Source organism: Canis lupus, chromosome 9, assembly GCF_048164855.1.
Source record: "Canis lupus baileyi chromosome 9, mCanLup2.hap1, whole genome shotgun sequence".
NCBI classification, from domain to species: Eukaryota; Metazoa; Chordata; class Mammalia; order Carnivora; family Canidae; genus Canis; species Canis lupus.
The window spans coordinates 68,988,707-69,060,795 of NC_132846.1; the positions used below are offsets into that span (position 1 = coordinate 68,988,707).

At 46.0% G+C, this 72,089-nt stretch overlaps 1 long non-coding RNA gene across 1 annotated transcript; it reads right to left on the reverse strand.

The window, feature by feature from the left end:
* Positions 1–31,752: 31,752 nt before the first annotated feature.
* On the reverse strand, positions 31,753–48,493 carry LOC140639571 (uncharacterized). The gene is made up of 5 exons (XR_012036231.1): positions 48,342–48,493; positions 39,650–39,723; positions 32,843–32,944; positions 32,009–32,158; positions 31,753–31,901 (listed from the first exon to the last, which is right to left on the reverse strand). It is a non-coding gene; the product is annotated as an uncharacterized lncRNA (long non-coding RNA).
* Positions 48,494–72,089: the final 23,596 nt, after the last annotated feature.

Here is a 72,089-nt window from a genome sequence, read left to right on the forward strand (position 1 = left end):
CAAGGAAAGAACCAACCCATAAATAGCTGTCAAGTGAGTGAATGAGTGACTGAAGATACGAGTTTTTTAAATGGTGAATTTTTAAAGCCCAAATGTGATCTTGCTCCTGCCTGTGGAAAGCCCTAGGCCACCATGGCCTTCAGGCTGAGCCCAAGCTCCTCGCCCAGCATTTGAGCTCCCGTGGCTGCCCCACCCACCTGCAGCATTTTCTCCCACTGCCCCCGCAGCGCTGGAGGCCCCAAGGGTGACACCAGCACCCTCCCAGGCTGCCATGCTTCATGAGCTCCCACAAGGTCGCCTGGAGAACACCCTCCACTGCATCTGTCTTGGCAAGCTGCAAAACCCTGGTTGGCCATTCACTCCTGCCTATGTGCAGCCTCCTATGAAGGCTTCCAGACTCCCCCCTCCCCCCACAGTCAGCAACAGTGTCTCCACTTCCAAGATACCTTGGTCCAGCTCCTGAGTAGTTGTCCACGGCCTGCCCACCCTCCCACTGGTCCTCAGAGTCCTTATGTCTGGGGTGGAATTGTGTCCACCCAAAAGTCCTATGTTGGAGCCCAACACCCAGTACCTCAGGACAGGATCATAGCTGGAGAGAGAGCCTTTACGGAGCTAAAGTGAAGTCATAAGGATGGGCCTCAATATGTTGGGTGTCCTTCTGAGAAGGGGACCTTTGGACACAGAGAGACACACAGGAAGATCACTATGTGGACATGAAGACGGCATTGACAGACCAAGGAGCGAGGCCAGAACAGATTCTTCGTCAGCCCACAGAAGGAACAACCCTCGGGGCACCTGGATCCTGGACTTCCGGCTTCCAGAACCATGAGACAATCCATCCCTGTGGATTTACTCACCCAGGTCATAGTACTTTGTCATGGCAGCTCCCAGAAACTAACCCACCTGGAGCCAGAACTGGACTCTCGTGTGTGTACACCACACTCACCTCAGTACCCGAGTCTGAGGAGCAGACACTCAGGCAAGTAAAGGGACAGGTGAGTAGAGTGTTTTGGGGTCAAAATAATAGATTTTTGCACCAAATTTACTGATAACTGAGGCTTTTTGTTTTTCCTCTGCCGGTCAGCAATTTTCAAATAATACATCCTGGCAAAGAGAAATGGAGAAATGAAAATGGGGGTGGGGGCTTTATTCATCCAAGAGCATTTAATGAGCACCTGCTATTACTGAGGCTAGGCTAGGCTAGGCTAGGCTTCCGCGTGTGCCTAATGCGCTGGAGCAAAGCCAAAGAGCTCCACTACAATAGAAGACTTTTTCCAGGGACACCTGGGTGGCTGCCTTTGGCTCAGGGCGTGATCCTGGAGTCCCAGGATCGAGTCCCACATTAGGCTTCCTGCACGAAGCCTGCTTCTCCCTCTGCCTGTGTCTCTGCCTCTCTTTCTCTCTCTCTCTCATGAATAAATAAAGTCTTTAAAAAAAAAAAAAACTTCTTCCAACACACATGCTGACACGCACAAACACACACATAGTAATGGGTAGAATTTTCTCAGTTTCAAGTTCTTCCTGTCCTAAATTTCTCTTAAACTTTTGAGGTTGTGTTCTAGTGGAAGATATCACCTATCATACTCCAAACTATACTTAGTGTATTTCATCATTTTAGGCTTAAAATGCCAACAATGTTTCATGACATTCCACAAAGTACATCACGACCCTTTCTACTTTTAACTTGACGACTTCAGGAGTTTCCAAGCTGCCATCGAAAGAAAGAAAGAAAGAAAGAAAGAAAGAAAGAAAGAAAGAAAGAACATTTTGTTTGTTTTGAGGGAATAAAGAGGAGGTTATATATCCATCACCAATTCAGTCCTTCAGTCCTAATGCGTCCCAGGCACCCATGAGCGCTGGGACCAGAGCAGATGAGGTTACTGGGGGTAGAAGTTGTGTCTCTGTGAAGACTTCCCAAGACCCTGCACGCGGGGCCTGTGCAGACACTAGAGGGAGGGCGGCTGCCTGAGACGTCCTTGTCCTGGATCTGTCGGCGCCCTGCCCATGGAGCCAGCACAGCCCCTGGTTGCTGGGCAGCTGGGTGGCAGGTGCTCAAGCCAAGCCAGAGGATGAGCTTCAGCCACCCCATGCTGCCAAAATCGCACATTCAAACCTCGTATAAGCATATGGGTCAAGACGTGGCCCAGAAAGGTCCAAAGCTGGTAAAGCCAGGGCCTGCTGGGTAGGAAGGCAGGAGGTCAGAGAGGCCACGCCCACGTATCTTCAAATCCTCACAAAGCTGCAATTCATTATGCGCATGTCTGTCTGCCCTGGTGCACTGTGAGCTACTGGAGAGCTCCGCCTGCATCCCTGACCTACCCTGGCTCCAGGTGAGCTCTCGGCAAATGCTCCTGGGACTGAGCATTTCCAGCCAGGGTCACAGCAGGACAACAAGGTGGGGTATGGCTCATCCTGAGCTCTTGGGGTTTTGCCTCTCCCAGCCCAGGGCCCTGACCTACCCCAGCATGACACCTGGGCCCTTCCCCTGGGGCCCCGGGCTGGAGGAGATGAAAGCTATAAGTCCTGAGTGCATGGTGTGCACACACGCTCACTGGGACCCTACCATCCGCTGCGAGATGGTGAGGTCTCACACACCTGTGTGTGCTGCTGGGACGCACTCACCGTGCTCACACTGCAAGTCCATCTAGCTCCAGTCTGACTCTTCCTGCTGTGCCAGGCTTCATCACTCCCAAGCCCAACAGTGGCAGTGATTACCATGATGACAGCAAGCCTGAGATGGCACATCCTCCATGAGCCAGACACAGTCCTCACCAACCACCCAAGGGAAATGTTGTTGTGCCCATTTGACAGATGAGCAGACTGATGCACAGAGGATGCAGAACTTGCTGGAAGTCATGCAGCTGGCAGATGGCCAGGCCAGGCCTCCTCCCAGGACTCTGACCCCATCTGCAAACCTTTCAACAACACTTGTTCCTTGTGCGCTGTTGGAAGCCAGGCAGCTTTTCCCCATGAGGAGAGTCCTGTTGGAGCCACCCTCACACAGGCCCATTGCTCTAGAAGCACCTTGGCGGGGAGCTGGGCCTCACGGAACAGGGGTTCCCACATTAGACAGAGCAGATAAAGGTGGTTGGAGGTCAATGGGCCTTGTCAGGAAGTCAGATCCACTTTGCAGAAAAGTCATTCAGATGCAGAGACCAGAACTTGCTGGAAGGGGGCAAAGGACAAAGACAGCTTTCATCGACCTCCCTGCCAGCTAAATGCCACAACTGTTTGAGTTTGAGGATGAGAAACACACACCTCCCACACACACCTGTCAAAAGGCAATGGGAGGCTCCCACACCGCGGCCTCGCTGTGGGAGAACAAGTTGTAGAGACTGGTCCAAACCCAGTTCCTGCCATCTGTGAGCTGTGTGGCCCAGAGAACATCATGGAACCTCTCTGAGCCCCACATCCTGCAAAGAACAGAGGTGGAAATATTTTCAAGGCTTATGTGTAATTGAAAAACATTTTCTCCCACAGTGCTGGGCATTTTGTAGCAAAGGCAAATTCTCTTTTGTCTGGGAAGAAGGTAGAGCCTCCAACTAGTTCTTTTCTTCCCACCCTCACCCCTCCCATCCTCAGTGAGCCAGACCCCCCCACCCTCAGCTAATCCTGCTGTGCTGAGTCCATGGGGAGGATGCTGAAATGGGTGACCTGTGTCAGTGCTTCCTGGGCCCCCCAGGAGCCCCACCTGCTGGGCCCTGACCTGCCCCTTGGCCTCTGGGAGGGAAGGGGAAGAGGCACAGGCCTCCACCACGATGTGGCATGGGTCCCTTTACCTGCCTTGAGGACCCACCACGCAAGTCTCCAGAGACACTGTTCTTCCATTTTACAGGTGAGGAAACCAATGCTTAGATTGTTGAAATCAACCATGGACACAGCGGGATCTAAATCTAATGCAGCAGAACCCCAACACCCAGCCACATGCCCTGGAACCTGCGTGCGGCCCTACCTCACAGCAGCTTTACCATGCACACCCCAGGGCCAGAAGTGAGCCACGCTCCTCGGCTGGGAACAGGCAAGAGCTGGCCCGAGCCCTGCCAATCACCCAGCAGAACATATGCATCTCGAGGAGGGAACAGTTGTATGCTCTTTTTTACCCAAACTTAATATTTTGCATGTTCCTCTCTCAAACACCACAAACCTTCCTGTCGCCATGTTGCGTAAGCCCCAGAGATATTTTCTTTCTCATGTTTTACCCCACACAGCGGCTGTCTTCTGAGAAAAGAAATCGACCAAGGGACAAAATCTTGTAAATATTCCAGCCATTCACTTATCCAGCATAATTACCGTGCAAAGAGCAACATTTGGGCCTCAACTCACTAGCAGATAACAAACTGCATTATGCAATTAGCCAACGCGCAGTTAGCAGGGTCTGCAAGGCATGCAAGCTGATGGGGGCACCAGAGCACAGGGTTCCAGGAGCTCCTGTGTCCCGGGACAGACACAACAAGGTGGCACCTGCCCCAGGGAAGATGCGTGGAAAAGGGTCATTTGGAAAAGTGAAGGTGAGCCCCTAAAATTTTGGAATCCACCTCCTCCCCTGCATCCAATCTGCCTCCACACAGGCCCTGTGACTTAGCTCGGGCTGCTCTAACAGTAGAGACAGGGTGTTCTAACTGACAGACACTTACTCTATTTATTCAGGAGGCTGGGAAGTCTAAGGTCAAGGTCCCAGCTGATTCAGTCCCAGCCAAAGTCAATCTTCCTATAGACAGCCGCCTTCCCACAAGTCCTCCTGTGGCAGGAGAGAGCGCACTGTGGTGTCTTCCTCCTCTTATAAGGGCACCAGCCCTATTGAATTCGGGCTTCACCTTTATGACCGTCTTTTACCTTCATCACCTCCCCACAGGCCCTAACCCCACATACAGTCGCATCGGGGATTAGGACTTTAATCTTTGCATTTGGCATGGACACAAATATCAGTCCACTTGTCTCTACCAAGGGCTGAGTCTACCTACTCCTCACCACTTAAAAATGCAGAACTAAAGCAGAGGTATATGCATGAACCCATAATTCTTCGAATCATCCTCTAAGGTGGACATTCTTCTGGCTCATTTTATGGCAGGGCAAAGTGAAGCTTGGAGAGGATGGATGTCTTGTGTTGGGTCATACCAGCTTCAAACCCACAACTGCAAAGCACCAGAGCACATGCTCATGCTCCTGTGGCCATGCTTCTCAAACCTCCAGCCCCAAACCACTCAGAATGACTGTTAAAAATAAAGATTCCAGGACCCACCTCAGATGGATGGAATCAGAATCTCTGGAGGTATGACCAAGTAATCTGGATTTAAAAAAAAAACCTTCTGGATGATTTGTAGAGACAGTGAAGTTTGGGAATCACCGAATGGCGTGTCACCTGATGAGTTATCCTAGTGCACCCGCCTGGTTCTCAGCACCCATTTCCCTAGCATTCCATGTCTGTTGTCACACTGTGGTTTGCTTGCTGTTTAGGGACAATATGCATTCAAGACACTTCTAAGAACCAGCCCACACCCTTAGTCCACTCCTCCCAAAAAATTATTTCCCTCCAGTTCTGACCAAGCATGTTGTTCTGTTCAGAGCTGGTGTGTGACCTTTTTCCTGTTGACACCAGCAGCAATGAGCCATCTTCTCTACAATTAATTATGTCTGTCATCACTAAAAGAAATCCACTTAGCCATGTCAAGCCTGGCGGGCAATGAGGAAGCCCAGGTCATATGCCCACATTGGCCACAGAAACTGAATGTGCGGAAGGGGCAGAGGAGGAGAGGCTGGCACTATTGGACACCAGATGCTCCAGGACTTGATGTCATCAATCAGAGTTGAAAAGCAGCCTGGACTCAGCTAAACCCTGGTTCAAGTTCTGTCTGTCTTTTTGCAAATGCTGTGGCCTTGACTGTCCACTTCACTTCTCTGGACCTGTTTCCTCACCTGCTCGATGAGCACAATAACACTGTCTCATGGGGTCACTGGAGCTGATGTATGAAGTGGGGAACTAGGCGTATACACTGCTTCCAAACATGCCAGGTAGATGCAAGCATTTGGATTTATTTTGCACTCCAGAGTTTCTTTGTTTTTAGAGGAAGAGGGAAAACTGCAAATAAGGTGGGGGGAAAAATCATTGCTTAAAAGCAATGTACAGTCTTTCAAGACGTGTTAAAAAGGGCGGGGGGTAAAATACTAAGAGAAAGGAGAGAAGGTCAGGGCATTACCTGAATCCCCACAGGCTCCTCATCTCACTGATGAGGCTGACTGGTTCAATGTGACCAGCAGAGTCTTGTGCATCTGGCCCTTCCCCTCCTTCACTCACCCATGCTGGTCCCACTCCAGACCCCCAAACTCCTAGTTCCTCTCCCAGGACTTACACACACACCCCTAGGTGAGGTCTTTGCCATGCTGTCCCTCTGCTGATGCTTTTCCCACAAAGAGCTACCTCCTCACCCCCTCCTCCCTCCAGGATCTGCTCCAATCCCAACCCATCAGGCAGGAGCTCTTGGACCAATGCCCCACCTGTCCCCTTATAGGGACCACTGACTAACAGCTAGCTTGCAGACTTGTTTCCTTGCCAGTGTCCACTTCTGCCCCCTGAGCACCCGGACTTCATCTATTCACATCCCCAGCAGCCTGAATACTTCCTGGACACTCAATAAATACTTGATCGATGTTGCTTAATTAATTAATCAGTCACGGGCTTTATCTCATTTAATCCCCGTGTCCAGCCTGACAGGTGGGTGTCGTTGCACCAGTTTTGTAAATAACAAACACGAGGCTCAGAGAAATTGAGCAACTGGCTGAGACCCCACAGCCAGCACGTGGTGGCACAAATGCTAGGAAACCAAATCCAGGTTTGTCTGGATGCCATGCACAGACCTCACCATTTCACCCACAGCCTAGAGGGGATGGCACATAATAAATGAGCTGTGTGTCTGAAAACATCCTGGACTAATCAGAAGACCAATGAAACCCCTTTCTGAGCTTTCGATCTGGACACATAAACCCCAGGGAATAAACCTCTGGCTTCGCACTTCACTACCTACAAACAGCAAGAACTCCCTTCACAGGGTGGGAGGATGTGAGGAACCTCTGGGGCTTGGTCACAGAAGGCAAGGCAGCCGCCTCAGATCTCACAAGACACTTACCCCCAAGAACACAGTCATCATGCCATGAGGGAACTCAAGGTACACGGAGAAGCCACACATAAATGTCCTGGCTGACACCCCTCTGAGATCTCAGCCAGCAACCCTCAGCACCCACCAGACCCATAAGTGAGGGTGACTTCAAGGGGCCCAGCCAGCACCTGATCACAACCCCGGACACATTATGAGCAAGAACCGCCCAGCTGAGCCCAGCCACCCCCACAATCAGGAGAGGCAATGAGTGTTGTTGGTTTACCTCACCAAGCATGGGGTGGTTTGCTACAGCAACAGGCAACCAAAACACTCTCCTTATAAAGGAGGAACAGTCTCAGAGTCATGCTGTGATACATCCAAAGGGAGAGGTCAAACCACACATCCAACCCTTGACTCCTTCCCAGGAGCAGGTGAAAGCAGGTAGAGACCAGTGCTTTGCCCCCTTCTTCACTCCATTGCTTGTGTTCTTTTAGTTTATTAAACCACAGGGACTTTTTATACTCGGCGAAGTAAAGGAGGGATGTTTGCTTGCATCATTTCCACACGGTCAGATGAATACAATATGATCATGTTCTGTAATGACTATTCAGATAAAAATTATGTTCTCCTCACAAAGAGTCTCTCTCCCTTTTTCTCCCAAATCAACCCAAATGGCAAAAACTATGAAAAGCACAGCCTCTGAGATGTTAGTCAATCTGTCAGATTTGCAGCCCTTCCTTATAAGCATAATCATAATAAATAAAAGATAAGCCTTAGTGTAGCCAAGCTCATCACTGAAAGGTGCAAACCCGCCAGCCCATCTGCCTATGATACCTGCTGGACCAGGTAGGGGGTATGGAGACTGGGGAACATAAAACCTGCAGGAGGTGGTTAAATGCCTCCCATCAGCTGGGGGACTCTGGGTGCCCACCAGAACTAGTGCAACAGCCCTGGCTGAGGCTGAGCAAGTTCCTTCCCACACACTGGTTTCTTCTCAAACTTCTCCAAGGCAACAGATTTTCACTCCCTTCTAAGATTTCTTTTTCCTCAGAGAAAGAAAGAGAACAGCACATACTGAGTTCTTACAATGCCAGGCACTGTACAAGCCATGCTCATAGTATCTCCAAGCTTCATAACCACCCGGGGAGGTGGGTTTTAAGACTCGTGGCAGAGTGTGGGCTACAAAATCCAGACATAAAATGGATTTGAATCCCCCTCTCTGACTCTCAGTAGCTGTGCAAACTCAATGTTCAATAAATGAATACTTATTGGATAAAAAAAGTAAAATAGAAGTCCTGCCCTCATTCTCCTCCTCCTCCTATTCCCTCTCCCCAGCACACATTCCCATGTGTAAGTGCACATAAAAGGTTGAATTTTGATTAACGACTGAGTTCACAGTCATCAAGGTGGGGCCAAGGCAAGTGCTCCTACACTGTGGACTCACCAACACACAGGCTCACCAGCACCCATAAACAGAACAAAACCAAGCCCAATGACCTGTTTTCTCCAGACCGGGGAAGCTGAAGAACAGGGACCTACTTCTAGGGGAGAGCAAGAGACACAGGCTTCACCATCCCAACAGACTATGGAACCCAGAAGAGTGGAATCAGTAGGGCTGGCATTACAGCACCCTGGAGGTCCCTGGAAGAGCTAGATGTAGTGAGGAGTCATAGGAGATTCCAGAAGGTGCAACAGTAGCCAGAATGCAATGCACTTCCTGTCATATTTATGACATGTGCCCCTCATGCCCATCATTCTGTTTTAATGACATTACTAATTACTAAATATTGACACATCGCAACCCACACATCACATCTCATATCTTACACTACTGCCCTGAAACAAAGCTATAGTGCTTGCTTATAACTCATTCCAACTAATTTATAGGAGAAAGATTATTATTACCAGGATCCAAGCCTTACCACAAAGGAGATATCATCCAGGCCCCTCCTACTGTAAACATCTAGTATATCAGCACAGAGTCTGGCACAAAGTTAGTTGGCTTGTATCTATTCAAAGAATGAGTGAATTAGGCACCATCATATATTTTACATCATTTAATAAAGGATGCTGCTCATTATACTCTCTGAGCCTCAGTTTCCTAGTCTATAAAATAAGAATAATATTACTGGGTGAAGAGTGTTACAAGATTAAGTGAGATAATATATGTACAGGGTCTATGCATCTACAACAATCAATATATGTTCAATGAAGTCCAGCAAATATTTAATCACCATCATCATTGTTATTAGCTCTCAAATATTAGCATCTGCTAAATGCTAGAGGCTTTCTAGGCTTCCTGATCCTCATAATAATCCTTCTAGGTGCATAGTACAATTGTCTTAATTATGTAATGTTTATGAGAGTTTAAGTAGTAAAAAGGTTAGTACAGAATAATATGATAACTTCCACTTGGGAGTATGTCAGATCAAGTCCTCCAAGTCACCCTGTCATGTCAAAACACGACTATCCTGAATAACATGCACTTCTGACACATTGCTGGGCTGGCAAAGCATACGGAGTCTCCAAATCCCCCATCCTATTCTTTTCCCAAATGTGAGCTAGACCAGAAGCTGGGATGAGCTAGCAGTGTATGGAAAGTAGGAGTTTGCTTGCCTTGAAGGTGAGTACTAGTAAGAATATTGCAATTTGCATTCTGACCGTAGGGCCAAAGTCAAGGCAGAGGTGCTGAGCCTAGTGATTCCTTGCAGATCTCGGATGCTCAGAGGTGAAAGAAATGTCTACAGGTTTTTGGTGGCCCTGACACAACAGAACCAGTTAGAAAACTCTGGAGGAAAGCATCCCCAATTTAGGCCTACAAGCATCCCACAGGTTAAAGATAAACAATGACCCCACAATGAAAAGTCACAGAAACAGAAGGAGGCAAGTGTCCATGAGTGGCAGTGACAACAAAGAACAGATGTAAACATTCAAAAATGGCAGAGATTGAATGGTCTGATACATAATACACATCAAGGATGAAATGTATAAGGAGAAGGAGAGAAAGGAAAAAAATCACAAGATGAACAATCAACAAAAGATTATCAAGAATGACCAAACAGGTTTGAAAAATAATCAAATATAAGTTCTAAAAGTGAATATTTTCACTGATTTTTTAAAACCTTGAAGGGTGATTGATTACAACTAAATATAAAATTTATGAGCCCAAGAGTAAGATTCTGATTAAATTACCAAAATGCACTATCAAGGGACAGGGAAATAGAAAACACAAAGGGGAATGTAAGAGATATGAAAATAGTGCTAACATATATCTAATCAGAGTCCCAGAAGGAGCATGCAGAGACAGGTCATATTTGAAGAGATAATAGCTAAGAACTTTCTAAAACAGATGGGAAATATAAATCCAAGATTCAGGAATCACAATATATTCCAAGTAAGATTAAATATTTTAAATCCCCTCAAAAGTCACATGGTGAATCTTTAAAATCCCAAAGACAAAAATATTTTTAAGGTAGCCAGACCAAAAAAAAAGAGATAACCTTCAAAAGAAAGATAATAAGATTGAGGGAAAACTTTTCAGTTCCAACAAGATGTGACCACCTTCAACATATGGAGATACATTTAATGTCAATCTAGAATTGTGTAATTCACAAAACTGTACCCAGCAAGAGCAAAAATGAAATGAAGATATATTCAGACATGTGGTTGGTGGTAAACCAGCAAATCTTCCCTAAGGAAGGAAAGCAAATGATCACAAAAAAAAAGCAGTGTGACATCAAGAGGGAATGGTGAGCAAAGAAGATGACAGATATGTATGTAGAATTAATGAAAATGTATGTCTAAAATAAAAAAGTCTATTAAGTTAAAGAAAATAACAGAATTAAAATAGTGGATAACAATTAGATATGAGTCAAGAAGGTGGTGATTTAACTTTGGATATTCCTTTTAATATTCAAAAGATGCTACAATAATGCTTAATTTCATGGGCTGTTAAGTTAAATATGCATGGTCTAATGTCCAAGATAATCAGAAAAATAATAACAAAAAATAATAAATTTTAAAGCAGGAGAAGGAAAAGTGGAATAAGAAAAAAAGCAAATGGATAACTTTTTAAAAACTCAAAAGGCAAGAAAGAAGAAAAAGGAATCATAGAAAAAAAGTAGAAAAAGAGAAGTCACAAAGTAAGATAGTAGAAACAATAAAAAAATAAATCAGTAATCTAGGTAAACATAAATGGACTAAACAATTCAAGATTGTTCAAAAGGCTTTTTTAAACTCAAAAAACACCAGGTGTATCCACCACCTCATTTAAGAAGTAAAACATTATCAACCAAATTGACACATCAATGTACCTCTCCTTAATCACAAACCTATTTCTCCACCAGAAATAAAATGAGTATTCAATTCAGTGCCTATTATAAACATCAATTCCCATATATTTTACTACACATATAAGTATTACTACACACAAACACACACACACACATTTTTTTTCCGGCACATCACATTTTTACCCAATATTGTGTTGTTGAGGTTTGTCCATTTTGAAACATGTAACTTTAGTTCATTAATTTTCACTGCTCTATTATTTTTATAAGCCCATGCCACAGCTGATTTATCCCTTCCCCTGTCGGTTGGCATTGCTATTATAAAAACTGTTAACATTTGCAAAAGCTTCTCTCTAAGGTAAATATTCTTAAGTGTAGAATTTCTGGCCATGGAATGTAAATGCCTTCAATTCTCCTAGATATTGACAAATTGAAAGTAATTATACCAGATTGCCACATTTCTGGCAATGGCAGACTAGATAATCAGGGCCTACTTCACCATTATAAAACCTAGAAAATATGGATAAACTTTTAAATTAAAAATTAAATGCCTGAAGGCATTGGAGAGTTATCAAGATAGTGAAGAAATACGGCCAAGATCCAGGAGAAGAAGGAAACTCAATGAGACAAGCTCAGCATTTAGACAGTTTTTTTTCCTAAAGGTGCCCATTGATTCTGGAAGGAGTGGCTGAGAGGCTGAAATTTTGACAAATTCATAGAACTAGAGGGACAAAAATTAAAATTCAGGGACCATTAATAAGGAGGACTTAGTAAACCAATGACACCAAAATAGTGTTCATTTTTCCTGATTTTTTTTTTGTCTTTTATTTTCCTTGCCTTTTATGGAAGAATTGATTGGGTTTTGTTTTTTAACTGACTTAGAGCTATCCACCCTATAATATCCTGGCCTTCAAAAGGAATGAGCCCAGTCTAAAACATCTCTACCCCTAATTGTATTAAATACATCTGGCTTTGCTAGTAGCCTATGCCAGAATCAAGCATTAAACCCAATGATCAGCTTATCTCTACATTTTTCCCAATGCTCAATATAAACCAGGCATATAAGGAAACAAAATGACATGGCTGAAAACAAAGAGACACTACATAATATAGAAATTTACCACAGGATCTCTGAGAAATGGAAGTATCAGACCCAGAGTTTTAAAATAACTGGCTTATTATGTTCAAGGAAATAAAAGACTGAGGATTACATCAGAACCAGAGATCATAAAAATCGATCAAATATAAATTCCAGGACTGAAAAATTGAATAACTGAAATTCAAAAATCAACGGATAGGTTTAATAACAAGATACAGCTGAAGGAATAATCAGTAAACTGAAAGATCTGTCAGAAGAAAATATCTAAAATTATGCATGGAGAGACATGAAGGGGGAAAGCATAAGAGACATATGAGAAACTACCAAAAAGTCTAACATATGAAACTGGAATCCCAGAAGAACAAGAGAAAAAGTGAGGCAGAAGCAATATCTGAGGAGATAATGGCTGAGAATTTTTTTTAAAAAAGTGGTAAATTATATTTACAAAGGTTCAAAAGGCATTATGAACCCCCAACCAAAATAAATACACTAACATATCATACTAAAGCAACTGAAAATCAAAGACAAAGAGAAAATCTTAAAAATCAGAGGGGAGAAAAAAAGAAGCACTTCCTTCAAAGGAGTAATAATAGTACTAACACCTGACTTCTCCTCAGAACAATAAAGCCAGAAGACAATAGAAGACTATCTACAAAGTATTGGAAACAAAATTTGTCGACATGAAATTCTCCAGGAAAAAAAATATCCTTTAATAATAAAAGTAAGGACATTTTCAGATTGGGAGAAGTGTATTTTCAGGCTGAGAAAATACACACCAGCAGCCCACAAGAAAGGAAATGTTGAAAGGCATTCTTTAGCAAAAAGCTTGCACACATAGGTAGCAATGACAAAATGATGGAAAGGTGAACGTGTGGGTAGATGTAAACAAGAACCAACTGTATGAAAGATAGTAATAATGACTTGTGGGGTATGGAATAGATAGCCAACTAAAATGCAAGTAAACTATCATTTATAAGTAGAGAAGAGGGGAGTACATAAGTTAAAAACCTCTAAAACCCTTGCCAAAAAAAGTGGGGAAAGTCCTGTTTCATATTAGATGGAAAGAAAAATCAAAGATTTCCATTATAATCTCCGAGGCAGCAATTCTCAAAATGTGGTTAATAGAGCCCTAGGAGTTCCAGAGGAGTCTTCAAGGTCAAAACTATTTTCATAATAATCCTAAGGCACTATTTGCACTTTGTTATCTTGTTGACATAGGCACTGATATTATAAAAGCTACAGTGCATAAAAATGCTGGTGTCTTAGCACCAATCATGAGAGTGGCAGGAAATCACAATGCCAGTCATTGTAGTCTACACTATAATACACTTGGAGGTAAAAAGTGGGATGGGGGAGCCAATTTCATTCAACTATCTTTGATAGACTAGGTTTAAAAAAAAAACATTCATTTTTATTAAAGCATGATCCTTGACTATGTATTTTTAACATTCCATGTGATGAAATGGGACATGAGCATAAAGCACAGCTACCGCATCCTGAAATGAAATGGTTGTCTCAAGGAAGAGCACTTGTGTGATTAAGTTGCAAGATGAACTAACCTCTTTTTAATCCAACACCATGTCAATTGGAAAGAACAGTTGAGGGGCACCTGGGGGGCTCAGTGGGTTAAGGGTCTGCCTTCTGCTCAGGTCATGATCTCTGGATCCTGGGATTGAGCCCCCCATTGGACTCCCTGCTCAGTGGGGAGTCTGCTTATCCCTCTCCCTCTGCCCTTCCCCAACCCCCTCTCCTTGCTTGTGCTCTCTCTCTCTGAAATAAATTTTTTTAAAGGGAAGAACAGCTGACAGACTATATAGTTAATCCAATGTGGATATTTAGCAGTCATCCTCTCAAAAATTAATAAAATTAACATGTCACTTTCAGGAAAACAATTTACAGTGGGTATTACCCATGATATAATTTGAGTTTTCAAATTAGAAATTAGAAGTTAATATTTTGGAAAACTTGTATTAGCCCTCATGAGCTTAGTGGTTCCCCAAATATTTAAAGACTTTTCTGGTAAGATTAATGCTGATATAAATAAGTGTAATTATTATGTCGTACAATCAAATGTGTCAACATTTGGAAGACCTGCATAACTCAAAGAAATATTTTCCAAATAATCAATGTAGTTTTATAAAATTATGCATGAATAATGATCTTTTTCAACTGCAAGAGAAACCAATGGATTTTAATGAAACAAAATATAAAAAAATTCATTGATACAGTTCAAATTCCAAATTACAACTAACCTTTAAGAAACTACCATTTGTGAAGTTTTGGCATCAGATAAAAGAAGAAAATAGATAATATTCTGAAAAAGCTATTAAACTACTCCTCTTTTAAAGAAATAATAAAAGTTAGAGTAGAAATAAATAGAGATCTAAAAAATAGAGAAGATCAACAAAACCAAGAACTGGTTCTTTTTTTTTTTTTTTTTTTTAAGAACTGGTTCTTTGAAAAGATAAAATTGATAAACCTTCACCCAGACTCATCAAGAAAAAAAGAGAGAAATCAAATAAATAAGATCAGATATAAAGGTGGAGAAATAACAACAACACCACAGAAATACGGAGAATTAAAGAAAAATTAAAATGCCAACAAATTGGACAATCTAAAGAAATGGATAAATGCTTAGACACAATCTTCCAAAACTGAATCAGGAAAAAATATGAAACTTGTAATTATTAGTAACAAAATTGAATCAGTTATCAAAAAAAAAAATCCCCACAAAAAAGTCCAGGACCAGACAGCTTCACAGGTGAATTTTACCAAACATTTAAAGAGTTAATACCTATTTTTCTTAAACTATTTCAAAAAATAGAAGAGGAAGGAAAACTTCCAAATTCATTCTATAAGGCCAGCATTACCCTGATACTATACAAAGATATTACAAAAACCACAGGCCCATGTCCCTCATGAACACAGATGCAAAAATCCTCAACAAAATATTAGCAAACTGAGCTCAACAATGCATTAAAAAGATCATTCATGGGCGCCTGGGTGGTTCAGTTAGTTAAAATGTCTGCCTTCAGCTCAGGTCATGATTGTGGGATCCTGAAATTGAGCCCCATGTCATGCTCCTTACATGGGAGCCTGCCTCTCCCTCCCCCTTTTCGGCTCCCCCTGCTTAAGCTTGCTCACTCTTTCTCTCAAATAAATACATAAAATCTTCAAAACAAATTTTTAATAAATAAAATAAAAGGATCATTCACTGGGTGCCTGGAGGCTCAGTCAGTTAAGCATCTGCCTTCAACTCAGGTCATGATCTCAGAGTCCTGGGATCGAGTCCCACATGAGGCTTCCTGCTCAGCTGGGGATCTGCTTCTCCCTGTTTCTTTGCCCTTCCCCCTGCTTGTGCCCTCTCTCTCTCTCTCTCTCTCTCTCAAACAAATAAATAAAATCTTTAAAAATAAAAAGGATCGTTCACCATGATCAAGTAGGATTTATTCCAGGAGTGCAAAGGTAGATCATATTCATAAATCAATCAATGTGATGCATCACATTAACAAGAGAAAAGACAAAAACTATACGATCATCTCAATAAAGGCAGAAAAAAAGCATTTGACAAAATGCAACATCCTCTCATGATAAAAGATCTCAACAAAGTGGGTTTAGAGGGAACATACCTCAACATAATAAAAGCCATATATGAAAAACCTACAGCTAACTTCATACTTAATGGTGAGAAACTTTTTTTAAGATTAGGAAGAAGACAAAGATGTCCACTTCCACCACTTTGATTCAACATAGTACTGCAAGTCTTAGCTGTAGCTATTAGACAAGAGAAAAAATAAATAAAAGGCATCCAAATTGATAAGAATTAAAACTGTCACTGGGATCCCTGGGTGGCGCAGCGGTTTAGTGCCTGCCTTTGGCCCATGGCGGGATCCTGGAGACCTGGGATCGATTCCCACGTCGGGTTCCCGGTGCATGGAGCCTGCTTCTCCCTCTGCCTGTGTCTCTGCCTGTGTGTGTGTGTGTGTGTGTGTGTGTGTGTGTGTGTGTGACTATCATAAATAGATTTTTTTTTTAAATTTAAAACTGTCGCTATTCACAGATAGCATGAAACTATATATGGAAACCCTAAAAACTCCCACTCCATTTTAATACTAATAAATGAATTCAGTAAAGTTTCAGGATACAAAAATCAATATATGGAAATCTGTTGTATTTCTATACACTTATAATGAACTATCAGAAAAAGATATTAACAAAATACTCCCATTTACAATTGCATCAAAAGGAATCAAATACCTAGGAATAAATTCAACCAAGTAGGTGAAAGATCTATATTCTGAAAACTATAAGACATTGATAAAGAAATTGAAGATGACACAAATAGAAAGATATACTATGTCCATAGATTGAAAAAAATTTATGTTGAAAAAATGCCCACACAACCCAAAGAAATCTACAGATTGAATGCAATTTCTATCAGGATACCAATAGCATTTTTCATAGGTCTAGAACAAGTCATCCAAAAATTTGTATGGAACCACAAAAAACCTTGAAGTAATCTGGAGAAAGAAGAACAAAGTCAGAGGCACCACAATCTCAGACTTTAAGATATACTATAAAGCTATAGTATCAAAACAATCTGATACGGGCACAAAAATAGACACATAGATCAATAGAACAAGATAGCCCAGAAATAAACCCACACTTATTTGGCCACTTAATTTATGACAAAGGAAGCAAGAATATACAATGAGGGAAATATAGTCTTTTCAATAAATGATTTTGGAAAAACTGGACAATTAAATGCAAAAGAATGAAATTGGATCACTTTCTTACACCATACACAAAAATAAACTCAAAATGGATTAAAGACCTAAATGTGAGACGTAAAACCATAAAACTCCTAAAATAAAATATAGGCAATGATCTCTTAGACATTAGTCTTAGCAACATATTCTCCTTAGGCAAAGGAAATAAAAACAAAAATAAATGACTGAGACTACAACAAAGAAAGCTTTTGCACAGCAAAGGAACCCATCAACAAAACAAAAAGCCAATCTACTAAATGGGATAAGATATTTGCAAACACTATTTATGATAAGGGGTTAATATCCATGAAGAACTCATACAACTTAACATTGAAACAAATAATTTAATTTAAAAATGAAGGGCAGCCCAGGTGACTCAGCGGTTTAGCGCTGCCTTTGGCCTAGGGCCTGATCCTGGAGACCCACAGGATCAAGTCCCGTGTAGGGCTCCTCGCATGGAGCCTGCTTCTCCCTCTGCCTGTGTCTCTGCCTTTCTCTCTCTCTCTCTCTCTCTCTGTTTCTCCTGAATGCATAAATAAAATATTTTTTTTATTTATTTTTTTTAATATTTTTTTTTAAATGAGCAGAAAACCTAAACCCACTTTTCTAGAGACATCCAGATGGCCAACAGACACATGAAAAGATACTCAACATCACTAATCATCAGGTAAATGCAAATAAAAACCATAATGAAATATCACCTCACACCAGTCAGAATGGCTATTATCAAACAGACAAGAAATAACAAGTGTTGGCAAGGATGTGTAGAAAAGGGAACGCTCATACATTGTTGATGGGATGTAAACTGACACAATCACTGTGGAAAATAGTATGGAGTTTCTGCAAAGAATTAAAAATAGAACTACATATAATCCAATAATTTCATTACTGAGTATTTACCAAAGAAAATAAAAGCACTAATTTGAAAAGATATATATACCTCTATGATTATTGCAACATTATATACACTGCCAAGAAATGGAAGTAACCAAAGTGTCCATTGATAAATAAATAGATAAGGAAGAGATGGTACATATCTATATTGGAATATTATTCAGCCATAAAAACAATGAAATCTGAGGTACCTGACTAGCTCAGTGTTTGAGCATCTGCCTTTGGCTCAGGTCGTGATCCCAAGGTCCTGGGATCCAGTCTCACATCAGGCTCCTGCAAGTAGCCTGCTTCTCCCTCTGCCGTTGTCTCTGCCCCTCTCGTCTCTCATGAATGAGTGAATGAATGAATGAATAAATAAATAAATAAATAAATAAATAAACTTTTAAAATAATAATAATGAAATCTTGCCATGTGCAACAACATGGATGAACCTAAATAGTAATAAGCTAAGTGAAATAAGTCAGAGGACAAATACCATGTGATTTTGCTTATATTTGGAACCTAAAAAACAAGGCAAACTAATGAACAAATAAACCGACTCATATACACAGAATACTAACTGATGATTGCCAGAGGGGAAGTGAATGGGGAGACGAGTAAAATAGGTTAAGGAGAATAAGAGGTACAAACTCCTAGTTATAAAATAAATAAGTCACAAAGATGAAAAGTACAGAACAGAGAATGTAGTCAATGATATTGTAATTATGTTGTAATTATGACTACACTTACCATGATAAGCACTAATATATAGAGTCGTGGCATCACCTACTGTACACCTGAAAGTAATATAAAATTGTATGTCAACTATACTTCAATTTTTAAAAGTAAGATAAAATAAAATACACCTCTTTTTTTTCCAACCACATATCTTAATAAGGCCAGATTTTCCTTATGTATTTTACCATCACAACAAACTGAATACAGAAGTAGATATGAAGATACAGCTGTCTTCTATTAGGCTATATATTGAAGAAATATATCAAAACAGAAAACAATGCCATCTTCTCAGTTTTTTATTTCAGAAAAGTTATTTTTCATAAAAATAAGTTATTTCTATTTACTACTATGTATTATTGTTGCTTTTAAATGAATAAGTATTTTAATTTTTTCAATTTCCAATCATAACACAATAAAATATTGATAGATGTAGTTGAGATCAATTACATAATTTGGGGGTTTTAAACAATTCTTAAGAGTCTAAAGGAGTCCTAAGATCCAATAGTTTGAAGAAAAAAAAGAAAAACAATAGTTTGAGATTCATTGTTCTAGAGTAACCATTAAAAGAATGCATAAATGCTGTGAAGGAGGGGGGAGAAAAGAATTTTAAAAAAGACTCAATGAATCCAAAAAGCAAGAAGGCAAGAAAGGAAGAAGGAACACCACGTATCAGATAGAATAAATAACCTATATCAATCATTACATTAAATATAAATGGACAAAGTCTGTAAGACATGATTCAAGAAAAAAAAAAACAACAACCATGGTCTAACGTATACTGTTTACAAGATAGACACTTAAAATATAAGGGATACAGAAAGGTTAAAAGTAAAACGGTGGCACGATATCTCAATACAAATACTACCCAAGAAAAAGCCAGTCAAGCTACATTCATATCAGACAATGTAGACACCAAGAAAGAAAATGTCCCTATCAAGAGGGACATTTTACAGCATACAAACCCCAATTTGCCAGGAAGATTTAATATTCTAAATATACATGCACCTAGTAATATAACCCCAAAATATATAAAGCAAAAACTGATAGAGCTAAAAGGAGAAATAAACAAAATCACTCTCACGGTGAGAGATTTTAGCACATCCTTCCGTAACTGATCAAACAAGTGAACCAAACACATTAGCAAAACTACATTTTTTTAAAGATTTTATTTGTTTATTCATGAGAGACACAGATAGAGGCAGAGACACAGGCAGAGGGAGAAGCAGGCTCCATGCAGGGAGCCCGACGTGGGACTCGATCCCGGGACCCCAGGATCACGCTCTGGGCTGAAGGCAGGCACTAAACCGCTGAACCACCCAGGAATCCCGCAAAAAATATAGTTTTAAATAACATAATGAGCCAATTTGACTTGACATTTATAGAACACTGCTTCTAACAGCTATAGAGTATACCTTGTGAACATTTATCAAAATTGACCCTATGCTGAGCCACAAATCAAGTTTCAACACATTGGAAAGGATTAAAATCCCACAGAGCATGTTCTCTGATCCGAGTGGAATTCAGGTAGACATCAACAGCAAAATAGAATGTTTTGGGAAATTAATAACTTGGGGAAATTAAGAAATACACTTCCAAGAAACACTCTAGACCAAACAAAAAATAATATCACAGTGGAAATTACAAAATATCTTAATTGAATGGCAATGAAATATCTTTACGATCCATGTGACAACATACTATGATAATTTGCGGTCTGCACAAAAGCCATGCTTAGAGAGAAATTGGGGGGATCCCTGGGTGGCGCAGCGGTTTAGCGCCTGCCTTTGGCCCCGGGCGCGATCCTGGAGACCCGGGATCGAATCCCACGTCGGGCTCCCGGTGCATGGAGCCTGCTTCTCCCTCTGCCTGTGTCTCTGCCTCTCTCTCTCTCTCTGTGACTATCATAAGTAAATAAAAATTAAAAAAAAAAAAGAAGAGAGAAATTGGTAGCACCTTAAATGTATGTATTAGGTATAAAAGCTGAAAGGCAACAATCCAAACTTCCTTCTTAAGGACTGGGAGAGGAAAGTAGGAAATTAAAGCCAAAGAAAGTGACAGAAGGGGTGCTCAAGTTTCTGGGGTCAGTCCTCTCCTAGAGTCTGCAGAGGGGCACTATTTGGGGGAGGCTGTGAGGGACTGTGGGGGGCAGGTAGCCTGCCCAGCAAGCCCGCGGCCCCAAATGTCAGCTCCAGCTACCTCTGTCTTCTACCCATTATCCTTTTCTGTCAGATACTCTCACTAACCTAATACATATGGTTTTAATTTACATTTCCCTGATTTCTAAGAAGGTTGAGACTCTTCCTAAGTTTGGAGCCTCGTGCAGTTTCTCTTTCATGAATTCAAGTTCAGATCTTTTTCCCATTTTTCTATTTGTGGTCTTTCTTTTTGTTTTCTTTTATTTATTTATTTATTTATTTATTTATTTATTTATTTATTTATTTATTTATTTTTTGAAAGAGAGAGAACACACATGCACAGAGGAGGGGAGGAGGGAGAGGGTGAGAGAGAATCTTAAGCAGACTCTACAGAGGCAGGGCTCTGTCTCACAACCCTGAGATTAAGACCTGAGCCAAGATCAAGAGCCCGATGCTCAATGACTGAGCCACCCAGATGCCCCATTTATGGTCTTTTCTTGCTCTGATTTGTAGACCTTCTTCCTCTTTTTTTTTTTTTAATTTTAATTCAATTAGCCAACATATAGTACCTACGGAGTTTCAGATGTAGTGTTCAATAATTTATCAGTTCCATGTAACACCCAGTGCTCATTCCATCACATACCCTACTTAATGCCCATCACCCAGTTACCCCATCCCCACCACCCCCTCCCTTCCAGCAACCCTCAGAAGTTCTTCTAGCCTATGGAGACAGATCCTGTTTACTGCATGTATTGCAAATACCTTCTGCCACTTTGTAGCCTATATTTTCACTTCTTTTAGGGTATCTTTCATTGGACAGAAGACTAATTTGCAGGTGATCAAAGGTATGAGCATTTTAAGAATTTATTTATTTATTTATTTATTTATTTATTTAAACAGCAGTGAGAGAGAGAGCATGAGCAGGGGCAGGAGGTGCAGAGGGAGAAAGAGATTCCCCGTTGACCAGGGAGCTCCAAGTGGGGCTCAATCCCAGGACCCCAAGGTCATGATCTGAGCTGAAGGCAGATGCTTAACTGACTGAGCCACCCAGGTGTCCCTTCCTGTGGTTTTTCTTGTGGGTTTGTTTTGAAAGTTTTTCTGGAATCCCCAAAGTCATGAAGATACTCTATTATAGTTTCTTCTAAACGTGTTAAGGTTTCTCTTTCCCCATGTAGCTCATAATCCTCCTGGAAATTATTTTGGGGGTCACGGGGGGCTGATTCTGTATTTACAGTAGGTGAATTCAAGGCTCAGACTGGTGAATGGACTTCTCAGGCTGTCAATGGCAGAGCCAGTTATCATTATTTGATTGACACATGGCCTTTCTGCTCCGCCCCACTGCACCCTTCCAGAAGCCTCCAGCCTGAGCTGTGCTCAGCTCCTGATCCTGAAGCGGGTGCGGGGAACACAGACTTTAGCTGGACCCAAGTCTGCCTTGGAAGAGCTCAGCCTGATGGGCCGGGCTATGCAGTATCACAGGGACTACCTGGACTATGCCTTCTCCAGGGCCTAGAACTGCAGATGCAAGCAGAGGGCCAGTTCAAAGCCCAGAGGCAGGGCTGGGGAAACCCTGCCCCAAAAGCCAAGATAGCACAAACCAAGTGCTTATTTCCTAGTTACAAGCAAACAAAACAACCTTAGAAAGTCAAAGGAACCAGCCCAGGGTGATACACGGGGAAGAAAGGAGCAAAAGTGAAATTGGAAGCCAGGTGGGTGGAAATGAAGTCGGATCTGTCTTGCTCTTCTGGCACTGCTATGCCCAGGGAAAGGAGGAGGCTGCAGGGACACCAGGCAGCAGCTGGGGCTGGCCCACCCAGCCCAGCTGCCGGACCCCCAGCCCCAGCCTGGGGCCTCTGTGGCCGGAGCTTCCGGATCCCGTGGGGCCCTGCAGCCACACAGGGCTTCCCGCCTTTCCCAGCAATGCCCAGCCACGCCAGCTGCAGCCAGGTGTTTCCAGCAACCCACCCCCAACACACACACATGCACACACACACACACACCCTCCCGTGTGTGCACACTCATGCCCTGCCCTGACGCCTGGTGCTGGAGCCCCACCCTCCAGTAGGACCTCAGCTCTAGGGCGCTGCACATGGAGCTCAAATTGCTAAGCCTTGGTCCCTCTGCTGGTCCTTCTGCCCCACTGTCGGGGCTGCGCTGTGGCCAGTGCTGGGTGACCCCACAGGCAGACCAGGCATGTGCCCAGGGCTCTGTGGACGCACACAAAGCTCGACTTCAGAAGGCTTATGAGAATCTGGCAATCAGTAAACCCAACGACGAGTCATTTTAAATCTCAGCGTCCATCTGAGCTCCATGGCCCTATGCAAACTCCTGAATGTGAATTTGGATCACACAGGGCAACGGCGCTCACGCTCCTTCTCTGAGCTCAGCTTAGATCCCTGGAATTGCTGAGCTTTGTGCTCACGGTGGCTCAGCCCAGGAGGAAGTGTTCCCAGCTCCTTTCTGGCATGTTCTCCTTCTCTTTTTCTCTGACCCTTCCTTTCTGATTCTTCCTTCCTGCCTCTCTCCTTCTCTCACCCCTTCTCACTCTAAACTACACATAATCATCTCCAACCCTACAGCACTTCACATTTGGTAAAAAGCACTTCAGTTTCAAAGTGATTAGAGGTTGAAGATCCGTCGTTTAAAATTTAAATTAAACCAATTAAAATTACAGGGGCACTTCACATGTTTTAAGCAAATAATTATTTTTTTAGCAACAGATCCGAGAGGTTGGGCCAAGCCAGGTAGTAAAGAGGAGCGAGGCAGCGCCAGCAAGTGACCTCCAGAGCCCAACTGCCAGGCCCCACTCAGGTGTCCCACAGCAGCTCCCCCAAACTCTGGAAGAAGACAGGCTCTCCCCTCTCTCACTCCCCAGCAGGACTCCTTCTGACTCCTATAACCAGTCAGGACCCTAGGCCCTCCCTCCAAGGTCCCCCAAATAGTGGGGCTCTAAGCACTTCTTCAGGACTTCCAGCAGATGGAGGTGGGTCCCAGCAGAGAGGAAACGGACCTCAGGATCACCAGAATGCAAAGAAGACCTCGTGTTTATCCAACACATTTTGTGTGTGGACGCCAGAATGACTCAGCAACATCCTTGCCCTTGAGGAGCTCAGCCCAACAGAGGAGTAAAAATATAAATTATAGGACGGGGCTATAAATTATACAGAAAAGCATATGAGGTACTGAAATAGAACAAAGATGGGAGCGATTAACTTCTAGGGTCCTCTGCGTAGACCTCACAGAGAAAGGGCTATGTATGCTGGGTTTTGCGGGATGAGTAGAAGTTTTCAGGACAAAATGTGCAAAGACATTCAAAAGACTAACACCGCCAAGGCCCATGACATGGTGTTCCTGCTACAGAATGATGAAATGTAAGACGTAATGCTCAAGTTACCTTCTCTTACCAAGTGGGGAACTCAGTCTGAAGGATTTGAAGCTCCTGTCTGGGGTGACACGGATGGAAGTTAGAAGTTCCAGGTCCAAGGCTGATGCTAATGTGCCCATTACTTTCCTTTCCCCCTTTGTTGATGCTGGAGGCCAGAAATCAGTGTCTTGTGTCTTTTGTTTCCTCTTTTTCTTCATTTCTGGCCAAACTGCAGCTTGGGATCAAAACAGAAAAACCCACCCTCGGACCTGCCCCAGCCCCACAGTGCTGCCTCCTGCCACCCAAGGCCCACACTGGGCATGGGGAAAGGGAGCTGCTGGCCTAAGCGGGGGCTGGGGCCGGGGCTGGGGAGGCAGCTGGAATAGAGCACGAGAGAAAATAGTTCACGGTCTGTGTGGCAAGGGGAGACAGGCCGCCCAGCTGCGGCCAGCAGAGCCAGGAGGCCGGGCCCAGCCCAGACATTTCAAAAACAAATCTGGATCCAGCTTTCCATGTCCCCGGGCAGGCCCCACCCTCCAGAAGGAAGGTAACTCAAGCCGCCCTGGTACCTGTCTTTGGGAATCCTTGGTTCGTAGTTCCCTTTCTCCTCATTAGGTTTCCAAAACCAGAACCTCAACAGTTCCCTGTGCTTGGCCGGGATGGACATGTGCTGTGCTATTTGTTTTAAAAATATTCCCAAAAAGAGATAGTGCTTGGGGGCAGGTGGGGGAGGAAGCATTTGGTATATAAGAACTTTCCCTGGGGCTGGGGGCCAGGGTGGGGGTGATGGGGGTGCAATTATATTCACAAGTGCCAGGTTTCTATCTGGGATGGTGAAGAAGCTTCAGGGACAGATAGTGGTGATGGTCACATGACGGTGTGACACGGTTGAATGTGACCCAATTGTATACTCAGGAATGGTTACAATGATAAATATTATGTTATGGATATTTTACCATAATAATTATCTCCTGCGATGTCTTGTGAATGGATGAGAAATCAAGACAGATAACAACAACGAAAAAAAAAAGTTATCTTCAGTGATGATTACTTTACCAGTGGGGCAGAGGAGGAAACACTTCTGTGCCTTTGGAAGGTCATTGATTTATTGGCTCGTCGGGGAACGGAAGCAAGTAGCTATTCGGACAGTCCAGAGGGTGGGGGGCTGTGAAGCCGCGTCCTCTCCGGAGCTCCTGCACACTCTGCAGGACGTGCATTTAACCAGTAGGTCAGCGAGGCTGTTGCTTTTCTTTCAAGGAACAGAGTGATATCTGCGTCCAGTGGGCAGGCCCTTCCCTATAGCTGTGTCACTGGCCACGACAGAGCAGAGGTTGTAGAAGGTCGCACTTGGTCACAGTGGCACAGGGTAGTGTAGTGGCCACAGCCTCCACCGACGGCAAGCCCTCATTCTGATCCCGACCCCACTGTGGTCTGACCTTGCAGGGGGCCCTCGGTGTCCCTGGACCTCAATACCCTCATCTTCTGAATGTGACCCAAGTCCTTGCATGGTAGGAGTCAACACTTGTGTGTGTGCGTGTCCCTGGCACATACTAGGTGTTTATCAGAGCTGCTTCTCTCACACTGTTGCTCCTAAGAGGAGCCCTTTGCCCGACTGAGCCACGGTGTATTCTTGGGGACCAAGAGGGACTCTCACCAAAGCCCCAGCTGGCAGGAGTCACAGGCAGAATGGAAGCCTCGTGTCCTCCATCCAATGAGCTGTGTGAAGTTGCATCTAGGGTGGGGTGCAGACAGGAGAAGAGGGGGATGTAAAATCAAGAGCAAACCACCACTAGGAAAAAAAAATGTTTCTTAATTAAAAATAAAGGAAAATAATCTTTTTTTAATTAAAAAAAAAAAAAAAAGCAAAAGCAAGCCACCACCATGGAGCCTCATATCCCTGAGCAAGTAAAAGGCTGGTGCAGCTTCTCAGAAGTTCTATGAGGAGTTTGAGGGAGAGGGAGAGGAGGTCGACCAGCAGGCCGTTGATGGTTCTTCTCCTGTAGTCACTTCTCCTGTGCACACAGGAACCGTGGGCTCAGGAGGATGATGGTCTATCCTGCCCAGTGCAAAGTATGTCAGAATCAAGGGTTGCATCACCAGAAAGACCCCCTTCCTACCCACATCCCCAAACAAGCAAGCTCTTTCTCAGCCAAGACCACTTCCTTTGCTTAGAGAGGACAGGGACCACTTTGGAAATTCACAGAGGAGCCGTCTGAGACATTGTCATCCACCTCCCTCTGCACAGCACCGTCCATAGGGGAGCCTCTGAGTGAGAGGGTCCCAGGAGAGGCTACCCTCTGCAGTGTTTCTCAATCTCATGTAGGTTAGGAGACTTTTTAACCCACAGTGTCTTGTGGGCCTCAAGTTCTAGGGACATTATTCTGGGAAGCGTGGCCTTCCTGTTCCCTAACTATGTCCAACTCTGGCATAAAGTCTTCTAACTTCTTCCTGTAGATTTGAGCAGCCTTTCTTACAGCCTTGGTTTTAACTTCTATAAAATGGGTATCATACATAGCATCCGCACAGGTCACTGCTGCTGCAACAAAGGAAAAATATTTCTTGGAACACACAAGATCTGGTGACCTATAGCTCCCTGGGGAATAACAAAGCTCCACCTTTTCTACCCGTTATGCATTGCTCTTACGTATTTATTCACACATTCGATAAATAGTTACTACCTGACCAATCGAGAAAGGTGTAATTACCCTTTTTTTGTTGTCACTGCTATTTGGTTTGGGATGTTATTTTGTGAGGATGGAGCTGAGCTGGTCTGGTAGCCCACAGGCATCCAGCGCCAGGATCAGAACCCTGGTCATCTGAACCCAAATGCAGTTGTTCTCCACGACACCAGCTGGCATGGGTTCCCACTGCTGGCCATGCAGGGCCGCGAGGAACACAGCAAGGAAGGAACTGAAGTTCCTTCTCCAAGGAGGTCACAGCTCCATGGAGACATAGGAATCTCTGTGGGAGCCTGGGAAGGACCACACCAGGTGGACAGGCGGGTGTGGGAAGCCCAGAAGCAAAGTAGCTCCTTCAGAGACAAAAATGTGAGTAAGGAGGGGGCACCTGGGTGGCTTATTCTATTAAGCGTCTGCCTTCAGCTCAGGTCATGATCTCGGGGCCCTGGGATCGGGTCTGACATCGGGCTCCCTATTCATTGGGGAGTCTGCCTCTCGCTCCTTCTCTGCTCCTCCTTCCACCCCTGCTCATTCTCCTTCGAACAAATAAATAAAATCTGTTTTTAAAGAAGGTGAGTAAGGGGGATCCCTGGGTGGCGCAGCGGTTTAGCGCCTGCCTTTGGCCCAGGGCGCAATCCTGGAGACCCGGGATCGAATCCCATGTCAGGATCCCGGTGCATGGAGCCTGCTTCTCCCTCTGCCTGTGTCTCTGCCTCTCTCTCTCTCTCTCTCTCTGTGACTATCATAAATAAATAAAAAAAATTTAAAAAAAATAAATAAAGAAGGTGAGTAAGGAAAGAAGGGAGGTGGGGCAGGTGCTGCCGGAGGCTCCAGCTTGTCCCACACCATGAGGGGCAAGGATGGGGCTGGACACTGAAGGCCCCAGGCTTTGCAGATCTCCCAGAATGGGATGTCCTGGGGGTGTTGGATGTCCTGGGGGTGCAGAGCCACTCATCCGAGTACTGTGTGGAGAACCATCAGATCCTGCTGGTAAGAATATAAAATGGTGCAGCCGCTTTGGGAAATAGCTCCTCAAACAATTAAAGACTTACCATACGATCTAACAATTCTACTTCTAGGTATACGCCCAAGAGAAATGAACACATAGGTCCACAAAAACTTGCACACGAATGTTAACAGAAGCATTATGCATCATAGCCAGAAAGGGGAAACAACAACAGATGAATACAATACGCTCTAGCCACAGGCTGGAGTACTACTCAGCTGTACAGAGGAACGGAAGGCGGACACAGGCTATAGCATGGACGAACTTTGAAAACATGACACTGAGTGAAAGAAGCCAGCCACGAAAGACCACATCCATGATTCCATTTATACAAAAAAGTCCAGAATAGGGAAATCTATAAAGAGAAAGTAGAGGAGTGGTTGCCAGAGGAAGAAGCTGGGAGAAGAGGAATCAGGTGGGAGCAGGTGATCAGGGGATGAAATGTTCTATACTGGATGGTGTTCATGGTCATGCTTACCTGTGACTGTACTAAAAGCCGTTAAATTATAAATCTTAAATGGCTACATTGTACAGCATGCGAATTATACCTCGATAAAGCCATTTACAAAGAACTTACAGAGCCTCCAATACTTTGTGTGTTAGCTTTGTTAAACCTGACCTCGGAAAAAAAAAAAAAAAAAAAACCTGACCTCGACGAGGGGAGATTTACTTTATTTCCCATTTTACAAAGGAGAAGAAGAAGGTTCAGGAAGGCTAAGTGACTTGACCAGAGCCGGAGCTGGTGAGCAGCCACTCTGGTCCAGCCCACTCCAAGGTCCCAGCTTCTCCCAGGACTGTCACCGCAGCGCCGTGGGGCTGTTAGGTCCGGCCGGCTTCCCTACCCACCAGAGGCCAAGGTGGCCAGTGCTTCACCGCATGTCCCCAAATCCGTCCAGTCGCCCTGTCTGCCCGGAGCCTCTACCCTCCTGCTGCTCGCTGCCCCACCACCACCCCCGCCAGCATTTCCCACCATGGGCAACTCGGTGGGGGCGGGCCCTGCTTCTAGCCCAATCTTTATCTTCAAAGGTGATTTCCGCTCCAAATATTTATGGCAAAATAACAGAGAGCACCTTCCTTCACGGGGGCCTGTGTTTGAAGCCGTTTTCCCAGCGCGCCTGTTTTTGATAGTCAAATCTCTCGGAGGGCACGTTAAGATCTCGGGGCTGCTGGCGTCCTACCTTGGCACCCACCCACCCACACAGGTTGCCAAGAGCCCCAGCCACGTGCACATGGTGGCACTCCCATGCACCTCTCGGATGCCACGCCAGGGTGTTCAGGCTCTGACTCTGCCCGCTGGGCCCCGGGGCACCACAGTAGTTAGGGTCCTCAGCAGGGTGACCACTCCTTGATGGACACTCTTCTTTGGGGGAGACAGATGCAGGGGCAGCCATTGGACATCCAGCACCGCTGCGGCCTAGCTGTGCAACCTAGAGCAAACCACTTCCCCTCGCTAAAGCCATTCCTTGAACTGGAAAGTGGAGACAGTAACGTAACTTCAGGATTTTACAAGGTCATTTTGTAAGAAGCTTAGGCTAGCACACAGTGAGAACTCAAGACGTGTTAACGAGCATTACCTCCTTCTCCTGCTCCACCTCCTCCTTCCTTCTTTTTTCTCCCTTCATAATTAAACATAGAATTCTGCAAATAAAAATAGCTGCACCGTTCTACTACATACCCAGTCACCCACATAGGGACCTCTGCTCCTTAGAGGGCCCTGCAGCTTAGGTGTTCTTAGCACCCTCACTAGAGAGAAAAAAGGGCTCAGAGAGGGACAGTCGATTGCCCAAGGTCACAGAGCTCGACAGGGGTCAGCTGATTCCAAAGCCCAAAAGATGGTCCTGCTGGTCTCCATCTCCCCAGAGACAACCACAGTAAGTCTGATTTAAAAGTCACTGTGGTGCACAAAGGATTGATCATCTTCCGAGCCTGGGAACATATTCGGATCGTGAATTGCCAGCGAGGGTTTGGGGGACTCTAAAATCAAGCCCGTCAGCGCATTCCTGTGGTGGGGGAAGTCGGCCCCCGCGGATGACACAGCTAAGCAGGGCCCCACCCCGCTCCCCACCTGCCCCACCCCTCCAACGTGGCCAGGTCGGGTCAGGCAGAGCCAGGCCAGAGCCTCGGGGGCCCCAGGCAGGAGCATCCCACCCCAAAGGATTCTTCAGGCAAGGCGGCCCAGGTCCAAGGAATTGACCAAGTGCCCCTCCCCAGCCTCTGCTCATTCAAGATTGCATTTTTGAGGACTGGTCAGGACAAGGTTGGAGAAGCAGTGCCAGTTCCCCTTGGGCTTTCAGCACGCAATGGAAAGAAAGCTCTCAGGCCCTGGAGGGCAGGGGCGGGACCTCTCATGTAGGGAGAAGATTCCCAGCACCCAGCCGGGCGGTGAGCTCTACAGGTGTGCTGTTCAGGCAGGGAGCCAGCCAGTCCTTCTACCAGGGCCAAGCCCTGAGGACAAAGTCTCCAAAGGGGACAGCAGAACATCCCAGAAGAGAGGAGCAAGCACGCGATTTGGAGTCAGACCCTGCTTTAAGTTTGGCTCTGCCACACAGGAACTTAGAGACCCGGCCCCTTCCCCAGCAGGAAGGAATCAGTGACGACCACTCCCCTCCCACCCAGCCCTGGGCTCCTTCCCAGGGAAAGGAGACCGTCCACTCACACACCATTCTGTCCCCGTGGCTTTACCTCAAGCTGGGGACACTCCACCAAATGCTGGGGAAGTAGCATTGACTCAGGCGTTTCAGACTCGAGTTAAGAACCACCCACTCTGCTGGGCTCACTTTCCCTGCAGCCTAAAATTCACCTGCTCGCCCGTTCACTCACTCGGAAAGTTACTCATTCTCTCGGGTGTTCGACGTTTATGGAAATGCCCAGGCCCAGCATGACGTTCACTCCCCCTAGACTCCACTCAGTTATTCGCTCATGCATTTATTCATGTATCTGTTCATTCAACAGACATAGCAAATGCCCAAGTGTTTTAGGAAAAAGCATCTCTCATCCTGGAATCTCCTTATGAATGAATGAATTCCAAGCTAAGGGAAAATTGGAGCTATAGTTTTCCCTACATATAGCTCAGGCAATGAAACAGTAGTGGGCTGAGGTGAGTGAATTTTGAGCTCATACATTCTGGCTTTAGGAGGTCCTGTTATATTGAAACTCCCGCTACGGTTCTTCTGCTTCTTGACCCGGTGGCCCCAGATTGCTGCCTTCTCTTCCCAAAAAGGGGCCCACATAAGAAACTCTATTTGAACTGAAACGGACATCAGAATCCCCCATTTACAGGAATGACTGTAACGAGGACACATAGAGGGCCATGGCTCTCCAGAAGCAGTGTTTCCCCAAAGTGGCTTCATGGTTGCAATCCGTGGGAGCAAACAAGATCCTCGTGTCTCGAAAAAGTTTCTAAATCATAATAATAATCCCATTCACCACCTGTATCTAAGTCAGCACACCCAATTTTAAAGTCAGATGCTGTGGCCCGAAGGCCCAAGGATCCAATTCTATAAATACAGACAGAAGCTGCAAAGTCAAAAGGCCAGACCATCCCAATCTGTCACCCTTTCCACGCTGATAAATTATGTACACCCCTTGGACAGATACGCCCAGAGGCCTGAGGTCCTGTCTGAGAGTCGGATCCTCACCAGTCAACCTGGGGCCCCGGCTCTCCCAGCCATCCGATCCCCCCACCGTGGCTCAGTCAGCCCCTCCCTACCTGCTGTCTCCTGTGGGCAGACCAGGTGTGCTCCGTGATGGATTGCCCAACGGGCCCCTCTGTCCTGGAGGCAGATGAATCCGGGTGGCGGGAAGCATCCACCAGGTCTTTGACAGACGGCAGGCACGTCAATACTGGAAATGAGCCTGTCTTGGGGGGACGTGCGTTTTATTTGAGTGCAGGGGCTCCTTCCCAGCCTCCCTCCTGACCACACCCAGCTCCCCCACCCTCTCATTCCTCCTCACCCCTGTTCCTACCTCCTTGGGGCCCTGGCGCATCGGGCACGTGAATGAGAGCCACGTTTTAGCCAAAGGGAAATAGAAAAGAACCAAGTTTCCTCCCATTTCAGAAGACTTCTCTGTGATCCGAAGATGATATCAGAAAGGTGCCATGTCTCCAAGGAGCTTCTTATAATTCAGAAAGACAGTTGCAAGTCATTTAAAAGGAGACACAGAATCTTTAATAAATTTAATCCACGTCTGATTACAAAGGAAGAAAGTGTGCTCTCTCTCTCTTCTCTCTCTCTCTCTCTCTCTCATCTTACAGGGCTGGAATATGGCAATAACTGTTCCATCTGATTTTTTTAAAAATAAGATTTGCTAAAGGTCAATGTATCTCCTGGCCACATATGCAGCAACATTCAAATTTCCCCAGCCCAAGAATAAAAAGATTCCGTCATTAAAAATAAAAGCGTAAGGACATCTCTCAAGCCCATGGGGGATTTCAGAAAGAGGAGACATTTCGTTATCAACGTGCAATCATGAGATTTTTAAGCGGTATCTCTAATCTGCCTCCCGCTCCTGCCCCCCCCCCAGCCCACCCACCCCTCCTCCCTTCACACCCCCCCCCCCTCTTCACAGCAAGGTCTTTTTATCCTTCCAATTTTGCATCTAAAGATGAGGTGAATACCATTAGCTCAATTCAACCTCAAGTGTAGTCAGATGGGCCTGTGATTTCTGAAAAGCGCTCGCTAAGGTCACATTAAAATGTATAAGAGCATTTCGATTCCTGAGAAGGGGGCTTATTATCCACCCGTGGTGTAAAAGAGGAATGTCAGTGGCCACAGACTTGGGTGAAAACAAAAGAGATACCAGGATTTCAGTCTTTTGTGAGCAAGCTTCTCTGGTTTCTTTTCACGGCTCTCCAGCTCTCCCGCCAGCCCAGCAGATAGCTCTGCAAACTGCAAACTAGGCCTCTTGCAAAAAATAAAATAAAATAAGATAAAAGAAAGAAAGAAAAAAAAAAAAAGAAAGAAAACTTAAAAAAAAAAAGAAGAAGAAAACAAGTTTAACTGGCTTCCCCTCTGCCCATTGTTATTTAACCCTTCCAGCTAGAGTCAGCCAAGTCATTGGCTATTAAGTTATAAATGTATATTTCCTTGAAAGAGAGCCCTGTTCTTGTGGCCTTGTTTGTCTGTTTGTGTTTTGTCCATCCTTTCAGTAGACAGAGTCAATATACAGTTAGAAAAGCATGGATGTTAGGGTCAGACCTCCCAGGGTAAGAAGCCCGGCTTTGCCATCACAAGCCATGAGACCCTGGGTACCCACCCACTCACTTATTCAGTAGATAGATTGATCACCTGCTACACGCCAATCATGGTTCTGGGTTTTAGGAATAGCCAGGTGAACCAGACAGGCTGAGGTTTGCATCCCTGCTGGGACAGGACTTCCGTAAAGAAAGGTAAAGCAGTGAGACAGGTGGAAATGATAATAGGAAATAAACGATGTCGTAAAAGAGGGAACTTGAAGAAGGTCAATGATACACAGGGGTAATTGAGGAGGTCCTACCGGGAAAGGGATTTGAGATGAGTTGAAAATCCAGACCAGGGGATCCCTGGGTGGCTCAGCAGTTTAGCACCTGCCTTCAGCCCAGGGCGTGATCCTGGAGTCCCAGGATCGAGTCCCAGGTTAGGCTCCCTGCATGGAGCCTGCCTCTCCCTCCTGCCTGTGTCTCTGTCTCTCGCGAATGAATGAATAAATAAATAAAATCTTTTAAAAAAGCAAAGTTCAGACCAAGCCTGCAATTCAAAGGGCTCAAGGAATGAGGAGAACATGCAAGAACAGGGACCCACTTGAAGAGGCACGTATTGACCAACTTCGTGGAGTTTGAAAATTATCTTTATTCTGATTTAACTTCTATCCAACAAAATGCACCTATTTTAATTACAGTGCCATGAGTTCTGACAAATATATGCACGTGTATAACCATGTGACCCCTATTTTAATCAAGATACAGAACATTCTCACAACCCACAAATTCTGTCAAGCTCTCTCTTAATTCATCCCTCCCCAAGGCAACACTTATCTGATTTGTGTTACTATGTATTAATTTTGCCTTTTGCAGAACTTCATATTAAGTGGAATCAAACAGTATGTGTTCTTTAGGGTCTGCCTTCTAACATGAGAATAACATAAAGTGTTGGGGATTCATTCATGTTGCTGTGCATGTCAGGAAGTTGTTCATTTTTAGTGCTGAGTAATTTCCCGTTTATGAAAAATACAACTGGTTTATCCACTCACCTCCTGATGAACACTTATGTTGTGTCCAGTTTCCAGATATTACGAATGAAGCTTGCTTGAATATTTATATGCAAGCCTTTGTGTGGATACATGTATTTCTTTCTCTGAGGTAAAACATAGGAATGGAATTCCTAGATTGTATAATAAGATTATATTTCACTTCATAATACATTTTTGCAGTTTTCCAAAATGATTGTACCATTTCACATTCCCACCAGCAAAGCATGAGAATCTTGGCTGTTCCACATTCTCTCCAATATTTGTTATATTTGATCTTTTTCATTTTATCCATTCTAGTAGGTATACAGCAGAACTTCATTGTGGTTTTAATTTTAATTTCTTATTGCATAATGGTGTTAAGCATCTTTTCAGGATCTTATTGGCCATACATATAGCTTTTTTGTATAGTGCCTGTTGAAATTTTTGCACATTTGTATTGGGCTGTTTTTCTTACTGAGTTGTGAGAATCTAGGTACAAAGTTATTTGCCAAATGCACGTGTTGCAAACATTTTCTGCCATTAGTAGTATACTTTCCATTTTCTTAATGGTGTCTTTTGAAAATCAGAATGTTTTCATTTTCTCGGAGTTCATTTTATCAACTTTTCTGTTACTGTTTGTGTTGTTTGTGTTCCAGGCACCCACTGCCAACTCCAAGGTCAGAAATACATTGTCTTTTTTTAATTCACAAGTTTTATAATTTCAGACTTTGTGCTAAAGCACATAATCTATTTGGGGTTCACATTGCAAGTGTTGTGAGATGGAGTCAGACTTTACTTTTTCCATTTGGATATTTGGTTGTTCTAGGATCATTTGGTGAAAAGATTATCTATCATGAATTTACCTTTGGCCCTGATTTAAAATCAATTAACCATATGCATGAGAGTGCTCCATTAATCTATATTTTTCACCTTATACTGACTTGAATATTGTAGTTTTGTAATATGAATGTTAAAACTAAGTAGTTTAGGCTGTCCAAATTTGCTCTGCCTTTTTTTTTTTTTTTTTTTTTTTGCTCTGCCTTTAAAAAGTTATTTTGGCTATACTAGGTCTTTTGTATTTCCATGTAAATTTTTTTAAGTAGCTTTTACCCTACAGCTTGGTTAGACGCAGTCAATTCTTTTTTTTTTTTTTTAAGATTTTATTTATTTATTCATGAGAGACAGAGAGAGAGAGAGAGAGAGAGAGACAGGCAGAGGGAGAAGCAGGCTCCACGCAGGGAGCCTGACGTGGGACTCGATCCCCGGGACTCCAGGATCACGCCCTAGGCCGAAGGCAGGCGCCAAACTGCTGAGCCACCCGGGGATCCCCCTATTTCCATATAAATTTTATAATTGGGTTGCCAATTTCTTTCAAAAACCTAATGATATATTGACTAGAATTACATTAAATCTATATGTTCACTTAGGTGAAAATGATATTGTGATATAACAAGAAGTATATTTGGTCTCTATTCCTGATTTCTGGCACAGAGCTTCTAAACTCTTGGAATTTCCTGAGTGATGGAAATGCCTTTTAGTATTTATAACAAATCCCTTTTGATCACATCTGAATTTATTCTAATGAAGTAACTCAGGGTGGGGCCCCCTAGCTAGCCTCAGGATGGAACTGGTTATCAAAAAGACCAAGTGATTACAGGGCTGGAACATCCAGCCCCACCCACTGACCTCGGGGGATGGGGAGAGGCTGGAGATTGAGCTCCATAAAAACTCTTGAACAAGGAGATTTGGAGAGCTTTCTGGTTGATGAAAACATTAATGTGTGAGGAAGGTAGTACACCTGGAGAGGGCATGGAAGCTCTGCATACCTCCCCACACCTCACCCTATGCATCTTTTCCATTTAACTGTTTCTGAACTGTATGTATCCATTATAACAAACCAATAAACTTTAGTAAAGTGTTTTCCTAAGTTCTGTGGGCCATTCTAGCAAATCATCACATATGAGGAGAAGTCAAGGGAACTCCCAAATTTGTAGTCAGTCAAGCAGAAATGTGAGTAGCCTGGGGACCCCTATCGTGGCTGGCATCTGAGGTAGGAGCACAGGACTACACCTTTAACTTACAGGGTCTGCATTAACTCCAGAAGCGGGTTTCAGAACTGAATTGAGTTGTTGAACACCCAACTGCTATCAGAGAATTGAAAAAATTGCTGGGGGGAACCACCACACTTTTAGTGACAGAAGTGTTGAGACGAAACCTTTCAGGTATTTTAACAACACCTAGTTTTCCAGTGTTCTCTCCATTATCTAGTATATGTCTCCATATATTTAAGTCTCCTTCAGAAGTGTTTTGTCATTTTTCAGTCAGTATCACTTTTGTTAAATTATTCCTGTTTCATGTTGCCAATTATTCTTGCTAGTATACAGAAAAACAGGGGATCCCTGGGTGACTCAGTGGTTTAATGCCTGCCTTCAGCCCAGGGCATGATCCTAGAGTCCCAGGATCGAGTCCCACATCAGGCTCCCAGCATGGAGCCTGCTTCTCCCTCTGCCTGTGTCTCCGCCTCTCTCTCTCTCTTTCTGTCTCTCATGAATAAATAAATCTTTTTAAAAAAAAAAGAAAGAAAGAAAAACAGTAGACTTTTGCATATTGACCTTGTATCGAGCAACCTTGCAAAATTATTTACTTTGTAGCATTTTTTGCAGACCCTTAGGATTTCCTAAGCCCATAATTATATCACCTGGAAATAAAGATGGTTGTATTTTTTTGTCTCCCATCTTTATCCCTTTTATTTCTTTTTCTTACTTTATTGCATTGGCTAGGAACTCTAGGTAGTGAAAAGAAATGATGAGGATGGGTATTTTTGCTTTTTCCTGACCTTACAGGAAAAGCATTTAGTCTTTTATGTTAAATATGGTGTCAGCTGAATGTTTTTCAAAAATGCTTTTTATCATGTTGAGAAAACTTGTTTCTGTTCTTTCTGATAGTTTTATAATCTATGCTTGGCAAATATTGTCAGATCATTTTTACGTATCTATTGAGATAATCATATGATTTTCCTCCTTTTTACTGTAAGATTGTGATTTACACTGATTATTTTTTTCAACGCCAAACCAAACTTCCATGTTAACAGTATACAGTGAATATTTCTAGATTTGATTTGATAGTATATTGTTAAGGATTTTCCCCCTCAATATTTGTGAGGTAAACTAGTCTGTACTTTCCTCATACTATCTTTGTATCATGGCATCACAACATCAGTTAAGGAATGCTAGCTTTTCCTCCATTTTTTTGAAAAAATTAACATAATATTGGTATTATTATTTCTTCATCAGATGTTTGATAGAATTTACCAAACCATCTGGACATGAAGTTCTGTTGTGGGAAGGTCTTAACTACTAATTCAATTTTAATAAATATAAGGTTATTAATATTTTCTACTTTCTCTTGTGTCTATTTTGATAAGTTGTGTCTTTCAAAGAATTTGTCTGCTTGGTCTAAGTTATTGAAATTATTGCCATAACAATTTTCATGATAGTTCTTTATCATACTTTTAATGTCTGCAGAATCTATAATGCTACCCCCATTTTATTCTTGATATTAGTAAGCTTTCAAAGACACCCTTATGTGATCAATCCAGATATTTATCAAACTATTAAATTTTGCGAAAAATAAACTTTGGGTTTCATCAATTTCTTCATTGTTTTTCCATTTGTTATGTCATTGATTGTTGCTTTTATCTTTTATTTCCCTCTTTCTACTTATTTTTCATTTTAATTGCCCTTTTTGTCCTAATTTTTTGAGATGGAACTCATCTATTTAAAATAGATCATCTATTTTAAAGCTTTCCTGTTTTAAGATAAACATTTTCAGGGATCCCTGAGTGGTGCAGCGGTTTAGCGCCTGCCTTTGGCCCGGGGTGTGATCCTGGAGACCCAGGATTGAATCCCACATCGGGCTCCCGGTGCATGGAGCCTGCTTCTCCCTCTGCCTATGTATCTGCCTCTCTCTCTCTCTGTGTGACTATCATAAATAAATTTAAAAAACTAAAACATTTTCAGGACACCTGGATGGCTCAGTTAAGCATCCAACTCTTGATTTCAGCTCAGGCTGTGATCTCATGGTTGTGAGATCAAGCCCTGTGTCAGGTTCTGTGCTGGGCATGGAGCCTGCTTAAGATTCTCTCATTCTCCCTCTGTGCCTCCCACCCTCCCCCTCAAAAAAAAAAAAGAAAGAAAAGAAAAGATAAACATTTTCCTTTTTTTAAAAGATTTTATTTGTTTGAGAGAGACAGAGCATGAGCAGGGGGAGTAGGCAGAGGGAGAGGGAATAGTAGACTCTCTCCCGAGCAGGGAACCAGACAGAGAACTCAATCCCAGAACCCTAAGATCATGACCTGAGCTGAAGGCAGATGCTTAACCAACTGAGCCACCCAAGTGCCCCAAAAGATAAACATTTTCATCTAAAAAAAACATGAACATCATAATGTTTGTTTTCATTTTATTTCCATACAAAATATTATCTAATTTCTTTTATGATTCTTTTTTGACCTATGTGTTATTTAAAAGTGTGTTGTTTAATTTCCAAATATTTGGAGATTTTCCAGATTTATTTTTATAATTGTGTTCTCATTTAGTGTCATTGTGGTCAGAGAATATACTCTGTTGATTGCAATCTTTTTAGACCTTATTCAGACTTATTTTACAGCCCAGCATATGGGCCATCATGATGAATGATCCACTTAAAAAGAATGTATTTTCTTTTCTCCAGTTGTGTAGAATAGTCTATAAGTGTCAATTAGGTCAAGTAGGTTGATGGAGTTGTTCAAGGTTTTTTTCTTCTTACTGATTTATTTTTCATTCTATCAATTACTGAGAGAGAAGAGTGTTGAAAATCTTCAACTAAATTTAAAGATGTGTCTATTTCTCATTTTGATTCTCTGCATTTTTCCTTTATATACTTGGAAGTCCTATTATTAGGTGCACATACACACTTAAAACTGTTATAGCTTCTTGATAAATTGGCCATTTGTAATTTACAAATATCCCTCCTTATCTTTGGTAATATATCTTTTCTTGACATCTAGTTTGTCTGATATTAATATAGCTCCTCCAGCTCTCTTGCTATTGTTGCCACACATTTCACTTCTATATACAAGTCTCACAGCATATTGTTATTTTTATTGTTTAAATAAAATCTTTTAGGGGCACCTGGGTGGTCTGTCGGTTAAGTGACCAACTCAGTTTTGGCTCAGGTAATGATCTCAAGGGTCATGAGATTAAGCCCTTCACCGGCCTCCATGCTCAGCCGAAATCTGTTTGAGATTCTCTCCCTTTTCTCTCTGTCTCTCTCTTTCTCTCTCTCTCTCAAATAAATAAATAAATCATTAAACAATCACCTTTTCTTAAAAATGTAAATGAGAACAAATAAATATACACTCACATCTTTGACATTTCTGACACTCTTCATTCTTTTCTGTAGATTTGTGCTTCCATGTAGAATCATTTTCCTTCAACCTGAAAAATTTGATGTAATATTTATTACAGTTACTACAGGTCTCCTGATGACAATATATATATATCTCAGCTCTTGTCTATTTAAAAATATTCTTACTTCACCTTCACTTTTGAAGGATGTTTTTGCTGGATATAAAATTCTAGGTGGCCAGGGTTTGGGGATTTTTCTTTTAACACTTTAAAGATGTCAATATAGGGGCACCTGGCTGGCTGAGTCAGTAGAGCATGTGACTCTTGATCTCAGTTGTGAGTTCAAGCCCCATACTTGGCATGGAGCCTACTTTAAAAAAATAAAACAAAGATCATTATTGTATCACCTAGATTATACCATTCCTAAAAGAAGCTAGAGGCCATTTTTTAACTCTGTTGGCTGTGTGTAATATGTCTTTTATCTCTGGAGGCTTTTAGGATTTTTATCGTTGTCACTGGTTTTGAGAAATTTGATTATAATGTGACTTGATGTATTTATTTATTTATTTACCTTACTTGGTAATCACTGAAATTATTGATATGTGGATTCATATTTTTCACCAAATTTGGGGAAATTTTGATTCTTATTTCCACAAATATTTTTTTGGTCTCATTGTCTCTCTCTTCTCTTTCTGAGACTACAATTACACAGGTATTAGGATGTGTACTATTGTATCATGGGTCACTGACACTGTTCATTTTTTTCTAGTGTTTTAATTTTTGTTATTCTTTTTGGATTCCTCATATGATTGTATCTTCAATCATCTCTCCTGAAGTTTCTAATACACTTTTAATATGATTTTTAATGTGTAGATTGTACTTTTGAGGTCTAAAAGATCTATTTGCTTCTTTTTTATAGTTTCTATTTCTCTTCTCATTATGTTGATGTTTCCTTTAAATTCTTGAGCATATTTGTAAAAGCTATATAGTCCTTGCCTCATAATTCCATTATCTACATAATTTTTAGTCTGGCCTTATTAATTTTCTTTCTCTGTGTTATGGACCACATTTTTCCTGTTTTTTCACCTAATAATTTTAAACTAGATGCTGAACATTGTGACTGTTACATTGTAGAGAGGGTGGATTTTGTTTTCTTTCATCAAAGAGTGTTGAATTCTGTTCTGGCAGGCAGATAATTCACTTTCAAATGAGCATTACCCTCTACAAACTTGTTAGAAAAACTTGTTAGAATTAGTCTAGAGTTGATTTAATGCTATGGCTCATGTAGCCCTATTCTTAAGGCATGGCCTTTCTGGAATGCCTAGTTAATTCCTCCAGTATTGGACAAAGTCCCTCCATTCTGGTTGATTGTAAGTTGAATGACTCACAGTTCTGTGTGTGTTCTGGTAGTTTTTTTGGCTTAGCACTCCACAGTAGTAGTTTTTTCTCCCATGGTTTTCGCTGCCCAGCCTCACAGCATCTCGCCCTGTGTATATGTAGATCAGCATTCAATCAAAGACTTATGAAACTCCTGAAGATTTCTGGAGATCATTCTCTGAGTAGCTACCTTTTCTCTTGTATTCTGCTCCCCCAATTCTAACCATCTCAGTCCTTCATAAACTGACTTTTGTTGCTTTACCTCACCAAATCTGCTGTGCTCGGCTTGAGTTTCCCTCTCCTGCATCAGGGTCATAAAATTCTTCCAGGATGAAAACTTAGGTTATTATGGGGTTCGTATTGTTTGCCTCATTTCTTCCAATGATCACAACCCAGCTCTGCCTGTTGTCAAATATCTGCAACTGTTGTTCTATATGCTTTTTCTAGTGTTGTAGTTGTTTATGGTGAAAGAACAAGTCCAGTACCATTTTTTACTTTGTGGAAAGACCAAATAAGAGACCATTTGAGAACCAATAAAATAATGATGCTAATAGATTATATCCACTGAATAAAATAGAATCCATGAGTTTATTCTGCTGTAAATAAAAAACTAAGTGAGGAGAAAAGAAAGCTTTTTCTTAAAGTAGCATGCCAACTAATAAATGTACAAGGAATGATAGAATTAGAAAATCACTATTTGGCAACCATCACAGTAATAATTAATTCAGCCAAGAAATATCAGTAGATAATAAAACATATAATAAATATTTGATGAAGAGTGGGGCATTTACATAGTTTCCGAGTCCTTCCCCCCAAAATACTTATTAATTACAAAAGAAGAAGAGGAACTTTATAGTGGAGAAATTGACAGATATCACCAATGATACAAAACTAGTAATGGGGCAAATACCATTTGATACGTGTTATGGATTGCTGAGTAGAGAGGATTTAGGAAGGAAGTCAAGTAAAATTACTTCAACTAGGGAACAAATGTTGAATCTACATATAATAGATTGTGTCCCCCTCACCCTAAAACCATATGTTAAAGCCTAACCCCCAATGTGATTGTATTTGGAGATAGTGCTTATAATAAAGGGATAAAAGTTAAATGAGGTCATGGGTGAAGTCCTAATCTGATAGAGTTTGTGTCCTTATAAGAAAAGGAAGGGACACCAGAGTGCTCTCTCTCTCTCTCTCTCTCAATCTCCACCATGTGAAGACACAGTGAAGAGGCAATCATCTGCAAGTCAGGAAGAGACCTCTCACCAGAAACCAAACTAGCCAGAGCCTTGATCTGGCACTTCCAGACTCCAAAACTGTGAAATATAAATATCCCTTGTTTAAGCCACTCATTCTGTGGTATCTTGTTATGACAGCCTACACAAACTAATGCAGTATGAAACCAGAGGAACAGAGCCATCGCTTCTGTGACATTCCTGACAAAGATGCATACCCTGAAACTAATCATCAGGAAACATCAGATAGAAGCAAATTAGTAGGCATTTTACAAAATAATGGAATTATAATCTTCTAAAATGTCAAAGTCATGAAAGTCAAGGAAACACTGAGGAACTAGTCCTACCTTAAGGACATTACAGAGACATGACAACTAAAGACAAGACATGATCCAGTTATCCTTTTGGCATATGGGACATTAACAAAACTGAATGGGGTCTATGAATTGATAGTAGTAACATAACAGTAATAATTTTCTGATTCTGATAGTTGTATTGTGGTTATGTACAATCATATCCTTTTCTCTTTATGCCCTGAAATATTCTACAGTAATGCGACATAACATCAGCAACCTATTCTCAAATGGCTCTTTGTTCTATGTTGCAACTTTTCTGTAAGTTAGAAATTATCTCAAAATAAAAAGATAAAAATAAATACCATATCCCTTGGAGAATTTCAGTCATTAAATATTTGGCAAACACCGATATGATAATCCTTATCACAGCCATATTGAATTCTACTGTTTCAATCAGTGCAAAACTCTGATGAATTTGGAGAGCACAGTGGATTTAAGCTTAATCAAATGATGAATCCAACTGTATTGACTATTTCTATATCTGGTCTTTTTTATGGGAGACTACTGGAGGGGGTATTCTTTTTGTAGTTTCTTGTTCTGCACACTCAACTCATGTGTTTTTGGACTCTTGTTTTGTAATAAATTAGAGACTATTAGTTTTCCTCTAAATATGACTTTATCTGCATCTTCTAGGTTTTTGTATATAGCGATTTCATTATAATTCACGTCTACATATTTTATCATTTCCCTTCTGATTTTTCTCTTTGACTCCTCACAGAGTCTTTAGATGTTTGAATTTTTTTTACTGACGGTTTCCAAATGTGTGGGAAATAATTTATTTTTATTGCTAATTCATTTTATCTCATTTTGATCAGAGAATATGGTTTGAATAATGGCTATTATTTGCAATGTGTTGTGACTTCCTTAATGGTCTAAAATATTATCATTTTCTGATAAAAATTCAATGTGTGCTTGAAAACAATGTATGTTCTCTGAAGAGCAAGTTTATATATTTTGAGCCAGATCAAGATTATCTTCACATATCTGTACTTATTGCTTGTTCGTCTGATCAATCCATTTCTGGGAGATGATTAAACCTTTTATCATTATCACAAATCTTATCAATTACTCTCTCCTGTTTTGACAGTTGTTATTCTTGGTATTTTGAGGCTATATAGTTAGGCACATACAAATTAATGATTGTTGTGTCATCTTGGTGGGTTGTTCTTTTATCAATATGAAATAACTCTCTAGGGCAGCCCAGGTGAAGTAGCGCTGCCTTCAGCCCCAGTCATGATCCTGGAGACCCGGGATCGAGTCCCTCATCAGGCTCCCTGCATGGAGCCTGCTTCTCTCTCTGCCTGTGTCTCTGCCTCTCTTTCTGTGTCTCTCATGAATAAATAAATAAAATCTTTAAAAAAAAAAAAGAAAGAAAGAAGAAAGAAGAAAGAAGAAAGAAAAGAAAGAAAGAAAAAGAAAGAAAGAAAGAAAGAAAGAAGAAAGAAAGAAAAAGAAAGAAAGAAAAAAGAAAGAAAGAAAGAACCCTCTAATTTAAATAATATTTCTAATGCTACTCATACTAAATTCTATTTTGTCTGTTAATAAGAACACTATACTACCTTCCTTTTGGTCAGTAAATGCCCAGTATATCTTCTCTATACCTCTTAATTTTCAAGCATCTGGATTCTTTAAATACGTCTATTGTAATAATCATATAATTGTAGATTTTTTAAAAGATCTTATTTATTTATTCATGAGGGACACAAAGAGAGAGAGACAGAGGCAGAGACACAGGCAGAGGGAGAAGCAGGCTCCACACAGGGAGCTAAACCACTGAGCCACCCAAGGATCCCCTTACTTGTATATTTTTAATCCAACCTGAAGTCTCTATCTTATAATTGTGAGTTTAACCTATGTACATTTATTGTGGTTAGTAATGGATGTGGACTTATTTCTACCTTCCTGCTTCCTTTTTGCCTTTTTTTTCTCCTTTCATTTCTTTTGATGGATTAAGTTTTCTATATTACTTTTATTTTTCACTACCGGCTCAAAAGTCATGCACTCTATCATTCTAGTGTTTACCATTAAATTTTAGTATTGTTTATCTTGCATCTCACTCCTTCCTTCTGGAATATTTTTTCCTGTTTAAGTAATTTATTTAATAATTATGTTAGAGAGCATCCACATTATTCATTTCTATTCTATGTTCTGATTTTTCTAAAAATATCTTTGTCATCCTTGCTCTTAAATTATAGTTTGGGTTGGTATAGAATTATAGGGTCATAATTATTATCTCTCAACTTCAAAGATATTCCATTTCTTTCTGGCATATGATACTGCTCATGAGAATTTGGATAACAATCTGATTGTTGTTCTGTTGAAGGTGATCTATGTTTTATTCCCTGGTGGCCCTTAGGATTTTTCTCTCTTCTTGATATTCTGCAGTTTCACTATAAAGTGTCTACATGTGAAGCTTAATGGGTCTTCCTGTACTTGGCAAAAATTTTTCAGCAGTTATTGTTTTAAATACCACCTTGCTGTCCTTTACTCCAGTCTCTCCCTCTTGACATATGTTGGAGCTTCACTTTCTATCTTCTATGACCCTTAAATTCTTTCATATTTTGTTTCAATAATTTGCATCCAATTAGATTAGATTTGTGTTGAAGCTTCTCATTCTCTAATCCATGTCTCTCCATGTCTCTCATAATTTCTTTTTTTTTTAATTTTTATTTATTTATGATAGTCACAGAGAGAGAGAGAGAGAGAGAGGCAGAGACACAGGCAGAGGGAGAAGCAGGCTCCATGCACTGGAAGCCCGACGTGGGATTCGATCCCGGGTCTCCAGGATCGGGCCCCGGGCCAAAGGCAGGCGCCAAACCGCTGCGCCACCCAAGGATCCCATGTCTCTCATAATTTCTATTTCTTTCACACCTGCTATCTCTTCCATATTTTTCATTGTATAATGCATTCCTTTCTCATCCCTTGATATTCATTCTAAAATATATAATATAAAATACCTAGTACATAATTTTGGGTAGTTTACGATTATGGGCAAATAGGCCATGGCAGTGATTGGCTATCTCATTTCTGAATCCTGAGAATTTTATTTTCCAGCCTCCTTTGTGGTTAAGTCAAAGTCTTTTGAGTGCTTCCAGTTACTGAACTTTGGGTGGAAATGATGCAAGGTAAAATTGTATTTGAGGGGAAAAGTGTATGTGGAGATTTTGGGCTGACAAGGTACAGACAGTAGTGAACATCTATTGTTTTTGCCTGCACACCTGCCTGCCTGGCATTTATCCTCCCTTCATATGACATTCTTCCAATAATGCTTTAGAAAATTACCTAATCACCATCACATGCAATCTTGATAGGACTGTCAATCAAAGAGTGTTGTATTTACCTAACTAATGCAGAACTGGCTACATAATTTGTGAGGCATCTTGTTAAAAAAAAATCTGAAGAATTTCAATATGGCAGCTGCAGAGCATTAGACCAACTGTAGAGCTCTTCTACTGGCAGGGCTATATGAGACTGCCCAGGTTGTACACCCAGGAAAGTCACCCAACCTAAACCAATTAGACTCTCCCTCCCAAAAATTTAAATCTTCACCACAATGACATAGGTTTGGGGAAATTAGTTCCAGACCATTGGAACTAATTAGTTCCAAACCAAACCATTGGTTTCTGCTACAGTATCTCCAGGGAATTCCTGATTCCTGTCTTCTCCAAATCTGTATCATTTGCTTCAACTGCAACAGCCCCTACTCCATCCTCTTACAATCAAGCCTTTGGCTTAATTCAACTCTGGTAAATTTCTGGTGGCTCACCCAAGAACTCTAAGTGAAACAATGAGTAATTCCATTTGAGCACCCTGAACCTCAGTTTTCCATCTGTAAAATGGGAATAATGGCATATACGTCCAAGGACTTTAGCTATAATTTTAACAGATGGATGGATGTGAAGTGTACAGTACAATCCCTTGCATGTACTAGGAGCATATTAAATACAGGTTTTCTTTCTCCTCCTCCATCCCTTGCCAGAGGCAACAAAATGCCAGTCTGTCCAATTATTCAGACAGAACATTATTCATCTCAGACCTAAGTCCAGAAGTCAAGTTTTTAAATCCATCAGGTATTATGAGAACATCTCTTGGGTGAACCAAGTGGGGACCTGGCTAGGACTTCTACCAGGAAGTGAAAATAACAGCCTATGGTGAGTGCTGTGGATTCTAAATATACTCAGTTGTCCCATATCCAGTCCCCCTCCCTGAGAGCAGATTTCCTCAGATTTTTGGAGGAAATTAGCTCTGATAGAAATTCCAAAACAAGCCTCCCAGAAGCCTAAAGGACCAGATACTGACTCTCCCTGCCCCTAGGAAATAAGAGAGTGGGCAATATGACCTAAGGTCAGCCAATCAGGGCCTGCTTTCCAGGATTTGAACTTTTAATCATCACATCAGAGAGATGTGAAGAGAGAAGGGGAGAAGGTTAGTTTCTTGCTGCTATGGCAGAAAAAAAAAAAAGTGGTGGTAGCTTCCTGGCTAGGCTGCTCCAGTCATGAGACTATATCTGGACTTCATGCTTCCTGCCCCTTGTCTCCATGAGTGTTCTTGGTTTCTATCCCTTCCCTTTCTGGTCTCACAGCTTCTGTTCCATTTCAAAAGTTCCTCCACACTCCCAATACACATCTTTTACATCATATCCTTTCACCAAGTTTGCTTAGATTATCCAAATATGTTTCTATTTCTTATAATCAAAACCCCAAACTACTACAGGGAGTCAAACTCTATGTCCCCCAGAAAAGCCAATTTTAGGGAACCAAGATTAGGTGGAGACTACAAAAGGATAAAGACTAGGAATGGGGAGTGGAGCCCAGGGTCACAGGCTGGGTGGGATTGGAGTGGACCCCAACTGGAGGAAAGCCATAGCCCCAGCCAGGTACTTTGTGGAAGAGACTCATTGCATACCACTGAAGTAGATAGGAGGATCTTATTTTTTCAGAAAAGGAAACTAGACCTCATAGAGTTATGGGATGTGCCAAGAGATAGGAAAACTGGGATTTGAACCAAAAATCCTATATGATGTTACTGTGTCCATTTTTACAGCTGAAGTGTACATGTTTCCAGATGAAGGGTAACTCAGATTTATTAAGCAACAGCCAAGTGCCAAGTGCTACCCTTGGGCAAGTACTTCCCAAGTTCTGTTTCTCTGTTTTCCTGATCACTATGATGTTGTTGTTATAGTTAAATCTACTGTTTAAACACTAGAATATAGAGTACCATGGAGCGCCCAAAGTGAGTTCAAATGTTTCCATGCTGTTGGGAACTCACTGTCCGAATGACTGCATGTAGCTGAGTCGACTCATCCCAAGTTAGGGGCTGACAGCATAACTTCCATACAGGATACAATAGATATTGAAGGATACGTAAGAAAAATATGTGAATTTGAAGCTGAAAGAGATAGACTCACCATTAAATGCAGCAACTGTTTAAAAACTTAGACCCACAACAGAACATTTCGGGGAAGAGTATTCTCTCACTGACATTGCTTGGAATTGTCAGTGCATAGTGATAACAAAAAAGCCAACTGAGTTTGAGTTGGTTCTATGTGTTTGTTTAAGTTCCCTGCAGACCCTGAGTCCCCTTCTTGCCTGCTCCCCCAAGCCATGCTCTTGGTACCTGATTTCATTTTGTAAGAATAACGATAAAGAAAGTGGGCTTTGGAGAGCTTCAGCAATGTGAAGTCACCGGTACAGAGTGAAGGCAAAGTTCAAAGTCAAGACTGTAGGGATGCCGAGCTCACCTTCTTGCTCCTCTGCTGGGCTGCCTACGAGCCTGAAGGTGCTAAAGTGGTGGCTTCTTCCTTTGCGTGGGAGATGAACACCTCTGCCCCTTCCCCCACTCTCCCCTTGTTTGAGAGCGGTGCTCCATGGACACCTCCCCAAGAAGGCACACTTTTCCTGGAAGAGAGAAACACTTCAAGGACGCAGCTGTGGAAGAGCTGGGTTCAAGGGCCAGCCCCACAATGATGTCTTTTCGAGGTTACCGCACAGGAGCTCCTGCCAGCACCTCATCTCCCGTGCAGTGCCCCAAGGCCACCGGTGGGAGCTCAAGTTGTAAGCCAGCGGCCCCACGAGGGTCCAAGGGACCACCCTGTCTCCAACCTGAGTGTCAGCATCCACATCCCATGTCTTGAAGGATTCTGATGCCTGCCATCTGGAGGGAGAGAGCCGGACCCGGGGCGGCAGGCCAAGAAAAGCGTTGTTGCTGGAGCCTCCCGGGAGCCAAGCGGCACCATGTGTCTGAGCATTATCATTTACACTGAGGAACCGGGTATTTAGAAAACAGGGCTGGTACCAAGCACGCCATCTGTGGCCAAGCTTTCCCGGCCCACCGCACCATATTGTGGAAGACGCCGGCTGAAGGAAACAGCGTCCCGTGTCGCGCAGTGTTTGTTTGGTTTGGGGCTTTTGTTGTTTTTTGTTTTTTGTTTTTTCAACAGATTCAAATGTGGCTTCCTCACTTCGCAAAGCAGGCTGAATGGCCCCACAAGTCAGAGTCGCTGGAGGGAGAGAAGGATTTGACGGGGTGTGGGATTTGTACTCTGGCTCTGGGAGAGGTAAAAATATGATCCCACGGGCCCACGCCGAGGGCTTCGTTTCCATCAGGCCATCGGCCAAGGGTGGTATGTGTGCATGTTGATATATTTTATGTGTCCAAATAATTCCTTTAGTCTGTACAACAGTCTCAAGGGCTAGGTACTCTCACCACTCTGTCAGGCGGACTTGGAAACCAGAACCCAGAGAGGTTGAGTAACTTGCCCATGGCCACACAGTTAGAAAAAGGTGGAGCCCAAGGAGGGAGCCAGGTTTAGTCCACATCCACCTTGGCTGTCCTCTGGGGCCCTTTTGTCCCTAAGACACACAGAAGTGGCTTCTAGGTCCTCCCAGCAACTTCCACCCCCCATTGGGTGGGTCACTGTCTCCCATGTGGTCCTGCTGTATTTTCCTCTGTGAGCTAATCCCATCTGAAGCCACCCTCCTTGTGAACTGTTGTCTCTGTTCCCCTCACCAGATCATCAAGTCGTTGCAGGCCAGGCTCCTGGCTGTGTTCATGGCCATAGTACTAGTGATGGGGTTGCAGGGGGCAGGATGCTCATCGCTCCAAACATCAACTTCTTATCTATAAAGTGAGTGTAATACCCACCTCCACGCCTGGCCTTCTTCATCTGTAACGTGGAGATCAAACACCTGTCTCTGGGGTTGTGTGAGGTTTACTGGGAAAGGTGTACTGTGCCAGGGCAGGGCCTTGCCTTTGAGCTTCCATAACCCTGCACGTCTCCTCTCCTGGCACTTCTCATGGTGCATTCAAGAACTCTGTGCACCTGGCTATCCTTCACCCCACTGTCCGCCTTCTCCTCTGCTACTTCGCCCATGACAGGTGCTCAAGAAGCCCCTGAATAGTAAAGGACCTTTCATTCCGCTCCCTACACTCAGCCTCAGTTTTACACGGTTCCCCCGGCCTCTGAAGTTCTGTCCAGTTCTGACACCCTTTGGCACAACTCCTCCAGCCCTGCAAGAGCCCCAGGCCAGCGTGGGAACCCCACATGAGGAAAGGCAAGGAGAAGGCAGGGTATGCTGCTAAATAATGCAGGTCCCGAGGTGCTGCCGCTCCAGCACTTGCCAGACAAGCCCGGGCCCTCACGGCAGGCAGCCACCCTCGGGAGGAGCCGGCCCATTAAGGAGTGATTATCTCACCACTGCTAAGTGGCTGCAGGAGCAATCGGGTTTGGAGAGTGGCAGGCAGGCTCTGCTTCTGGAGCGCATGGTAAAATTTGGTGCAATTAGCAGCGAGGGAACACACATTACTACTATTATTATGTTCTCTTGGCACCCTGGTCCTGTTGCGGGCTGCCTTCTTTCTTTAATTTCTTTTTTTTTTTTTTTTAAGAAGGAAAAAAAAATTCTCTTTGGGAACTGAAGCAAAATAAAAATGCCAAGAATTAAAAATGCAAATTCATCCAAGATGTTTTCTGCCCAAGACGGCAATGGCCACATGGCTCGATAACATTTTAAATGTTAAAAAATGGGTAATTTTCAGTAAAAATCAAATTTGCCAGAGCCCGGGTTTAAACGAATCCCATACAGCACTCGGGCAGCCAGCCAACATTCACGAACAAGGCCTCTCAGAAGGTGATGCACTATTAAAATGAGGAGAAAACACAAACTCCAAGTATATAGCACTGGTCCCTGGGATCCGGAAAACGCAGTGGGCTGGGTTTGGATCCAGCTCAGTGATTTCCCTCCCTGCCCTAGGTTGTCCCATCCATAAAATGGCCATAAATAAAAGCCACCTCTGGGCTTTTATTAGGAGTAATAGTGTTATAATGAACAATAGAGGTTTTCTTTTTTAAAAAAAAAGAAAGATTTTATTTATTCATGAGAGACACAGATAGAGGCAGAGACGCAGGAAGAGGGAGAAGCAGACTCCCTGCAGGGAGCCCGATGTGGGACTCGATCCCAGGACCCCGGGATTACGACCTGAGCCAAAGGCGGGTGCTCAACCACTGAGCTACCCAGGTGTCCCAATAGGGATTTTGGTTTTGTTTTTTTTTAATAAACATTGAACAAATATCTTGCCCATCAGTAAATCTTGCTCAATGGAAACATTTAAGGACAGGGATCCGAGTTGCACTTCCAACCCCACCCGCCAACTGCCACGGTGCCCACTAAGGGGTCTGGCTCCTAATAGATGCTTAGTATGAGCGTTGGCAGCAATGGGTCTCGAGAGAGCTGGGTGTGCACCTGTGCTCTGCCCCAACCCTGTGATTCAAGGATGAATAGAGACCCGTCCACCCGGAGACGTCAGGGCTCAGGGACAAAAACATATTCCTCCCCCACTTCATTCCTGAGTTCAGTTAGTTGCACAGGGCAGGAAGTGGTTGGGGGGGCCGGTATCACCAGCAGGGACACCTGGTCCCAAATCCCCCTTCAGTCTTACTGGCCATGAGACCTTGGGTAAGGCGCAAAACCTCTGCACTCCTCAGTCTTCCCGTCTGCAGAAAGGGAATAACAGTGAGCCCACTGCTGACGCTGTTGTAAGAATGACTCACATAAAGCACCGAACACCTGCTTGGCCCGTGGTAAGTGCTCAAGGAAGGGAAGCTGTTTTGGTCATTGAAGTAGCTGCTGCCCCAGTGTCTCTTGGTCTACAGTGAATCTTGCACCACACCAAGATGCTCTCCCCTAAACCACAAGGTAGGAAACATGCCCAGGGATCAGCCTGTCAGCCAGTCAGGACCCAGCAGGAGACACAGTGCCTCCCCACTCACCATGATTTCTCACACCCCAGATTAGCCCACCCCTTTGCCTGGAACCCGTCACCCATCATGCCGACTCATCCAAAGCCAAAGCCGACCCTTACCTCGGCCTTTAGGGCTCTGTCTGTTGTGCTCACCACCACCCTCCACCTCCCGTTACCTCCTGACCTCACTTCCCACCAGCCTCCCAGCCCCTGCTCTGTCTCCAGCACCTGTCCATCTCCAGGTGGTGGCCTTCCATCCTTTGCTGGAAGTCATTCCCCCAGGTATTCATAGGCCTCACCCTGGCACCATGTCCTTAAAAAGGCTTCCCTTGCAACGACCCCATGTGCTCTTGTCAACAGTTGGCCTATTGAGGGAACAATACTTGTTGGAAGCCTGGTTCCCTTCTCTCCCCGCCAGCATGAGCTGCAGAGGCCAGGGTCTCGGCCAGCTAAGTTTCTCTGGAGCCCAAAGGTCATGGGAGAGAAGAGGAAAGGGATCGGCTCCAGGAAGGGCACTGGAGCCCTCCAGACAAGGGGGACGTGCTTCATCTCTCAGATAGAAAATGTAGGTTCAGACAAGGGAAGGAGCCTGTTCAAGGTTGCAGGTGAGTTGTTGCACAGTCCACCTCCTTGCCTTCAGCTTCCTCATTGAGCTGCTGCATCCAGCAGGGAGGACTGGGAGGGAATAACCACAGGAGCTTTATCTTGACTCCTACTGTCCCTTTAAAATGTATTCAATGGGAGAAGCTCATCCCAGGACCCTGGATCCTCAGAAGGCCTCAGGACTTTGCAAGTCGCTCAGGCAATAAAAGTGCTATTGTCACTTGAAGTCACCAAATACTGTGTCACTTTCACAATTAAAAGCATCTTGTGCCTTGTGGTGATCTGAACTTCAGATGGGATTTAAAGTGACATCTTGTCTCCCCCAGGGCGGGACCTGCTGTCCCTGAGATGCAGCCATCAAGGCAGAGGTCCCATCCTGTGGCTTCTCTCTTCCTCTCCCCAACTCCCCGACTCCCCGTGTGCCCGCCTGGCCCTGCTTCTGCCCCTCCATGCATGATCTGGGTCTTGGGCACAGGAGGATGAGAGATGGAGGGAAAAGTTCTCACCTGCTGGGCACTGTTGGAAGCTGACTTCTCGCTCGTGGCCTCGAACAGGTGCACAGCCCCACTCCTACCACGTGTTGCAGAGGTCACCCACACTGGTCCTCAGGAAGGCCAGTCTGCTCTGCTTGCCAGTCACTTTTCTTTGCATGTCTCCAGGGACCCTCAGCTTCTCCCCCACTGAGTCTGCTTTAGCTGCCACTGCTGCTCTGCTGGCGTGTGCATGTCGAGGGACACACACACATGTGCCTCCCTGGCTCCGGTCTCTGGACGTGCAGGCCAACATCAATACAGCCAGCTCAGCTCAATACATCAGACCGCTTTTACTTCTCTTGGACAGAGGCTGGACCCTCCCTGCAAGAGACACACATGACACGCCTCTCTCTAAACTCAAGAACAGACTCTCCTCATGCCCCTCTATGTGCTAGAGCGAGGGCTGGGTACAGCTCCTACCAAGGAATCTCTCCCCTAAATATCTTCCCTTACTCTCCAAACCCATCTTCTACTCTCAGTGTGAGGGGAGGGTTCGTAAACCCAGATCACTTTTCCTCTGGAAATATGCCTCTTGTTCCGGGACTTCACTTGGGAGGCTGACCTCTATTAGATGTTGATACTTCTGTTAAAACTTCCAATGTAACAACCTGTCAAGGATTTTCTGTGGGTTGATGTGTTTCTTTGGGAGGGAAAAAAAAAAGTAGCTGATGAGAATGTTTATGACACCAGCAGAACAGGTGATTTTTGCAAATTTTCTGAAGTCAAATAAAATGTGACACATTGGAGACATGTCCTGAACCAGAGCATCCAAGAAGCCCCTCAGGTCACCACCTATGAAACCTGAACTTCCCATGAAGGAGACACTACAGCTGCAGCAGGGCCCCCCCACCCCCCGCCTCCTACCCACCCTCGACCGGAGAGCTGCCGTGAAGGCAGTGGCCGTATCCTGGGCACCACTGTGCTAGAGTGATTGATTTATGCACTGTCACTTTATGGGTCACTGTAATTATTCTCATTTTACAGGGAAGGAAACTAAAATAGTAGGAACAGCTTTCTTGAGGTTGCATAGCTATTTACTGCAGGAGCTGGGATTTGAACCCACAGCTCTGGGGTCCAGGAGCCTGTGCCCTTTGACCTTCTCTACTTCCGCCTCTGGGGTGTCCCCTGCAGTGAGATGCCTATTTTCCCATGGGTGTACCCCAGCCTTCAGGCCCATGGGAGATGTCTCACTGGGAGCCATGCAGTAGAAGAGGGAGCTGCTGAGGGCAAGCACCATCAGGCGAGCTTCCTGCCCACACCCTACCGTGGGTACCCCCATCCAGTTGATCAGCCCTCTTTGCCCTTCACTGGGCAGTCTCTGGCCAGGCCACCCTCTCGGTGGACAAACTGTGATCCTGGCCTTAAGGAGCCATGTTCTAATGGGGACAACAAGCAAGTAAACCAATAAGGCCAGTTGGTAGGAACACGGCCATACTTGTCATGACTGAGGCTCTGGATTGTCAAGGCGGCCTTTACCACAAAGAGCAGGTCTGAGCTGCTGTGAGCAAAAAGAGCAACTAAGACTTGTGAGATGGAGAAGGCAGGAAAGGACCTTCCAGCAGGGGGACACCACCTCCAAACCTGACCACCAGACTCCCTGTAATAGCAGATGAAGGCAAACCCCCAGGATCTGTGGATGTGACCCAGAGTAGGCCACTGCCCCCAACTCCCATCTATACCTGTGCTTCTTTTACTGTAAAAACAATGCTTTAAAGGCCCTAGGTGTCTGGGAATCTGCATGTTGCTGGGCCCAACCAGGCTAAGAGAACAGGCGCAGCCAGTAAGAGGTTTTAGGTAGAGGAACAACACAGTCACATCTGTACTTCAGAAAAAAAGACTTTCTGACCACAGTGTGTCCAGGGAGAGTCTGAGACACTGAGTCAGGGAGAGCAATGAGGAGGCTGTTGCCATGCCCCGGGCATGCACCTGGGAGTGAGAGCCCAGGGTGTGGCCAGGAGGAGTGGGGACAGAGAGCTGTGGGGACAGCTGTGATGCCTGTGCACCCTGATATCAGGACATGTGCCATTGCTTCACACTCCTGGTCCTTCACCAAACTACCAGCCCAGACTTTACCACCAAAGGAGCCTACAGGAACTCCCATCCAAGCCAGCCCTCCTTGATACAGGCTCTCATGGTGCCATCCAGCACTGATCAGAGGGACGTTTCACATCTACTCCTGGAACTTCTTACTGAAGCTGTCTCCCCAACAAGATGGCAGACTTCATAGTTTGTTGGCTGGTTGCTTGTTTAGTCAGTTTCTTAGTCAGTTGATTGGTTGCTAAGTCTGTTGGTAGATTGAGTGGTGACTTGGAAGGTCAACTTTTTAGTAAGTTGGTAAGTTGGTTAGTAGGGTGGTTGGTAGATTGGTTGGTTGGTAAGTTGGTTTGTAGGTTCATGGTTGGTTGGTAAGATGGTCAGAGTGTTATTTGTTCATTGTTTGGTAGGGTGGTTGGTAGATTGGTTGGTTGGTAAGTTGGTTGGTAGGTTCATGGTTGGTTGGTAGGATGGTCAGAGTGTTATTTGTTCATTGTTTGGTAGGGTGGTTGGTAGGTAGTTTGGTTGTTTAGTTGGTAGAGTGGTTGGCTGGTTAGTAAATTAGTCAGTAGGGTGGTTGGTTGGTTGGTTGGTTGGTTGGTAGGGTAATTGGTATATTGGTTGGGTGGGGGGGTAGAGGTCTGATATATTGGTTGGTTGGTTGTTTTTCTTTGAATCACCATCATTTAGCACAGTGTCATGTACATAGTGAGCCCACAATAAATATCCTTTGTGTATAATCACATCAACACTATCTCATTTGATTCTTAACAATATCTCAGTCCTATTGGTAGGGGAAGAAGGGATAACCTCTAAATTACAGATATGTAGGCTGTGAGTTCAGCCAGACCAGCCTGGGTTCAAAACCATCAAGTCAGAGGCAGAGCCAGGCCCTGTGGAGGCCTGACTGTCATAGAGCTCTTACTTCTGATAAATGAGAGAAAATCCTTCATGGCAATGTCAAGAAAAAAAATGAGGGAAAATAGCATGTTTGTTCCTTATAACTAATCGTGCGGCCTTTGGGTTTTCTTAGTCTGTATTTTTGGTCCTCTGGTTTTACATAAGCACATTACTCTCACACCACTCTACAAATTCAGTTAGCTGGCCCTCTCTTCTGTGTCCTTACCACACACCACTACTGTGCAGTGTGAATGGCAGGGAGAGGCCATCCATTTCAAGTGGGCATGCATCTACCTATTCATTGAGTACCTCCTGCCACGAGGAGCTCCCTACTACCATCAGCTAGAAGGATACCCCTCAGCCCCTATCTTCCATTTATGTGGGGCAGAACAAGGCTCAAAGCCTGCTGACCACTGTCTTCCCTTTGGGCTGAAGCATGAAGATAGTGAGCATTCCCAGCCAGGGCCCTGCAAGAAGGGTCCCCTGTTCCCACAGGTACTGGTTTCAGTGAACTCCAGTCCCTGTTCTTCCACCAGGTAGTCTGACAGCTTGAACAAGTTATTTGACCCACACCATCCTCATGGGAATAATCCTAGACTGCCCTTCACAGCATTTTGTAGAGAATGCCGGGAACCAGGCGTAGGGCAATAATAATAGCCAGCACTTAGTAGGGCTGGCCAGATAGCAGACACCTCTCTAAGCACCCTCCCTTCATTATCCCTTGCATTATCCATCACATAGTCCCTGCACCCTTCTGCTGGTGGCTAACACCCACCATCCTCATTTTCCAAGTGGGAAACTGAGATAAATAATGAAGGCACTTGCCCAGATTTCCCCACCGGTGAGTGAAAGAGCAGGCTCATGGCCACTGCACTGTTGGCCGGTAAGATAGAGACACTGAATATGGTCACTGTTGTTACTGCTGCTAAGTTGGTTGACCTACTGAGTGGTCGCTGCCGGTCATGCTTTAGTATCTTGAGTCTGCGTCTGATGATGGTGTCGGGCTCCCTCTCCTTGAGCAGGTCAGAGTCTCTCTCTGGCATGCTGCCTTGGAAGCACGATTGACAAGTGAAAGGAAAGAGAAACCTGAGCTTACAAAGTCAACCTTAAGAACACTGTTTCCCAAAGTGGAAATGATCAACAAAGACCTCCAGTGAGGTGTTGCTCCTGCCGCCAGCCCCCGCCAAGCCCAGCCACCCAGCTAGCGAGGAACGCACATGCTCGCACACACGCTTGCTGTTCCAACTTGCCCTGCAGCTTCCCTCCTCTCTACCCCGTTACAGGAAAGTAATCCTCGCCTCCTCCTTCCCAGCACGAGGGCTAGGAATGCCAGAGCCGCTCAAGGAGGGGAGAATTCGCTAACTCGAGCTGGTTCCAAGGTAAACAGAAAGCTACTGGTCACAGGGCTCCCATGGCTCGTGAAGACGAGACACGTTTTCTCGTTCACATCGTGTCTGCGAGAATGTGGGTGCACATGTGTGTGATCATCAGTGTATATGTGTGTGTGTTTGTGACAGTGGGAGCGTGTGTGTGAGTGTGTATTCTTAGTGTGTGATGGTGTGTGTGTGAGTGTGAAGGGTGGAGCCTCTTGGACCAGGAGCCCCCATCTGGAACATCATTGCTGAAAATGGTGAGCTCAGGTCTAAACCACAGCTCCTTCCAGGGCACTCCTGGGGAAATTCCCTCTCCTCCTCCCACTTCCTTCCATCCATCCCCAAACCCCTTGCGAGGAAAATCTTGAACCCCTCCCAGCTGTTTTGTGCTAAATGTGTGGAATGTTGATATGCAGAGATAAGGTGAATAATTCCTCTCCATGAAGGTAAAAGACAGCGCCCTAGACCTACTGGCTGAATCAATCCAGCAAATGCTTTGGAGTCAATCAAACCATTCAACATCAGGGATCCCTGGGTGGTGCAGCGGTTTGGCGCCTGCCTTTGGCCCAGGGCGCAATCCTGGAGACCCAGGATCGAATCCCACGTCGGGCTCCCGGTGCATGGAGCCTGCTTCTCCCTCTGCTTATGTCTCTGCCTCTCTCTCTCTGTGACTATCATAAATAAAAATTAAAATATATATATATAAAAAAAAAACCATTCAACATCAGAGCTGGAAGGAGCTGGAGAGCCCAAGCCAAGCCATTTTACAGGTGAGAGAGAGAGAAAAAGAAAACCCAACATAGCCGGGGACCACCTTGACACCTGCTGTCTTCCTGAATCCTGTGACAGCCCTTTAAGACAGGAGGAAAAAAATAATAAAAAAGAAATTTTAAAATAAATACATAAATAAAAATAAGACAGGAGGCCACTGTGCAGGTGAGGAAGCTAGACTCCAAGAGCGAAGCTGCTGGCCTATGAAAGTCACAAGCAAACTGAGACAGGGCAGTTATAGAGCCAAGTCTCCTCTGCCACCTGGAAGGAGATGCTTCTTCTTACGAATAGGGTTGGAAAAATTAAAGAAGATATTGTCAGCATCCAGCCTAGGAAGGGAAGCAGAGGGGTGCAGGCTCCGAGGTTACTCATGGGATGGAAGAGTACAGAGAATGGTTTTACACCCTCCCTTGTGCCTGGTGATGGCACACAGTAACAACTGAAGGGGAGAAACAACAATGAATTCAATAATAATATTTTTACAAGTATCACAATGATATTTTTTCAATTGTTATTAAAATATTACAAAAAGATTTTTTCAATTATTCTTTTTTAAAAAATCTTATATTTACCATGTCATTTGCTGCTCTAAGCAATTTACCCAGAGCCACACAGCTAATGAGAAGCAGAGCTTGGAATTCAAGCAGATAAATTCAAATAGATAAAACTACCTATTACATAAAACTAGATAAAATATACAAAGCATATAAATATATATAATATTAACATACCATATATAACATAAAAACATAGAGTATATATATAATATATAACAATTGATGTGTTATATACTATATATAACTTATATATGACATGTATAAATCTATTTGTGAGCGTTTTACATATATGTAACGTTTGTGTATATAATTTTATATGCATATAAATTTATAAATATATATAAAAATATTTCTAGCATATAAAATTTGCAAGTGAGAATGTTATAACAATATAAACTGGCTGGAATATGTCCCTAACTACCTCGGAATGTAGTGAGTTCCCCATCCTGGGAAGTGTACAGGTAGGGGCTAAAGGGCTGCCCCTTAGACAAAGGGGAGCCTCGTTGGGGAAAGAGGGGGGCAGAGAACTGTTTGCCAATGAACCTGATTCTCCATCTTGGTGATTGGCCTGCTGGGATGGGCTGGGGAGGGAAGGGAGCCCCCTGGAGCATCCCCTTGAAAGACAGGTGGGTCTGAGCCCAGGGCAGATGGAGACGTCAGGAGCAGCCAACCTTGCTTTCCACTTCTGGCGGGGACAATCCCAGTGAGGGATGGTCAGCCTTGCTGCAGCAGCCACCCCGCAGGGAGGAAGCAGCTGACAGTGACCATAGGTGGGAGCCCTCTCTGTCACCTTCACCAACATCCCCATACCAAGCTCCCCTCTCTAGAGCACCAGCAGCGGAGAATGGGTTCATCCCCACGGAATCAGCAGAACACCAGAAAGGAAAGGGGTACAGAAAAGAAACCAGCTCCAGCCCACAGCAGGCTCACTCATTACCAGGGCTTGTGGGAAAAGATGCTAGCAACTGCCAGTTCCTCTCACTACGATATGATGCCCAGGGTGTCAGAGCCAGAAAGACTTGGTTCTAGATGGCAGCCATGTACTTACTGGTCTGAGTAAGTCACTTGCTCTGAGATATTTTTTTCTCTTCTATTACATGGGACAATATCAGACCCTATCTCCTAGGATTTTGGGGTACGTATACTGAGATTCTCTTTATAAAGTGGTTAGCTCAGAGCCCGCCGCACTGTGGGTGCTCAACACATGTGAGGCTCCTTCCCCTTTTCCCGGAGACGTGTGAAACGTATGATCAGGATGGCTCTAAAAACACACCAGAATCGGAAGATGTGGTTCTAATCCTAGGCCCAGCTGAGGAACGAAGGGCTTAGACCTCAGGGCTTTCCACAGATCACCCTATCGAGTAAGTGTGTGATGAAAGAAGGGTCTCTGGGCTTTGGAATCAGCATCTTAAAAAAAAATAAAAATGACTCAAGGGATCAGTCTCACATCAATATCTGAGATCCACTACACAAGATGATGCTTCGCGTCATGATCTCCCTTCTTTTCACCAAAGCAATCCTGAGAGGCAATGGGGCTCTGGGCTTATTCCCGTTAAAGATGGGGAAGCAGACAGCCCAGGGAAGTTGCATCACTCCAGGTGGTAGGAACCTCCTCCTCTTGGCTCCCAGCTCGTGCATTCCCCACCCCCTTTTACCCAGAAAGATAAAATAAAATCCTCATAATGAGGCCATGACTCAGACACCTCTCTTGCCTCCAGCCACAGGGCAGGGTCACAGCAGTTCTCGGACCCCCAGCTCTGTAACCCCATCCCAGAAGTCTTGCGCTCACAACCCTCCCTGCACTGCGGGTGTCTCCAGAGACTGACAGAGGAAGAGAGAGCTCCTACAGCATGGATTTCACTACCCCCGCCCCCCTTGCCACAGTCAGAAATAAAAGCCCTTACTCATTTTTGTAAGACAGAGCCAAGGCAGGGAGTCACAGTTGGGTGGGGGTGGGGGCCAGCACGTTTTTTTGGGGGGGGAGGGGGAGGGGGGGGCAAGAGAGATGTAAGCACTGTGAAGCCACCCTCTGTGTTTTGCTCTCTCCCTAGGTCTCCTCCCAAAGCAGTTCCTTATTTGGGGAGCATTTGACGATCATCACGGTTCCATGTGCATGAGAAGTTCTTGGGAGGGAAAAAGGACTTGTCACATTTCTCCCACAAGAGTGTGTTCACACCAAGAACAAGGGAGATGCCAACAGTGGCCTTTGCCGTCACCAGAAGTGGCAGCTGAGTTGAAGAATTTCCTCCTCCAGGCGCATCTTCCCCTGTCTCCCTATGAACGGTCTTCTCTCCAGGGACAATGGGTCTCGCTGCCACCAGCGCAGCCTGCAGCCCGCCCTCCCCGCTCAGCGCTCGGGTTAAAATCATGTCCCAGCTCTGCTACAGGTTCAGGAGGTCCTGCTTCAAGGGTGACAGTCTCCTCTCCCTCTCCGGGTGAGACCAGGAGAGCGGGGGGCCAACTGTTACAAAACAGGCTTGTTGGAAGGCGGCCTGCGGGGATGGGGATGGGGATGGGGAGGGAGACCCACAGTCAAACTAGGACAGCATTTCCCAAGAGGAGCCAAGCAAGACGCCACATGATTTCAATCAGGGGAGGACACCCGGCTGCTGGTCCCTCCACCTCCCAACCAGAGCCAGACGCATGCAGATGTCTGCACAACATCCTGTCTCCCCCAGGTGCAGAGCCTCCTGGCGCTGCCCGCCCTTCCTTGCCCCTGCAGGGCACACCTGGAACGCGCTCCGGCCCTCGCGCTCCCCCCCGCCGGTCATAGCTGCTCAAGCCACGCGCACGTGGGCATAGGTTCCAGCCCTCTTTCACTGCCCTCACGGCGTCCGACGAGAGGGGCCGCAGCCGCCCCGGGCCTGAGCGGCTGCCGCGCGGCTGCTCCTGGGGGGACGTCGCAGGCTGTTACACCGCAAGCGGCATGGCGGCCCTGGTCCGACGCACTGGGGGAAGTGTTTCCAGAGGGAACTGCCGGCAGGAAGTGGGCGGCACGTGTCTTCCGCTCGAGGCCGGTGTCGAGGCCGCTGGGCGCAAGGGGCCGCACCGAGGGGCCGTGGGGCGGCGCGGCCAGGACCGCTAGGCCCAGGCCCCGGAGCCCGCCCGAGCCCGCCCCGGAGCACGGCGAGGCCGCAGGGAGCCCTGAGCACGGGTTCGGCCGGGGGCCGGCCCCGCGGAGCCCTTCTCACTGGCGCCCCTCCGGCAGCGCGTCCGGCCCTGGGCCCCGAGCCCCGAGCGGCGCAGCCCGGCAGCCCTGGGACACGCCGGCCCGTCGAGCCCCGCCGCACCCGCCGCTCCGGCTAGCGCCTGGGGCTGCTGCTCACGCCGCCGGGGGACGGGCAGGGTGCTTGGGGGGCCTCGGGCCACGTGCTTGGGGGGGGCCTCGGGCCACGTGCTTGGGGGGGGACTCGGGCCACGTGCTTCTGGGGGGGCTCGGGCCACGTGGGGGCCACTCGGGGCACGTGCTTTTGGGGGGCGGGCTTCCGGCCACGTGCTTGGGGGGGGCTCGGGCCACATGCTTGGGGGGGACTCGGGCCACGTGCTTGGGGGGCCTCGGGCCGCGTGCTTGGGGGGCCTTGGGCCACGTGCTTGGGGGGGGACTCGGGCCACGTGCTTGGGGGGGCCTCGGGCCACGTGCTTGGGGGGGGCCTCGGGCCACGTGCTTGGGGGGGACTCGGGCCACGTGCTTGGGGGGCCTCGGGCCGCGTGCTTGGGGGGGACTCGGGCCACGTGCTTCTGGGGGAGCTCGGGCCACGTGGGGGCCACTCGGGGCACGTGCTTTTGGGGGGGCGGGCTTCCGGCCACGTGCTTGGGGGGGCTCGGGCCACATGCTTTTGGGGGGGCTCGGGCCACGTGCTTGGGGGTGCTCGGGCCACATGCTACTGGGGGGGGCCCTTGGGCCACGTGCTTGGGGGTGCTCGGGCCACGTGCTACTGGGGGGGGCTCGGGCCACGTGCTTGGGGGGGACTCGGGCCACGTGCTTCTGGGGGGGGCCTTGGGCCACGTGCTTGGGGGGCTCGGGCCACGTGCTTCTGGGGGGGGCCTTGGGCCACGTGCTTGGGGGGGCTCGGGCTACGTGCTTCGGGGACTCGGGCCACGTGCTTGGAGGGACTCGGGCCACGTGGGGGGGCTCGGGGCACGTGCTTTTGGGGGGCGGGCTTCCGGCCACGTGCTTGGGGGGGCTCGGGCCACGTGCTTGGGGGGGCTCAGGCCACGTGCTTCTGGGGGGGCTCTGCTGCATGCTTCCCAGGGTCGGACGGATGGGCGGGGCCCCGACCGCGTGCTTCCTAAGGGAATGGCTGGAGGGCTCGGGCCACGTGCTTCCCAGGATGGAGGGGGGTTCAGGCCACGTGCTTCTCAGGGGGCGGGAGCAAGGGCCACATGCTTACAGGGGCCTCCCACGCCTCCCATTCGTGGACCACACCTGGTCCATGAGCCTCTCCTCAAATGACATCTGAGGCCCCTTTTTATTCTAAGAACCCCACCCAAAACCCTGCCCTCCTGATTTCACCCCCTCAGGGGTCAGTTTCGAGACTCAGTCTCAGAGTAAAGCCCATGAATAAAGCAAGTTCAGGGCGGTGTGGGCTCAAGGGGGTGTTAGTCCCCAAGCGGAAGCGGGGTGCACTTTCCACCTTTCAGCCTCTCTCAGGGGAGGAAGCCTTGGTTCTCTGCCCTGCCCTGTCTGCTGCTGCCTCTGCCTGCCGATCCTCCATCGGAGGTCATCTTGCGGGGCCTTGGCCCTGGCACATTCCCTTCCGCTCCAAAATGAGATGGGCCTCAAGGGTCAAAGGATGTCAACAGGGGACAAGGGAGCCTGAAGCTTTCACTGGAGCCCTTGGCCTGAGGCCTGTGGACAGCTTCTGAAGGGACGAGGGTCTCCAAGTCTGATTGTGCCCCGAGTCCGTGTTCCTGGAGGGCTTTCATCATTTTCTCAAAGTGTTTCGTGACCTGGTCAGAAAAGGCTCAAAACCAAAGCAGAAAAAGGGAGGAGGAGAAAGCTCGGAGCCTGCGTTCACCTGTTACTCAGCCGACCGTTATGGAGGTTGGCTCTTGGAGGGCCTGCTGTGTGCCAGGCCCCGTGCTGGGCGCTGGGTATACAGTGGTGATTTAAAACTGTCCTCATGGACTTAGAGTCTCTGGTGGGGACAAATGATGACCCAAAACACACGTAAATATAAAAGAGGCTCTGCCAAGAAGAGGCCCACGGATGAGCCCCGGAAGTGGTGAACAGCCTGCTGCGATGGGGGTAGAAGTTCAGGGGCTCAGAGACCCTGGAGGAGCCGGTGCCGAGCCTGGCTGTCACATGGCTTGCTCTTAAGAGAGAGAGGCAGAGCCAGCTGGAAGGCCATGGCAAGTAACCCTGCGGGGGCAGCGATGGTTAGTTCCATTTCATGGGTGGAGACATGGTGCGCTTAGGCAACTGGAGATCACCTGGGGTCCTGGGGTCACCTCACAAGAACCTCCGTGTTCCAGAGACCCTGTGGTGGAGACCTGTCGGAAAGCCTAGGCACCCTCAAAACCACCTTCTCCAGCCAGATGTTGAGTCTGTGAGCTCCTCAGAGATGGGGCTTGTCTAGCAGAGGGCCAGGCATACAATGACAATGGAGAGTGGCCTGCAAAAAAATCCACAGGGCGAGTAGAAGGTGCCTGTGGTCCCATCAGTGAGACCACAGGCCCCCTCTTCACTGGGGGCTGGAGGGTGACAGAGGAGCCACGTGAGCAGATTCTGATTCTCAAACCAAACCCGGCCCCAGAACCACAGGATGGAAAAATCAACATGGAACCAGACAAATGAACAAAGGGTGGAGAGTTAAAACCAAGAGCAGAGCTTACAAAGCTGTTTCCAGCAGGAAGAGCCTAGAAACACTGCGTTTTCGATCAGGAAATCTGGCCCCCATCAGTTGCTCAAGAGTAATTACCTGTTAGTGTCACAAAATGTCAGTGCGCCGCTCTCCCCATGTAGAACCAGCAAACTTTCATGATTTGGAGAGAGGAATAAATTGCTTTAAGTATGACGTGTACAAACAGCTGTGCTCCGCCACAATGCCCTCAGGAACCCATTTTAAATAAACACCTATAGGGTGTTCAAATGGGCTCCAAGGAAGGGCCTCGGCCAAGGGATTAAAGCCCAGCGGTCTGTGCTCCAAAGCTTCCTCTCTGTCCTGACTGCTTCCTCGCTCTTCTCCCAGCGGACAAAGCCAGGTCTTCACAGTGGATGTTCCCTCTTTCATCTCCCCCACCTCTGACCCCTTGCACATCACCCTCTCTCTGCTGGGCTGTTGAGCAGTGTCCCCACGGGCCTCCCGGTCTCCCAGGCTCTCCCATCTGCTCCAGCCGCCTCCTGGCTACCGCAATGAGCATGTGCAAATCCAGCCTGACGCTCCCAGCTCATAGCCCACCGATGCCTCCTTAGTGCTTTCAAGACCAAGGCTGAGCTAGTGAGAGCAACCCCACCTGCTCTCAAATCTCTGGCTGCAGCCCCAGCTCCTCCAGCCTCGCATCTGAGCTTCATATAATTTACCGTTTGTCGGGTGTCGCCACTCCTCACACTCAGTATGGCCAGGACAAAACGTGTCACCTCAGCCCCACCCACTCCCGATGGCCCTCTTCTCCTGGCCCAGTAAACATTCCCCCTCCCAGATGTGTATGTACACGCACTCACACACCCACCCACACACACTGGAATATTACCCATAAAACAAATGAGATTGGGCCATTTGGAACAACATGGATGGACCTAGGTGGTGTTATGCTAAATAAACTAAGCCTAAGAAAGACAGATACCGTACGATCTCACTCATACGTGGATTCTAAAAATAAAAACAAAACTTAACCAAAGGCAGGATCAGACCTATAGATACAGGAAACAAACTGATGGGAGCCAGAGGGGAGGAGGTGGAGGGATGGGCAAAGTGGGTGAAGGAAGAGGGAGAATCAGGCTTCCAAGTGAATGCGGGGATAAAAGGCCTCGCGTGGGCACGTGGTCAGCGGTACTGCAGCAGTGTCGCATGCTGACAGACGGGAGCCACACTCCTGGGGAGCCACACTCCTGGGGAGCCAGCATGGCATCTACAGAAGTTGAATCACTGTGTCGTACACCGGATGTTGTGTCAACTATACTCAAATAAAAAGAAAATCCGGTTGGCCTCCTGGCCAGCCAGGACCACGTCCAAGCGGGCGGTCCAGGGCCCGCTGGCCAGACTCCCTGCACTTTTGCCCCTCTCGTCCCTCTCCCCCCCAGTCTAAGGCCTGCCACTCATCAACCCTCCCACCCCACAGCCTCAAATGATTTTTCGGTCCTGAACCGACCCACTTCTCCCCCAAGGCAATGCCAGGCGCTGTCATAAATGAAAACCACAATTCCAAAGGTTTAACATAATAGACTCAACTTCCCACATATGTGAGGGTCCCCTACTAGTGCTCCCCGCTGTACTGGGTGCCTTCCCTGCAGGTGGTGAGGCAGAACCACCCTGCATCCACCCCCAAGTATGTTCCTTCCATTCTGCGTCTCTCTCGGCCCCCAGGCCCTGTAGCCCCCCCCGGCTTCTCGGCTTGCAGGCAGTGGAAGAGCTCTCTGAAGCTTCTGACCTACCCAGGCCCAGCTTTACCTCCAGCATCTCACTGCTGGATTGGGAGCTAGTCCCCGGCTACCCCTGGATCCAGGGGCTTCTGGGAAATCTTGCATGATGGCCCCGACACCACCCCACGGGAGAGGGAGCGTGAGTTCCTCATGGACTAGAGCCATCCCTGCGCACCATTCTCTGCTGCGCGCGGCAAGGCCAGCCCAGCGTCCTTGGGACAGCGCAGGGTGTCCTCTGAACAGGCTCAGCTCAGCTCCCCAGCCTCCTCCCCTCCCACAGGCGCTCCCCGTGCTCCCAGCAGGCTGAAGCCTGGAAGGTCTCTCTCTAATGCGCTAGGCTTCTCGGCTCGCCTTTCCTCCCACGTTCCCTCTGCAGGTGCCAGGACGAGATGCTAACTGACGCTGAGGAAAGTGATCATGAACCTTCAGACAGCGGACGTGGCCCCTCCGAGCAGATCTTAGACCCGGAGGAAGCTGGATTCCAGGGCACGACCCACGATGCCTAATGGTACTCCTGGCATAGCCAGGCTGCGGATGGGACATTTATACGCCTCACTTCGCTGCGACCTTCAGCAAGCCTGGAGGAGGGTACAGTCACCACATCCTCTTTGCAGATTAGGGACCAGAAGCACCAGGTGGCAAGGGGGTCTGTTTGATGCCACAGACACTTAACTTGGTGGCTCTGATCTGCTAGGCGGCGAGGACACAATGACCATGGGGCTGGACACCCCGTGCCTCCCCCTCAGAGCTCGACACAGAGCCCCAGTCCCAGGCCCCTTGTCCCGAGGCGGCCTTTCTGGCCTCTGCCACAGGGTCTCTGGGCTGACCAAGGACAATCTACCCAACTAACCACACCATTCCCACCTCCATGGTCCCAGAAGAGCTGTGTCTTCGACTTGCTCCCTGAAAATCCACAAACTTGGGCTGCACCTGGGGTCAGAGAGAGGAGGGAGGGCCACACACAGTGGCCCGGAGAGAATCAGAGTGGGGTGTGGGAGGCAGAAGAGGGGCAGGGGTTAAAGTTGACCTGGAGGCTTGAAGGCTAAGCACGAATAACCTGAGGAGAGCCAGACAGAGGAAGGTGCTCCAGATGGAACATTCAGAATGAAGAGAGTGCGGACAGGGGCAGGACGCAGGATGAGGGGGCGAGGGGCCCAGGGAGGCTGGATGGGGCGGGAGCCTAGGTCTCAGGGCAGCGGACACAGCAGCAGCCCTGGAGCAGGAAAAGCCTCAAGCAAGGCTGGCTAGCATCCCCGTTCTAGAGCTGGCCACAGGGCTTTGGCCAGAGCAGCAATGTGCTGGTACAACTGGGTTTGGGAGGAAAAGGAGCCAGGGTGCTGCCGTCCCCCAGAGTACCCAGTCCACCTGGCGCCGACCGATTCCCAGGCCCCCGCACCTCAGGAAAAGAGTCTGGGCTTGCTGGGAACAATCCCAAATCAATAACCCATCTTAATCAAATAGTAGCAAATCTATAATAGAAACCAATCATGGAACTGCCTTCTCCTCCCTTCCAAAGAGCTGCGCTGGTGATTAAACAGAAGGCAGATGGCATAATACCGCACCCAGGGACTCAGGGTCCTGCCCGGGGCCCCCTTCCCTGCTCCCCAGCTATGCAAGATAAGCCAGCAGGGAGGACTGCGGGCTCCCAGATAGCCTGGGGTGCAGGGCTGGCTGTAGCATAGGTTTCCCTGCGTGGTCCCCAGAGGGCGGAATGCTCTTGGGGGCACTACTCATGTGAGAAGAGGCTCCCTGATGGTGGGAGCTCTCCCCCTCGGCTGGGTGCTACTGTCTCTGTAGCCCCAGTTTGAAGGATGGATGAATGAATGAATGAATGAGTATTACAGGGCCTGGAGGTGCTGGGAGGGCCTCCCCGTGGGAGCTTGCAAGTGGCTGGGAAGTGAGGAGCTGGGAACCCCAGCAGAGTGCCAGCAGTCAGACCCAGCCTCTGGATCTCAGGCCACTGTCCCCTCTCCCTCCCACTCCAGCCTTGAGCACCCCGCATGCTGTGGGGTACAAGTCCCAGGCATCTTTCCATGAGATGTGAGTAGGATAGATGGAGTCATCTACCCTTTCACCAGAGACCTCTGCGACCAAGCGTTCCTGTGGCCTTGGCTCGAGTGAGGCACCCAAGCCCCTGTTCCCACCCGGCCTCAGTCCTGGGCTCACCGTCCCCACCTCCCCGGGGAGCCTCCTGGGGTCAGGTGAGGTACGTGTAACCACATTGTGCCACTCTGTGGAAATGGGTCTGCTCGGATTCTGCTAGGTGTTCTGCTCACCTGGACCCCCACCCCCACCCCCACCCCAGACGTCTGAATCTTGCCTCTGACCATCAGGAAGCCCACCTGAGCCTACGGAGTAAACTGCATTATCTAGCACTGTATCCACATACATCCTTTCTCCTCCCTCTCCTTGGGAGGACTCCCCAACTCCATCGGGTGCCAGTGGGACAATTAGTCATGCAACCTCCTTCCCCACCCAGGGGCCAGGTGGCCAGTGTACCTCACCTCTGGCCACAGCAGTTTGCTCAGGAATGAATAAATGAGGCACAGGTAAGGCCAATCCCAGGCTTGCCAAGCTTGGAGGATGGCACTAAGGGATGCCCACGCCATCTTACCTGCTGAATGAAGCCAAGAAGCGGACAGCAGACCCAGGAGAAGCATGAGGGAGTAGGGAAGCTTGACGGCATGGCTTGAGGCCCTGGCCCCAGCTGCGCCTGAAAGTTCAAATGATTAGCTGTTACCTGGGACAATAAACTCTTTTTGTCCAAACCCATAAGAGTAGGGTTCTGTGACTGTCCTCACGGGATTCCTACCTAACATGCCATTGAGGGGCTCCTCCTGTGATCCTAATAGGAGCATCACGAGATGTGTGGGCCTCACAGAGCCCCAGTGTTGGGGATGGCCAACACTGGCCATCTGTAGGAATGGCCCGACATCTCTACACTCACGATGAACTCCAGGGTCGCTGGTTCCCAGCCCTGTGGAGGATGAGGACTGCTTTACAACATTCAAAGCATCTCCAAAGCCCCACAAAAAAGCACCTGCCCTTTTGGCATCCCTAGTGAGATGGAGACAACACACAAAGAATCCCGTAAATCCTTTAAGTGAATCTGTGGGGTTTTTCCTTCCAAAGGGATCCACTTACATCAGAGGAAATTCATCACTCAGACACACGTGAGAATGTTAATTTTCAGTCCTGAGAAATGCCTGGTGGCATGTGGACTTGGGAGGGAGGACTCAGCAGGCCCCCAACCGCCTCACAGCGAGCCTGAAGCTGAAGTATCCCAGCTCCTTCAGGGCGAGGTTGGCAATCTCCAGGAAACCAGGGAATCTCACACTCTTCTCCCTATCCCACAGGGCCCATGCGGCTCCGGCTGGCCAGCCCAGCCATCACTCGTCTCAAGGACCTATGTCTGACACAGGCTCCGGCACTCACATCCATATAAGGCACGTCTTTAGGATTTCGTCTTCAGTTGGCTTCTGGGTCGCCTTCACCCCTGCTCAACATGCTCAACACCAGTGCTTCTCAGCCTTAGCATGCATCAGATCACCTGAGAGATCACGGAAACCCAGAGTCCTGGGCTCCATCCCACACTGGGATTCTGTGGGTTGGGGGGGAGCCCAAGAATGTGCATTCCTCCAAGCTTCTGGCTGTGGCCTTGATCATGAGCTCTTGCAGTGCATCCCACGTCCTGGCTTCATTGGCGCCCTCGGTGGCCCCCCCACAGGCATACAAGGACACTTGAGGTAGAGAAAAATCAGTTCCTGCTTGGAGCCTCCATGGCACTGCAGCTTCCGGTGATACTTGAACCTTTCCCCGGGGAACAGCTTGACCACTTCCCACCCAACACCGCGAGCAACGGCAGCCAGGCCACCCAGGGATCCCCCTGCCCACCCAGGCCTCAACTCTACTCCTGTACTCCCAACAAACTTACTCAGCCAGGCCCAAACACTTCCAGTTCCTCTGAACCTGACACCCTCTTTAGCTTTGGCGAGCAGAAAGATCAGAGCCACATTTCTAGCAAGCATATCGGGCACATGGTGGCATCTTCCTCGGAGTAAGCTCAGCCTGGCTTTGTCTTTTTCCTCCTCTCCTCTGTCGTCTTATCCTGAATTTCTCCTTCCCTCCTTCCGAATTCTCTTCCCTTGTACTCTCTATCGCGTATCTCTAGATGCAAGACACAAATAGCAATACCGCAAATAGGCCAGGAGGAGGGTCAGAGTGCCCCCCCCCCCCCCGGTCCCTCTGCTCCACAGCATCTCGAACAAACCTCGCCCTCGAGGAGCTTAGGGTCGCAGGGGTCTTCTCCAAACCCTGGAGAACTTTCCAAGGTTGTGTCACCATCCTCATTTTATTTTTCCCAAACTTTGGAAACGTCTCTGCAACCTGGTCAAACATTTCCCCAGGCCGCGGCACACAAAATGCAAAAACCTCCCCAGCCATCCATTCTGCCAGTTATTCAGGGAGAACAAGGAGAGCTCAACAGAGAGAACAGAGGCGCACTTCATTGCCCTAAGACGACACCAAGAATGGAATATGATTCACGGAGGTCACTGAGTTCTGACAGGCACATTTTGCTAAACAATTACCTGTTTTGTGCATCGTCGTAAACTACCGCATCTTCCATAAAATGTCCAAATGTTACTCAGGGTGGAATTGGACCTCTGGGCCCTATTTCCTGCCACATTACAAGGCGGTAATTAACTCAGCTCAGAGGTCCTGTTCTTCCCCTGGCACCTCCGAGTTTCGCCTTTTACAGTGCTCCTTTCAATAACACCTGACAGAGTCAGAGCTGGAGGACCTTGTCTATAAAATGCTCCACATCTTTCCAAACGTCACGCCACCAGGGAGGCTGGGGCACCTACATTAACCCCCACCCCACGGATCGCCCACATGGCAGAGAGGTTCTCAAAGGTCCCATTAAAGCAACACTCATTGATACTTCTGAGGAAGTCCTCTTCTCCTAGCAACGTTGGGACCCTAGTTCTGGATGCCTCTGAGAGCCAATCGGTGACTAGGGAGCTACTAAGCATGAATCCCATCTTCTAGAAGTGCCCAGAGTCCTCCATGGCATGATTGCTTCCCTGTTTCCCATCGTCTTCCCCATGCACCCCACACCCCAGCCTCACACAAGCACCAGGCAGTTCTCTCAAGGTGTCACGTCCTTGAGGTCTCTATACCTTTATCCTTGCTGCCCCAACCCCCACATCTTCTCTTGACCAACCCCACGCGTCCTTCAAGAATCTATTCCATTATTAACTCCTTCAACAGCCTTGCTCCAACCGCCCTCTGCAAACACTAACCAGGTTCTTCTCTTGTGGCCTCTAGAGCTCCACTGAGCCGAGTCCAGCTGAAGGCAACGAAGACCAATTCTAAGCTCCAGCTCGTGGAAGGAGGTGGTGTGGCATGGTGGCAAGGACCCTTTCATCCCCAGTCACATCACAGAGTTTTCTTTGGTAAATACCATAAACACAGACTCACACAACATGTCTACTAATGAATCACACATATCTATTTAAGCAATTGAGGTTCCATGTTGGCTTTCAGTTAAGAAAAATAATAAAGTTGCTTTATGCTTTAAAAAAAAAAAAAAAGTTAGTCTATGAACCTGACACTGGCTTCCATGAGGAATGGAATGAAGGTATTGACTATGCTGTTGGAGGGGCCCCATCTGGAGAAAAACGTGAAGGACATTCAGAGCCGGGGAGCACCATGTGCAAAGGCCTCACTGCAGCCTATCCGTTCCTCTGCCAAGGGCCACAGCTCGATCAGGCAGCCCCCTGGCTCTCCTTGTCCAGGTCCCAGTAACCACCCCTCCAAACCTTGCTCTTTCAGGCCTGCTCAGAACAGCTCACCCCCCGTGCTACCTACCCTGGGGATCTCACCAGACCTTGC